The sequence below is a fragment of the Scophthalmus maximus genome, chromosome 5, assembly GCF_022379125.1.
Source record: "Scophthalmus maximus strain ysfricsl-2021 chromosome 5, ASM2237912v1, whole genome shotgun sequence".
NCBI classification, from domain to species: domain Eukaryota; kingdom Metazoa; phylum Chordata; class Actinopteri; order Pleuronectiformes; family Scophthalmidae; genus Scophthalmus; species Scophthalmus maximus.
The window spans coordinates 2390306-2461684 of NC_061519.1; the positions used below are offsets into that span (position 1 = coordinate 2390306).

Below are 71379 nucleotides of genomic sequence, written 5' to 3' on the forward strand. Positions count from 1 at the left end.
ATCAGAGGTGGGGATCAGGTAGGCGATGGCGGCGACGACGACGTGCGCCGGTCGGTGAGGTCATGTCTGACTTTCAGGGAAGACCAAAAACACCAGGAAGCATCATCTGGCTCACATGTGGCTCTGGTTTAATGCTGGATTACGGCCTGTCGCAGCGCTGATGCACACTGTTTGTGTTTCTCACTCAGTCTTTGTTCTGTCTTCTGTGCGCCAAATACTTCTGCAGCTTTATAGATTCCTCTGTTCCTTATTAGGGTGAGGGTTAAACACTTTTGTGGGCTGATACCGATGTTTGAAATTGAATCTTCCCCCCCTGATGCTTGTGCCGTCATTTCATTTCTGATTTGTTTTTCAAGCCATTTTATTCTCAAAACGCTTCTTAAGAATTATTCATACCATTGTAGGACACAAAGACAAAGGCTCTCTCAGGTTGAGCAGCAGCTCACAGGTTTCACAGGGCGACACCATAAAGCCGTGAGAGAAAACCCTCTCACATAATCCTCAGATGACTTTGGGTGTGAGGCGCCTGCTGTAAAAAATAATTACCAACATCCAGTGTCTGCGGAAATGTGTTGTAGAATTTAATCAAATAGCACATTCCAGTTTCAGAAGGCTTTTTTTTCTCTCCAGAAAACCATTTTACACAGTAGGAAAAGCACAAGTGAAACAGTGATAAGACAAAGGACATAGGACAGAGAGCCATTGTTAATATTTTTACACCTTCGCTTTAACTACTGTTACAATGGTGGTAATGATAATAATGGTATGGTTAATGCAGTCAGACCATGGCTACAAACATCATAAGTCCCAACTAATGTAATATGAAAATAGAACTATTTGGCTTTAAAAGTCTTTTGTGTTTACCATGCCAGAGATGATTTTACCTGGCTGGGCAAAAGTCCTTACCTAGTCTACTCTGGAGAAAGAACTGCATGGATGAGATGCAATCAATCAGTGCGCTTACATGCAGTTTAAAAACCTGATTATATTCGGGTTAAGTCAATACCCCCAGTTTCTCAAACGCCATGGAAGTCGGTGGTCAACGCTACCTTATGTCTTGTACTTGTCACTCTTTCAAAGTTTGCACACTCAGCGCAGTGTTACGATCCGAGCCCGGCCCTTTAAGCAGGTGGCCATATGGGTTTTGAAATGTGTGTGTATGAGAGAAGAAGAAGGCCGGCGCAGCACGCTGTGTTTGTGTACGTAGCTGCAGCCACAAGGAGATGGGACATCATCCATGTTAATCAATGTAATGAGAGACCGCCTGACGAGGCCGTGTGTGTCCGCCGAAGGGTTGAAATAAAGTGCCCCGTTCTGAACCTCATCGATGATCTGGATTGTGTCAGTTGTTACCACCAACGAGCCAAAGCTAGGCTAAGCGAGCCAGCTACATGCGAGAGGTCTCTTAACTACAGCTGGTGACGACGGAGGAGTCGAGCCTTCGTTGCCTCCGTCATCGCGCAAATTAGCGGGTTCACCCGGGTGTGACGTTCACACCAATGCCGATCGGATGTGAAGCCGATTAATACCCGGGTCTATTGCAGAGTCACTTGACCTGAGGCTGAATCCCGATTAGACGTTTTCACACTTTCAGAAAACGCCGGGTGTTAGCGGGTTTAAACGGGTTTTTTGGCCAGTGTGAAAGGGGCTTTATTAAGGCGTAGAGAATGTACTAAATGCACAGCGTTGAAAAGTCGCCCATGTTGTCCTCCGCTTTCCAAGTTGTTGTGATTTTGACAAACGTCCACCAGAAGAAAGAGCCTTGAGGGCTAATTGCACAACCATGTTCTACTGTTCCATTGTGTCTGGTCCGGTTCAACAATGGCGCAGTTTCATTAGCTGATCCACAACGAATTCTGCTGCGGACGAGACCGGCGCTCGTTTACCAGCCATCGTCTTCTCAGGTCGGGACGGGCCGGAAACCCATGAAAACTTAGTACACCATTAAATTTTGATGACGCCGAACAAAGTGGGACACAGCAGTGCTCCGGGGTAGGTCTTCATCTGTCTTGGAAAATGTCCCATTTTGGACATTTTCCTGCGTAGACTCATGACAAATCTCTGAATGAAGCAGTAAGTAATGAAATGTATTATTATTGTTATAATAAACACAGTAACGGTAAACAGACCGGAAACAGACATTTATTAACGTCACTTAGCTCAGTGCATGTAATGTATTCCGAAAATGTGTACGTTGGCAGAGCGCCACCTACTGTACCGGAGGCATAGTTACTCCCGTCATTCTTCCCAGTTCTCCCCGCTCATGTTTACGGGTAGAACTGGCATAACCCGGTTATTCACTTAACAGGGGTCAACAGGGGTTTGAGCTTGCTCAAAGAAAAAAAAGTCATAGCAGGAAAAGCACAGGTGAGCCAGTAAACACAAACAATAATTGTACGTAATTTCGGTGAGCCGTTTGCTGGCTGCTGCTATTGGGCATTCTTGCTGAGTGACTTGGCCTGGTGTGCCATTTCGTGGTGCTGTGGGTAACTTTCCGCGTGAGCTTATTTTTCTGCTCTATCACTTCTTTTACTTCTTCCAAAGTTGACATGCTAACAGCCCCGCTCGGGTGCGGCCGGGCCGCCTCATCACCTGGTCCCATAGCGAGACACCGAGGCGTCCCATTCTGCCCTGAAGATGGAACGCTGCTCAGAGGACGGATTGCAACTTCTTGTCTTGTATTGCTGTAAATCTTGGCAAGCGGCCCTCGCCACCGCCTTTCCCGGCGGCAGAGAAAACGTACACGGAGCACCTTTAATGAAAAGTCATGAATGTGGTTAATTGCGCCTGGCTTTTCCCGCTATTTGAAAAAGCGGGAAAAGCCTGTCTTAAACGAATGAGACCATTATTATTCTTGGGCTCTTAATTGAAATAAGGGAAAAGAACAACAGAGGAGGGGATGCATCTACCAGACCAGGTAAAGTAAGATTACACTATGGAGGAATGACATTATTACGTAGAGAAGACAGAAACATAATGTAGATGAATAATATGGGTATGTTGAGCAACTTCCAGGTGCTCCAAAATCAAGTTGGCCCCTGGGCCACATGGCCTGCTCTCTACCACTGAGATCTCTTTCTGCGTAATTAAGAGGAAATTCTGCGACCTGGTTCGAATTGCGAGATGTCACCGTCAATCTTCTTTAATGACACTCATGTGTCAAAGCTAAAGGAAAATTAAAAAAAAAACTTGTTGATGTCAAAATTCGACACGAGGTGCTTTAAAGACTTGTTAGACTTCCTGAAGAAGTCTCGGAAATCTTTTTAAAAAGGGCACACGCAACTTTTCAGGCAATCTTGCATCAGATAAGCAAACGGACTGACGCACACATACACACAGAAAGAGAGCGAGAGAGACAGACAGACACACACACTCTGAGCTTTGTGTGGAATATGGCTGGAATGTGAGTCCGTCAACACAGCATGTGGAAGGGAAGAGGAGGCAGCAGCCTGCCAGAGTGTTGTTATTCAGGTCTACACGCCTCGGCATCTGTGTCAGCTAATGAGAGAGACTCAGCTCTGTTTCATCTAGTCTCCGCGGACCAGGAATTAGCATCTCCAAAGACAGACGCAGCGAGAGGGACGGAGGGAGGGATGGAAAGAGAGAGGGAGAGCCACAGAGAAGTGGAGGGAGAGAGAGAAAAATGAAGCAAAAAAATAAGTGTGATCGACAGGGAAAAAAAAGGGGGTGGGCTGGGGGGTTTGGGGGGCTGGCTGCCTAGACAGGGAGGTGAATATAAACACAAACTCTGTGTCTCTCTGTCCCTCACACACATGCTGCAGCATATTGACAAGGCAGAGTTAAGTGAGGTGGCGGAGTGTGAGACAGCCCTTAATAGGTCCCTGATGGACCCCCGAGATGAGAGGCCAGCCACTCAACACAGAGGGAGAGGCTGGGTGGGTTGGGAGGAGGGTCACAGGTCAGAGGTCGTCCGATCATTACACCTCCCCAATCCACCTCCACCACCGCCGCCACCCCCCGCTCCTCTCCCACTTGACTGCACGGTGCCTAATGATTATTAACACGTTAAAACACTTAAGGAGCGCTGGGAGTGAACGCACCCCAGAGAGAGCGACGGAGATGAGAGGAGAGGAGGGAGAGGAGGGGAGAGAGGGAGGTATGGTAATGATGTGCTTGCGCATGATTTGCCAGATAGATATCGCTAATCACCTCGTCCCCATGGTGACACCGCTGGGACACACACTCACACGCATACTTTCGCTAATGCGGCGCTATACTTTCACACAGAAACAGTGATATCAACCTAATAAATATTTCTCTTTTGCATTTGACTCTTTTATTTTTTCAAAGACGTGGTGCATATTTTAAAAGGCTTCCCATATGTGTGCGTGTATGCATGTGTATGCGTGTGGTGCATTTGATCTAATTGTGCACGCGCGTGCACGTCCCTCGCCCCGTGCACGTCTGTGTGTACAAGTGTATCTGTGCAGCCCCAATTTAGCTTTCTTGCGCATGAGCATTTGTGCAGCAGGTTTCTGTGTACACAAGTGTGTACGTGTGTGTGTGTGTGTGTGTGTGTGTGTGTGTGTGTGTGTGTGTGTGTGTGTGTGGAGCGGCGGGGAGCCCTCTCATCTGTGCTTAGCCCAGTAAATGGTGAGTGATTGTAGGGTTTGATGTGGAGTGATTCAGCTGGGAGCTCGTCTGTCTGCGTTGAGCCCCACCAGCTCACAGTCTCGTGCAGCGAGGCTCTTCACGACTCGGAAAATCCGGAGCCGGCGGAAATATTTCACAGCCACCGAATATGAACGCGAAAACCAAAGAAACCACCCACAAAAGTTCCCCAGAAGGGCTGGTCGCCTTCAGCGACGCTAAATGGGCTAATGAGGCAGGAGCGGGAAAAGAGTCTGTGAGGCCCATGTTGAATATTTAACGCATAGCAAACAAAGATTGCACTGAAGACGCTGTCTCCTACTGACGCGTTTCAGCGGCTTCACCTCTAATAGTTTGTGATAGGGTCGGACAGTTACCGCTGAGAATCCCTCACTGATCAAAGTTTTACTCGCTAAATACATTTTACTGATTCTCAGCCAACCACCAGCATGAGAATAAAAACCAGACAATCATGCCAAAGTCCAAAAAGATGTGGTCTGTCTGTAATAATCAGGAAAAAAACACGAGTATGAAGAGCAACCTATCTATGACAATTAGTAGTTATGAAAATTTCAGATCATGTTGTCCAGCTCTAGTTTGTGTAATGGAATTAGATCAAAATTGTTCTAAATCCTGGTTCCAACTTACAAAATGCCATCCTAATGTATGATTTATTCTCTTAAGGCCTTTTTTCAGGCCTGGTCATATCAGAGCCACGTTCATCCATGCATCTTTGCAGAAGATTGGTCACATAAGCTGTCGTCTGGACATTTTCCGGATGACACACATGCGACAAAGGCAGCAGGACATTGTCCGAGTCGGACGCGTTCACGCGAACAGGAACATTTCTGGGACATCCTGTTGCATCATGGGTAGATGATGCAGGAGACAGGACATGACAATTACTGACGATAATAGAAAGCAGTGTTTTGGTTTACAGCCATCAACACGTCCACTCGCTCGCTGTGAATCCTCCAGAGATTTTCCCGCCGTATTCTCACTCTGAGATTTTCCAGACACTGTACTCGGGGACTGGCAGGAATAGTTCCGGACAGTGACATTTGCGTGACATTAGATTCTCCGGAGAAGTTCAGGAAACTGTCCGAACTTCGGTGCATGTCTAAAAAAACAGCTATAGAGACTACTGTCAGGGCCATTTCGTTAGATACTGTACATGGTACGCTCACACAGCCAAGTAAGCACCCATCAGTCAATAGCGTTTTGAGCCCTTTGAGTCCTTTCTATTTTCCCTTCATAGCATTGTTTTTCTTCCTGTGATGTATTTGTACCATTGACTCCTGACAGAGGTGGTTAATTAACCTGGATGATGAAATATGATTAATAATCATCAATTGCTTCTTTTAATCTTCACTTGCATGGTTCAACCTGCAGGCGCCAAGGTCCATGTACAGAAATAAAAAGATCTGCTTTCTCTTACTTGGCCCCACATACATGGAATATGTTTCAATGCATCATCAGATAGCCAGACATGTTCGCCTGCCACATCTTTTTTCCATTGTCTTTATTGTTTTATTTATGTAATTGTTTTTCTTATTGTCAGTTCCTACATTTTTCATTTTTAAGATTGTTATTTTTACCTCACTGTAATTGCTTTAGTCCAGTTTCATTTTAGTCGTGCCAGTGTGCGTCTGTACCTCAGCACCTTGTAAAATGGCTTTTGAGGTTTCTGAAATAAGTAAATCAAAAAAAAAAAAATGAACTCACCGGCTTTATATTTCTCAGAGTCACATCAATGTCAGCGTGCCAGTGGCAAAAAGGCATATTTGTTTTTCTCTGGAAGTGAATTTCACTGAAGCCACTGTAATAAATTTAAAGTGCATAAGTTGCCTTTGTGACAACGTCTCCCATTGGGGGAGAGAAATAGTGTTCAATTTCAAGAAAAAGACTCATTAATTCGCGAGGAACAACTCAGACTCAAATTCTGTGAGATTAAAGTAGCAAAAATTTATGAGGGGATAAAAAATAAAAGTTTTCTGTGGGTTTTGTCAGGGAATTACCCTGCAGCTCGCTGTGTTTGTGCCGTGGTGATTCTGGGCTACAATCTCAAGCATTTTCTTCATTGCTAAAACTGAATGCAAGGCATAACTATAATTATAACAATTTACTTTTCAACTAAGTAAGTAATTTTCTGGGTTTAGCTGGTCTACACGTCCAAATGATTTTGTTGGTTCAGTAGCACATTAACGGCGCTAGTATGGAGTGGTAAATTGAGCCGTATTTGACTCATGGGTCACCTCTCCATCTGTCAAAGATTGTAACATTCAGCATTTTCAGGACTGACATGATGCATTTCATCTCTTCCATCGGAGAGCAGAGAGAGTGTGTGTGTGTGTGTGTGTGTGTGTGTGTGTGTGTGTTATTGTGCCGGTCCCAGGGGTGCATTGTGCCGGTGGGGGTCAGCTGAGCGGCTGCTGGGGGAGGATCCGCCAGTGAAGTGGTCAAGCAGCCCCAGATGGGTTTCTAATAGTCTTAATCCAACAGGTCACCATGCTGGGGCTCTGCCTCCCTGCTGCCCCTCACAAACCTGGGTTCCCTCTCCTTCTGTCTCCTCTCGCTCTCTTTCAACTCCCCTCTGCTTATCTAACCCCCCCCCCCCCTCTGCCTCCCCCCTCTCCTGTCTTGCTCTGCCTGTCTTTCCAGAAAAGCAGCAAGAAGCTAATGAGGCTTGGCTGGCGTTTATCCAGCACTATATCCCACTGAGTGTGTGTGTTTGTGTGTGTGTGTGTGTGTGTGTGTGTGTGTGTGTGTGTACTTGCTGGTGTGTAAAAAAAATCTCCAGGCTTTATTATGATATGTCTGCATTAAAACATACATTAACATGAATTGCTTTGTTGCTTCTATAGGTCAATGTACAGTATGATATCAGCAGAGTTGGGAACAAAAAGATGGAGTCGATGGGAATACTGCTCCGGAGAGACAGGTAGTCATGGGCTGCTGGAAATGGGGATTCCAAGGTGGATTTTCAGGGGGCGGAAGGCAGGTTTTCCGCCCCATTAAAAGGTTTCCAGTGCAGGGAGATGCACTGCACCTCGGATGAGATGGTCCTGTTATCTCTCTACAGAACAGACAGATGGGAAATCATTCCCGCTTTTTCCCTGTGTGTCCGTGAAGCACCTGCCTATTTTCCATACAGAGGGACTCATCCTGAGAAACAAACACTAAACAGCCTCCTGGCACACGCTTTGATGCCGAAATCTGCCTTTTCCCCAACCTGAGCATATTCTTAATGCATCATTAACTCCCGTCGCTGAAATCCCGCAGACAGATCGAGCTAATGAGACGCATTTCAGAGAGGAGATTTCAAAACCTGGGGGTTTTTTTCCTCAGTTTTGACAGACCACTACGCCAGTGGTTCACATTTGATATAATTTTCAGAGAGCAGCGGCGGATGGGTAGGAAGGAGCCGAGGAATCACATGCGAGGTTAAGAGACGGAGAGGGGACCTGTCACACACACCGTTGTAGCAGTCATTAGCGCTAAGTGACAGTTTCTGGTGGCCCTCAGCTGGGGAGGCAGAGGATGGAGAGAGATGGAGAGGGAGTGTGTGTGTGTGCGTGTGTGTGTGTGTGTGTGTCAGGGGAGGCGAGACAGCGGGATGTAATGTATTATATCAACAACAGGTTCACTCCAACACCCCAGCCAATGTGACAGTGTTAATATTGCAGGATTATTATTCAGCCTGGGCTGAGCCGAAGGTGTGATGACCTGAGCAGGTGACGGGGCTAATTAACCACCGTTTGACCCTGCCTGCCTCAGACAGCTGCTGTGTGTGTGTGTGTGTGTGTGTGTGTGTGTGTGTGTGTGTGTGCACTCACCGAGAGCTTAAGGTATCAGTTTTTATTCCTCCACTAGTGAGGCTGAAGTAATTGTGTGTGTGTGTGTGTGTGTGTGTGTGTGTGAGCGCATCCACCCGTCCGTCAAACTTTTCACTCATCAAATTTCAGGTGATATAACCCACACATGACTTGATTTGCATAGGAAACAAATTAAACAATCTCACAGCTGTTGGCAAAAAATAATAGATTTGAGACTATGGGTCTGAGATTGCGGATGAAGTCGGGTGTTGAGAGGTAACACGCAGTGTGCAGTCAATCAGCCGGAGGGACGTACATGCATGAAAGGAGCTTTTCGATTGAATGTATCGAGGACTGCGTGGGAGTGTGCTGGTTGGCTGTATTATACTGTGGGTGTAGCGAGCAGCCGAGCGAGGAAATATATTTTTTTGCCGTTTTTGCATGATCCAGTTGAAATTCATTGCCCCATTTTTTTTTCTTTTTGAAGCACTTGAAGGGACAATAATTCCTAAAAGCAAGATCAAGTGCAAGCAAATTGAATCATAAGAGTTGTCATAATGACATTTAAGGTGTATTGATTTTTTTTTTTCACAACAACAACTCATGCATCGAGTTACTGCCAAGAAAACATTCCACCTTAAAAGTTGCCCATAAAAAAAAAACACGGATAGCCTTTGGAGCGGCAGAGTGAATAAATTATCTTTTCCTACGTAATGTTAACTTGGAAAGATGAAAATGCAGCAAAACATTGTTTCATTCATAATTTACTCGTCTGATGTGTCCTTATTTGTGAAGCAAAGAGGCATTATAAAGCCAGCTGATTAAACTTGGACAGCTTGTGCGTAGCTATTGTTTTACCTGATTTAACTGAAAAGTACGGTGGCCCCCGAGGGTCACAACACAACAACATTTCACACAACACAATGACATTATCAGATTACGCAAATGGAGGGAAAACACTTCTTGTTTGTGATTGAAGTCTGTGATGACATCATTTCCTGTTTCCGTTCCTTGCTTGAATTTTCGAGTCATAGAAATTGTTGTTGTTTTTTGTGACGTGTTGTTGTACTTTGACCCACAGGGCCACCGTAGAAGAGGGCCCAACCCTCCAAGGTGACCCCAGCTGACACGCTAGACCTGAAAAATGTAACAACTTCTTTGCAATACATTTTACCAGAGACAAGACTGGCAGCAGTAATGGGACGAGAAAAATAATCCAATTACTACTACTATTACTTTTGCACCGACAAGCACGATAGGCCGCCTCACAGCTCCCCCTGAGTGGGCCCCTTTCGCTGCAGCACAGAGCAGGTGAGTTTTCATCCTTCGCAGTAAGGAAACACGAGAACACCGGACACAGATTATTTAATTCATCGTAGTTGGAGCTGTCGGAGACGTGCGGGGCCCCGCTGTCCCTCACCTGATGCTGGAGCTGCAGGGCATGTGGCGGTCTCTGTTTGTCATCTAATGCTAACACTGGTGATGCGAGGTGTCTCCCGCATCTCTTACATATTCTTCTTGTCTATCACTGTCTTTACAATCAGTTAGGCCTCTCTTAAGGCTAAATTACCAGTAAACGAATACTTTTTTTTGCGGTAGCTTATTTGTCTGTGGCTGTATATTTTGCCTGGACTAGTTTGTACCACATCACAAAGACAAATTGCATTTTTATATTTGTTTTTCTGATTCTGAAAAACCGCAGCATATAGCCCACAGGCTAACTAACCTAAGCCCCCTTCACAGTGGCCAAAAAAACAGTTTAAACCCCGCTAACACCCGGCGTTTTCAGCAGTTTGAGAACGGTTAATCGGAATTCAGCCCCGGGTCAAATGACTCTGCACTAGACCCGGGTACTAATCGGCTTCGCCCTCCGATCGGCATTGATGTGAATGTCACACCCGGGTGAACACGCTAATTTAACTGCGCTGACTTTGTATACTTTGAAAGAGTGACAAAAGTACAAGATATAAGGTAACGAAGACCACCGTCTCACTGGATCCCATGCTGGCTACTTTCTGTGGGTTACTTTTACAGCACTGCTCTTCTTCTTTGTTTTATGGCGCGCACCACTGTCTACCGCCACCTATGACCGGCACCTATCACTACACTGTTTTTCGGTCATAACATGATGCACCCGGTCTGCAGCCGACCACCAGACCCTTGGTCTGCTTGCAGTGTGAAAGAGGCCAATTGCCGATTTCTGGCGGGTCGACCCGTGTTTCAAAAACTCGGGCCTACGCAGTAATTTTGGTGTGAAAGTGGTACTAGTGTGGCTTAAAATAAAATAGACCCATTATAACCTAATTGTTTATCTAACCCAAGGTGTTGGTTGGTGTCTAAACTAGGCCCTAGCGACTCTCTAGCCACCTGTTGGACAGTCTGACAGACTGCATCCTGCTCGGCTGACAGGATCGACTGTCCCAAACAGGCCTATAAACGTTGCTTTTCGTGACATTTGTGAGTAAATTCAGCAGATTTGTATTCATTCATCATTTTTGGCCATGGCTCTGAGCTGATGTCTAATGTATCAATTGGACATAAGTCTCCGATGTGGCCTATAGAATATAGAAAAGTATGACCCAGTAAAATTGAGCGTAGCGTTAGTTCAGGCAGGCCAGGAGGTCAAGCGCCGCCAGTATGCAGCGCATCAGCGGACAGTAGAGATCTCTATGCCAGCCCACATCAGCTGACTGCTCAGCTGATCCCCTTCCACGCATTCAATTGGCAAAGCTCAAATTGTGCGCTCTATTTAAGCTGCTTTAACCTGCCCACTCTTCTTGTTTGCTGCAAGCCACTTTGCAACCCGCCTCCATACTGTATCTGACTTAATCGATGTCATGTGTTGTGATTGATGCCTGCTCTGTTCTGGCCAGGTTTTTTTGGGGGGGGGGGGGGCTGCTGCTCTCCCTGCCTCACATTCCATGAAGGCTCATGGAATGTGAGGGAGATGTGCTCTCCCTATCTCAGGCTTTCCACGTAGGCACGTGGAAGCGCAGGGAGGTCCCAGAACAGAGCCATACCGCCAAATATGAACTATTTGCTATTATTGAAATGAATTTGCTTTGACTATAGTGGTCCTGACTGAATGATATTTTTGGCAGGTCTGACCATCATTGGTGTGGACCACAAACCTTTTACTTCCTCTTTTGTGTTGTTTTACGGGTATTTGAAGTGGGCACCCAGATGCTTAACACTGATTCACTGCTCGCCGGCCCATAAGATGAGCTTCACCTCTGCCTGTACTGCAACGTGTCTGCACAATGGATGTTCCAGATGCCACATTGTCTATAATACTTTGGCTGACTGGTACATAATATTGTCAACATGATGGCACTTGTCATCAGCCAGTTACAATTGAGAACTGTAAGAACAGTGGTGACATAATCTTCGAAGTGAGCCACAACACTTACAATAGGTGTAATCCGGTACTCACGTAGCACTACACCTCTGGTAAATGTCGCCATGTGAGTGACAGCTGCCCATCAACAGGCAGGTGTCCGTCAGCACAGAGGAAACACAATATGGGCTGAGAGAGCCTGTGGCTGTGCACTGCGGGGTTAGAAGGACTCCACTGTGACAAGTCTTTCATGTTCATTTACATGTTAGTCCACATTTTTTCAACAGAACCAAACAGCTGAAATAGATGGATTTATCGAAGGGCATTCATCACCTGCACAGAACCGAACCAGTTCAATATTAAATGCAATTTCAGTAAGGGCTATGAGCGACACACCGTCCAGCCACAACATTAAAACAGGCAACTGCATGGTTTTCTGATGACGAGGAGGATTTCAATTGTTAAACTTTTCGTATGTCATTGCCCCAGACAATTGTCATCCTCCATCCTTTGCATTGACTTGCGAATGCACCGTTAGTAATGCACTTCTACAGAGTTGGAAGACTTGCAAGAGACATTTAAAAAGAATGGTCAAAATCAGTGTAGCATAGTGGAAGGTAACATTTGAATCTCCGATATTCGTCAAGCCTCTGACATGCTCTGTATCATTTCTCAAACTACAATACGTTCCCTGTCGCGAAAATTCAAAGATTCAATTCTGCTCACCGTGTCAAATATTGGTGAAGTTCCACTTTAAGATCAGAATTGATTAGTGCATTTGTTCGCATTAATTCCAACTCGGATAACTCCTTAATTACACGAAACAATTGACATGATTTGACACTCTCTAAAAAGTGGGAAAAAAATGGACAAAGCGGTTGCTGATTGGCCCAAAGGGGGGCTAGACTCTACTGATGGATTTGGAGCAGCTACCTGTAAGAGAAACCAGAGCAGACACACACACACCAAGTCCGCTGAATTCTTGTGGGCCCCCGTATGGGCCGCGCACTTTAATCTTTAATGACATGGTGATGATAGAGTACTCTTGACCTCCAGGTTTGCGCGCGCACACACACACACACACACACACACACACTACATCTTAAATCTCCGCCGCTCCTTTAGTCCAGTCGTCCGTCGTGTCTTTTAACTTCTCAGCGTTCCTACAGACTGGTAACTTCCCCGGTTCAACTCCTCGACAATAGGCAGGTGCTTCCCGGGGGCCGGGGAAAGCTGGCCTGCCTTTGTCCCCGCTGAAAGCCCAGTTATTCATTGCCCGCGAGTTAAAGAAGTGACCCTGGTGTAACACCGAAGTAGCCGGCTATCAACACTGAGGCCCTTTGTCTGGCCCTGCCTCGTCTCTGATCACGCCGTAATGAAGTGAGAGTTCTGTCGCAAATTTACAGCCTTGGCCCCTCTTCCCCCTTTCAACCTCCTCTCTGCCTTGTCTTCATTTTTAGGGCTCTTCTTCTCAGCAGACATCATTTTAAAGGGATCTCCTCCCACTAGAGCCCCTTATACAATAACAATGCTGACAATATGAGATGGGCCATTAATTCCCCCTCAATGGATCCCAGTTGTTTTCCTCTCTTCTCCTGTCTTCTCTCCGTGCTTTTGCTTGCTGTGTTTTGTTCGCCGTCTCCAGCTCTATAGGGATGGGCGATGTGGTTTCTTCCTCCCATAGGGGGTCCAACTGACACTCAAACACACACACACCCACACACACGCACATCCACACACGCACGCACGAGTTAGCGAGAGTCCTAAATGAATCACCTCCTACTGTTCCCATAATGGGGAGTTAAACGCTCTAAATGCTTTACGACATTTAATCATTACCTCACACAGGCAGTACCCACACACACACACACACACACTAACACACACACAAACTGTTGCCTCAAACACAACCCTTATCTGTGTGAAAATGCGTTCAGGACCAATGCAAAACTGTTCCAGGATCCGAGCAGTGGCCAAACATTTTTTGGTCTGGCTAATGTCTTATTTTTCCCCTCGAAATATTTCCTCAATCTGAAATTGAACTGCGGATGGACCTGCTGTAATAAATCCTCTTCTTGAAGTGTGTGTGTCCGTGTGCGCGCACGTGTGTGTGTGTGTGTGTGTGTGTGATATCCCTGGGTAAATTGTTTCCTCCAGGCTTTGAGAGGTGGGCATTCAACAGCCTGCCAAAAGAGCTATAGGCGATAATTAAATGATTCCGTGCTTGAAAGGAGAAAGAAACAGAGACAGAGAGAGGAGAGAGAGAGAGAGAGAGAGAACGATACTGAGACAGAAAAGGATCGAGGAGAGAGAGAGAGAGAGAGAGAGAGAGAGGGAGAGAGGGAGAGAGGGAGAGCTGGACACAGTGTGAGGAAGGGAAAGGGAAACACACAGAGAGAAAGAGAGAGACAGATTTAGAAAGAGGAAGTTTTTGTTGCAACAGTGTGGGATAGTATCACAATCTGTGGGCCAACACTGCGGATCCAACCCACTGCCCGGAGCCAGCTCGGAGATAAAGAAACACCATTAATCAGCCATGTTGGAGAAGTCCAAATCAGAATGGCTCCTGTCAAATGCCTGCTCTCTTGTATTGCAGCTTCAAATCACCACGTTTTTTTCTCTTCTTCATGTTTTGGATTTTTTTCAAACTTATACCCAGTCTTCAGCAAGGTTGGGTGTTCAATGCCTTGCTCAAGGGCAGTACAGCACGCTGTTGTAGAAGGAATGGTCAAGTGTTCATAATTTTATCACTTTTCCCACTTTTCAACCAATACCTTATCATCATAATTGTTTTTTCTATAAAGCTCCTCCAGAGCCGCAGATGATTATACAGCTGTTCTCCTCAAGAAGAGGAAACTGATATTGAGGTCAACTCTGTGGAGTCCCCCTTTGATTTGATTGTTAATTAGTTGCATCAATTCATAATTTAAGCGTTTGGGTTTTTAAAAATGAAAATGCCAAACATTCTTCTTTCTTTTTTTTTTTTCTCCATGTGTATCACAAGTGGGGTGTTTCTGTTTCGTGTTTTTGTCTTGTATTGAGCCTTTGGGTTGTGGATTATAAGTCAAATAAAATATGTAACGTTGTCACCTTGGACTTGAGCCTGACGACAAAGGGAACTCAGGATGTGAAGTCCTGTCTCCAGTGTCCAGCTTTATAATATATAGAAATATTATACATATTCAAACAGTATTGCACATGTGACAAATTCATATTCAGGCATATGTGGCTTTTGGACAGTGCACACAGAATAGAGTCAGATCCCCTTTGTTTTAAATGTTTTACCCATTTCAAATGGGATATACAATATTTCACATTGAGGGTGGTATATCAACTGATACTTTTTTTGCAAGAGTAAATTATATAATACATTCCCCTTGTCTCCGTCTCTGTCACCTTTCTCCTCCTCCCATTCAATAAGTGAATCCAGTGGTTGAGTGTGTACAGCTCATTTAAATCCCTCCGACTGTCACTCACAAACAGACACACATAGGGGAAATTGTTGCTGTATGTGCCAATTTCTCAGACTCCGAGGGTTCGGTTCTCATCACTTGACACCCGCAGTTGCTCAGGTTTCTGTGCTCAAACAGAAAAAAAGAAAAGAAAAAAAAACTCCCCTTTCTCCGTCTCTTATTCTCTCGCTCACTCTGACAGTAGGTGTTGCATACTAATGTGTGTGAGTCTCATGGGGGGCGAGATGAGGAAGTCCTCTCCCATTACTCAGTGCCCACCAGCTGGGCAGGGGCAAGGGCTTCAGCAGCCAGACAGATGGTACTGTCACCCCCTGCTCTCACGCACGCACACACACACACACACACACACACACACACACACACGCGCACAGACACACACACACACACACACACACACGCGCACAGACACACACACACACACACACACAGACGCACACACACACACACACGCGCACACATGCACACACACGTGCACACACGCACACACACGTGCACACACACACACACACACACACACAATGGTGTATCAGTGAGAAGGAAGTCATTAGCTGGGAAAACCACAAGATTCCTTATTGAACGGGGGAAAGAAGAGGGGTGAGGATGAGAGGTAAAGGGAAAGGGAGGGAAGAGAGGAGCTGGGGCAGAGAGAGAAAGAGAGAGAGGGGGGGGGAAGACAGAGAGAGAGAGAGAGGTTTTATCCTAAACTCAGTTCTGCTGAGGCAATCTGTCATGGTTGAAGTAATTGCCCTCGTCTTGCGTGAATGAAGTGATCTGTCATCGCCCACTGCATTACTGCCGTAAGAACTGCTCTGTCAAACACATACACACACACGCACACACACACACGCTCGCGGTCAGAAAGCCGTGACCCTCCTGAACGCTCCGACTCAGACGCATGCACCTGTGACATCTTGAATAAACCTGCCCGTCGGAAAAAAATTTGGTGGAGGAAAAAGAGCGGGGGAAAAAAAAAGACACATTGCCCGCCTCTCTCCTTCCTTTTCGCTCCCTCATAATCACTCTTTGTCTCCTCGGAGAAAGAGAGTGTGTGTGTGTGTGTGTGTGTGTGTGTTGTGGAGAGTGAAGTGGCCTGTTTTATCAGTAAAAGTAGATTGGGCTCAGGTCTCCTTAGGTCAACATCCCCTGGTCTTATATTGTGGCTTATTTAGTGTGCTTGAATCACTGTGTTGAATGTGAAAACAAAGGGGGAGGGGAGGTATAATTGCACTTAAGCGGCAGCTATCAGACTAATATTTGTCCATGCGGTGAAAAGAGACATTAGTCACATTGATTAGGAGTCATTATTGGACCGTCGGCGGGGAGCCGGGCCGATTGGCTGCACATGTGGCATGAATGCTGAGCATCAGCGTGCACTGAGCGACGCAAAAATTGAAAAATGTATATTACTTCTTTAAATACAAACAATATATTTTCCAAAGGGCTAATGCAAGCAACTATTCGGTAAAGTTTTCACACTAAGCACAATCTCTAAAACGAATAGGAAGTTTGCCGATGACACCACATCAGTCGTGTCCCGTGGGGGGGGGGGGGGGGGGGGGGGGGGGGGGGGGGGGGGGGGGGGGGGGGGCTAGTCTTGTTAGCTTTTGTGCAATGGCTTGAGCCAGAATAATTCTTACTTTCCGGCGCCAGAAAAAGCCAAATAAATGCTTCCACGGTCTGTGGAGACACAACAGAATACGATCCGCTCGCCATGGATCAAAATCAACTCCCCCAAATGTTCTTTGGCAGCGACTGTCCAGCTCGCTCACGTGGGAGTGCAGTACGAAGGTAATTCTTACCGCGGGACACCAGAGACGGGTGTTTTTCTCAAGGCCAGTGTGGACATTTGATGTCACAAAAAGCAAGACTGATTATTTTATTCATAGCAGTGAATTCAAATTAATTCATGCTAACTTCTTCTGGCACAGTTGTTTGCTGGCAACCTATCCAGGTGCAGGTACAGATAATGGATGGATGGATCAATATGAAACTAAGACTGTTAGCTTAGCTTAGCTAACCCTGACCCAGAAAGCAGGGAGTTAAAGGTAAAAGAAAAAATCTACCTAGCAGCACCACATACCATTAATTAAATCATTGTATTCCTTTTGTGTTAAATCTCGTATATTGTACAGGTTTAACTGTGTCCACCCCCCCCCACAACATACAGTACCTTAAATCACAGATGCACCCCATCTCCACCTCCTCCGTCCCCTCCGCACATGCACACTCACACAAGCAGACGCTCAAATAGATATACAGTCTGTCATATTTGCGGCTGGCAAATAAGCGCTGAGAGGCTGTTAAAGCCGGCAAGCTGAGTAAACCGGAGACGACAGTGTGCTTAATGAACTGGGCTGCCTCCCAGCACAACATCTCATCATCACTTGGACTTAAACAAACCACTCAGCTGCTAATTGGCCGAGCTGCATGGAGCCGCCGCCGCGAGGAATGCACGCTCCCCACCTCCACTGTTCCCTGTCAAAGGCTTGACAGACAGCAGCAAGGCGGACTCTGTTATTGAGTCTTTGCACTGCCATGTGACAGTCTGGCCCTCTGTTGACTGTGTACATCCATACGTGCACGGAGGCGCTCCACAGTCTTGTTTATTTGCACCATGATTTGTGTTGATGGTTTCTACAATCCCTCAAACTCATCGCAATGCATTTTAATATGTTTTGATTGGTAAAAATTGTTGAGTTGGAGGCTACAGTTTGCGCTGCACTTCCCAGAGAGCACTTGTCAATCAAACAGCTAGTAGCCAGTGTCGTGCCGTCGTTCTCTCACAATTATTCTGATGATGAAGTGCGAATTTCTGCGAGTTCGCCGCTCGTTTTTTCCTCATCTGTTCAGCCGCGGTGGCCATCGTTGCTCATGTTAGATAGCCAGTTCTTCCTCTTCTGTTGGTTCCGAACAAACAAATAAAGCCCATCACTTCCTGTGTGTCCGAGGATTTCAATCCGGAAAGCCCTATACCAGAGACACCAGTAGCAGAGATTATCAAATGTAAAGAGTCATAAACTGAGAATAAGCGGAATTATATTGTGTGCAAACAACATTCACATTTGTGTCAAATGTTGCATATTTGACTTCATCCTTAACGTGTTTGTGAGTGAGGTCTACGCACACTGCACCGCACGGCACTCGACTGGCTGAACCACCGTTACGCAAGCTCAACAAAAACAACAGATGCAAGAATGAAATCCCCGTTCCAAATATTCGTGCTCGGCGACGTCCTGAAAGGCCGTGGAGAACCAGGATCATTAGGTGAATTAGCCACACTGTCACCTATTGTCTCACGAATGTAGGCGCTGACAGTGGGTGGTTCATTTTGGATTTTATTGTTGAATTGCATTATAGACTGTACACCAGTGGCGTGTTTAGCCCATTTTTAGGGGATGCACAAGCACGCCTAAAGGTAGTCTCAGCACCCCATTAGTCCCAGTACCACTTTTAAAAAATTTTTTTATGCAAGTCTGTGTTTGACAAGCTTTAAAATGGTCAAAACCATACACAATATATGGTTAAACTTGGACAATGGAAATACAACACAATTGCTATCAAAGTTCACCAGATTGATGGATTTAACTTTAAAATGTACACATTTTTCTTCCGGGGGAGCATGCCCATGGACCCACCTAAAGGGTCTGACGTCCTCCCCCCATAGTCTCTCAAAATCCTATGGGAAACACTGCTATGTGCTGATATAACGTCCCGGGTGTTTTTGTTTGTATGTGTATCTAGTCCAAAATTGTACAGTTTTTTAAAGGGGACATTTTTCATCCTAGCATCGCCCCTGCTGCAACAGCGCTTTACTGAGTTTAAAAATGTCTATTTGAGGTACTTTACATGGTCTCCTGGTGAAGTAGCATTGATCACTTTGATTGGGGGGATAAAAATAATTCAGCAATGGTGGGGGTATGAAGACCAGAAAGGGGGAAATCCCACGCATCACCCCGGCAAATCGCACCCTGGTTATATCTAACCTCGAAATTGCTACGTTGAAATAATAATTTGACTCTGTACTATATGTTATACTTTTCCGACTGAATGCTGCAGCAAAATCCAGGAACAAATCGTGGTCATAGAGTTCACGATGAATTGTGACTTGCTTGTGAGGCAGACATTTCTCCTCCAGGTCAGACCAACCTCATTGCAGGGAGGAGATGGTTCGAGCGAGTGTAGGGTTTAGGAGGAAGTTGATAGAGCTTAAGAGCAGGAAACACACCCAAATGACTCGTGGTCAAAGCCTGAAAGCAAACTGAAATAAATGCCAGCACATCTCCGCAGTCGGTTCAGGTTTGCTTTACTGTACCTTCTGTTTATACAGGTAGTGTGCAAATAGTATTGACAAGGATATGGGTATTGAGAGTGCATTTAAGTGATGATGATAATGATACATTCTAAAAAATGGAGCTGCTTATGAGCCAACAGTTTTGCGCTTATATTCAATGTCATTTTCATGTCAAAAATTACTCCCAAATTACAGTGGATTTCCGTTTAAGACAGTCTGTGATTTAATCTGTGCAAATAACTGCAATTAAAGTTGATCTGTGTTTAAACAATAGGCTTTATACTCGTTATACTTTGACATTGTCAACACTTGCGATAATGCTCGGCAATGGTTGGCAGTGACACATTACTTAACAACGTGTTACAATACAATACAATTACATTTTTCATTGAAAAGTAGTGTAAGGGATTACAATTTAAAGCTCAGTTACCACCATTTTGGAGATGAGCTAGATCGCTGTCTCAAGCTGCTTTCAGACATGCACTGAAATCCATATATTTTCCTGAAACTTCTCCAGAGGGGCTGTATATGATAGCGCAAATGTTGCGGGAAGGTTCTCTTTCCCGCCCGCTTGTAAAAATTCTGTAGAAAGTCCGAGTGAGTTTATTTGAGAATGACATTTTGGGGACATGATCAATTTGTGTCTAAATTCAGCTTTGCTGGGATTTTGATTGATGATAATATTAGGTGTATATCCCATGTAGCAGTAACTCCAAGGTTGGTGTATTTGTTATTTGTGTGGTCATCGCTTGATGGCTAACATCACATAATTTAATCGTATCCTGTAGCTTCACTGTGAGGAAGGAGTAATGGAGTAATGCTGTGTGCATTCAGAGGTGCTAACGTTAAAGGGATAGTTCAGTGATTTCGAAGTGGGGTTGTATGAGTTACTTATCCATAGTTAATATGTTACCTTATGGAGATGGTGATCAGCGATGTAATTTTACGGAGTTTGGAGAAGTGGAAGCAGCGAAAGTCTGAGTCCCACTGTTGCAGAGGGGACCAACCAAAAATATCCTTTTCGCCGCATTTTTAAACGTTACCTAAATTTAAAAATCCGTTCAATTGTACGTAACTTGTTTCAAAGCGCAAGTTTGCCGCCAGATGTAACTCATTACTTTTGCTATTGCGTAAGGTGATGTGATTACTTTTTCAAGTCAGCCTGTTACGAGTAATGAATTGCATTCGCCAATTAGTTGCCCAACACAAATTTTCCGAAATATAAATATAAATTGAAAATAAAAATGTGGTTGCAGTGCTATACAACTTTTTCTCCTTAAAGGAGTGATAACAAAAACGTTGTCGACTGGAGGTCGGGTGCCCAATGTTACAAATATAACCAATTTTTTTTACTTTAAAAACAGAAGAAAAGAAAGCATGTTTTAAATTTGAAGTAATTACAACTGTAAAACCACACTTTGCTTCATTTGATTTCCTTTTAAAAGTGTCCACGTGAGCATTTGAACGATTATGCGACAGTGAAGACATTACGGAATGAACACATTTTATTGCAGAGCTTTGACGGAAAGACTTCCAAATCACATCTTCACTGCCATCTTATTAGCAAGTGATAACACTGGTATTGGCTGGTGACCCATTTATATTGACAGGTCAGTAATGGCTTCTATCGTGCATCATCATTTTGCCTAATACCACTGTAACTGCATAGTCACACTGCATTTGGTCAAACACACAGCAATATCTACAATATATGACCCTTAACATGAGAAGAAGGAAGCCTGTGGGGGGGAAGAAAAACAACAACTATATTATATTGAATGAACTACAAGCTTCAATTTCAGCCGGATAAAAGAGCCACGGCTCCTAACCATCTCCCTCTCACGGGCGGTTAATGGGTGATTAAGCCCTGTTGCAGACAGTGGGCCACAGGGAGCCAATTGATCTGACCCTTGACCTCTCACTCTGATGGAGGGGGGGACTCGAGGTCAGGCCTGTAAGGGATACCCTCTTTATCCCTCTCCCTGAACAGGAGCTCAAAGCTGGTGGAGGCACCCAACCAGGATCCATGGGTCTCCCGGGCCCCCCACCACCGGCATCACATTCATATGGTCAATATGAGCCAAAGAGCAAACACCTTGGTGCGCCGTGGCCCCCGTGACGCTTTGACCTGAGCTGAGTATCTTTGATTTTCCCAAGGGTAACTTGCTTCTGCTTTGATTGGCTCCTATTGGAGGAACGCTGCATAAAACGCCACACATACACTTGCTATTTGTGACAGTCTGGATGCGATCCCAACTTATCCATCTTTGTGATCTCTGTCGGTCCTGAAGTGAGGAATTGAGCTGATCCTTCTCTCAGTCAAAGACTTGTAGGGGATTTTCAGTGGCCAGGGCTGTGTAATGCCACTTCTCTTTGAGGTATCCAATGAAGTCAGCACTATTGCATTAAGCTTACTGGTCTTCCTAAGGGCACCTTTTCATCACAACCCACACACACACACACCCCATCCCTCACACTCCCCCTTTTAAGTTGAGGTATTGTCTTTAACAGCATTATAACGGTATCATTCCGCTCCCACTGTGAACAACAAAGACAAGAAACGCCAAATCCTAGAACACAGCAATCTGTGTGTATGTGTATGCGTGGGGTTTGTGTGTGTGTGTGTGTGTGTGTGTGTGTGTGTGTGTGTGGTGTGTGTGTGTGTCTGCTCTTTAAAGCAATGCTAATGGGCACTAAGAAGCATTAAAGTGACCCCTACTGTAACAAAAGAGTTAATAATCCGTTTAGAAAACAATCAGATCCCTGGCCATGAGAAAAGCCCCCTGCTAAGTCTTTCTGTCAGGAGGAGGAGGTGGGAATTCACCTTTTTTTTTTTCCCTCAGTCAGCAATCTTGTTGAACATCGCTTGTTTTCATCGTCCTCTCAACGGGGATTGATGGAACTGTATTTAACGGCAGCACTCCACCACGGTCGGCGGAAAAGAGAAAAGACGGCACAGTTGAGTTTCGCGCGGGCCGCCATTTTCGAAGGATTCAAAGTGACCCCTCGCAGGAGGTCAGGGTTTGTTATCTGCCCCATCCACTGTAAATGAGTCCCATTGGACTTCTAAAGGAGCTATTAACAAACAAACGCTGGCGCGCCCGTTAATTGCTAATGATAGGCTCTTTGTCTTGTGTTTCCCCTTCGGGGTCGAAATGTTCAACGGACAGGATCCACCTCCAGGTGAGCGGGCCGTCAGGTCACACCGCCGCTGACATAATAGGTGACATGAGCCATTGAGACTGCAAGTGACACCTCCCGGGCCGCACGTCAAATATCACGGTGATTAACAAAAAAGTGTTACAGAGCAATAGAATAGGTACAAGCTCAGTGTGAGGGATCATAAAAAAAAAACTTTGGGCAGCTGAATGTATTACCTCAGGCTGGCAGGCTTATCTGTTCTGCATCAGAGTGATCCATGTGATTTTAACATCAGGTCAGAGCTGAATCTATCACTGCTTATCTTTGCTGTCAAGTGGGTGAGGACAGGCTCTCTTTTCTTCTCCTTTGTCTCTCGGCCGCTTGCTCTTCCTTCCCTCCCTCTGGTCTCATCGCAATCTCCACATCCTGGAAGCTGATCACAAAACCTGCGAAAAGACATCTTATTTGGCGCCCCCCCCGAAAAAAAGACTCAAAGTGAGGAACCCGCGACGACGAAGTGAGATGATTTAGCTTTTTTATCAGCTCTTATCAGCTGTCCAACTCTTGACAAGTGGCCAGATTTGAAGTCATCTTTGTGCCATGCACCAGGAAAGCAATAGCATCACTACAACGTTGCAATTGTGTCACTTTATGGTGAAAAAAAAAAGAAAAAAAGCGAAGCAATTTATTTTACAGGATTATTGCATGAAAATTTTAAACTGTTGTTACGTATTGCTCTAATGCAACGAGGTAACTATGGTATATATAGTAATCGGACTGTATTTATATTGCACTTTTTTCGTCAAGTCACAAAAGTCACACTCACCCATTCACACACACACACATTCATCCAGCGCTGCTATTTTCCGTGTCACATTCATACTCTGTCAGCAAAGCCATCAGAGGCAATTTAGGGATGAGTGTCTTGTCCACGGACACTTTGGCATGTGGACTGATGGAGGCTGTGATCGAACCGCTGTTAATGGATGACCCTCTCCGTCTCCTGAGCCACTGCCGCTATGTTGCTTTGTAACAAAAGAAAGTCTGTGCCCACATGTACAAATTAAATTAAATGCATTCGGTAAATGAGGATTAATATAGGAGCTGTAGTCGCTGACCATTACATAAAAGTGAGCTTGACATTATTCTTGATCCGTGTGCACTTGCGAAGTGCTGTCCCCTCAGAATGAAGCAGCCATGTTCACACACCCTGCAACTTTTCCGAGAGACGCCCGAAAGTAGACTAACCTGGGGCTGACATCAGCAAACTGGCTATTTCACCTGTTGCCATTTCCCCTCTTTTGGGAGAGGCCAGAGCAACAACTGCGCTTCAGCAGAAGTGTTTTTTGCGGGATGGCTACAGAATTTGGGCGCGCCTTACAAATTTCTCTGACTTCCACAATCTGACAGTGCAGGAATGTGTCTGGAAGATTTTGAAAACTTTTCCCCTGGCGGCCTTTTCTCGATTATGTACACAACTATTTCTCTGTCACTTGCATAGTGCGGCGCCATGAAACGCCTTCCAGCAAAGGCTATCTGATCATGTGAATGTGTTCAGAATGCGCACAAACACTTCTGCCTGTCGAACAAACTAGTTCTTGTCATGACCCAGCCCTGTGGCTCACATTAACCAGCCAGCAAAGACGACACACGATTCAAACGAAGCTGCAATCGCTCGTCGCTATTCTAATGCGCGCTCAGTATTTTATAGTGAGCAGCAACTTGACATTTCAGACGTGTTCATTTTTTCGTAATTGTAATTGTTCTATCTTTAAAAAAAAAAAAAAAAAAAGGATTACCTATTTGTTCAATTATTGCAATGTTAATGGGATGAGTTTTTCATTCCATTGTGGGAATAATTTTGTAATTATTTGGACACTCGAAAAAAATAGCGTACAGTTAGTTCAGGCACAGCCAAAGAAAACTTAGATGTGTTGCACGTCTGCACCACTGCACAACTTCAGCAACTGTGTGAGCCACATGTGTTTTCTGGCTGTTGTCAGTCCAACGAATGCAGTGAGGCCACGCAGCCATATCAACTTTTTATTGAACTTCCAGTTAGACCACAAAAAAAAGATGAATTTGTGACTGCAACGGTGTCGATATTTCAAGCGGTAATTTCTGAAAATAACCGATGACAACATTTGTTACGTGTTCGAAGGGACATTTTAATAAGCCGCTTTACTTTAAACTTTTAATCACTGCTGTCGATTGAAGACTGTATTGTACATCTGAACTGGGGTCTCGCGAAAGGTTTCCATAAATGCCAAATGATCCAATTATTTAATCATCATTGCATTACTGCTATTATCTGTCCTTTGTTGAAGTGTTAGCAAACACACACACACACGCACAAAAAAAGAAATCAGCTTTATGATGTTTCTGGGTGTCTTTCCTCACTGCAAATTACCCAGGAGGAAATGGCCATTGCGAGTGGATTGTGGGACTTTATTTGAATGTTTCCTGCGGTAAGTTATTCCTTTGTCTGGGCCAAGCTAATAGCGGGGAATGGGATTCAAATAGAGTCAAGCTGCCTCCTGAGATCCCTCAATCCACCGTCGCCATAAAAAGAGGTCTGAGGCCAGTCTAAATATTTGGTAGTCTTAGCAGGTTCATGTTAAAAGACACACACACACACACACACACACACACATGCATGCACAGCACACACACGCACACACACACATGCGGTGAATGCACAAGCAGGCCGAGGCTGTGAAGTTGAATGGCATAGCTCAAAGCCTTCCTCCCCCTATCCCTGCCTCTTTCTCTCTCTAAACCGCCAAACCATTCTCCCCCTTTCTCCAGCTCAGAGGAATTCATTAACTGCCTCTCCACAGAGACACTATGGAAATCAGGCAGCTACAAAGGCAGAGAGAGAGAGAGAGAGAGAAAGAGAGAGAGATAGAGGGAGGGAGAGAGAGGGGGGGGGGGGCAGTGGTGAATGGGGCTATATTATCCTATTAGATGGTGGATATGTCTCGTTTCCCTCCCCAGTCATGAGAAAAACATTAATTTTAAGTGAGAAATGAGACAGAGGGGGGGAGGGAGGGAGGGAGAGGGAGAGTCGTGGAGAGAGAGAGGGAAAAAGAGAGGAAGAGAGAGAGAGGGAAATGGTGAGGGTCTTTAACATTGCTCTTTTATCGAGCTGAAATGGAGAGTCCCCTGGCTCCATTTACCTTGGCAATGAGGATAGAGCCGCTCTCCATGAATGCCATTTAAAATGCCATGGAGATTAAGCATCCTCTCTCTCTCTCCCTCTCTGTTTCTCTCTCACACACACACACACACACTTGCACGCACACATGCACACATGCACACAGCAGCAGCAGTGGCGGCGGCGTGCTCGTCATAATATGTGTTTAGGAAAACAGCTTTGAGATTCATGAGTAAAGCCCTCTAGGTGCCAGCGCCGAGGAGGGAAGAGAACAGGAGAAGGAGACAGCGAGGACCATCACTTTGCCAGAGTGGGCTTTAAGCACTGTAATTAAATCATTAGATCCCCCCCTCCCCTCCCGCCACCCCTCCCTCCCACACACCACCAGCCCTTCCTGTCCCTTCTCTCTCTCTCTCTCTCTCCCTCTGCCTCTCTCTGCCTCTCTCTCTCTCAGCTCAGCCAGGCTCATCAGGGGCTCCAGTGTGAAATGATGAATCTGTATTTATGGGGATGGAGTAATTACACAGCTAACCTCTGAAGGAACCCAGGGGGGCCACAGGGCCACTGAGCAGGGCGCAGGGTGCTCAACCTCATTAGCACTGCCCAAGTGTGTGTGTGTGTGTGTGTGTGTGTATGTGTGTGTGTGTGTGTGTGTGTGTGTGTGTGTGTCTGTGTGTCTGTGTGTGCATTCAAAGGAGCAGATTTAAGCAGAGCTTCTGTTTTGATAGTTAAGCATGTCAATGAGGCAACGTCAATCTGCTTCCTTTCATAAATCAGGGTCAATTTTTCTTTAAAGTTTCCTCACATTAAAAAATGATGAGATTTTCTTGCATCCTGCACACTTCCACTTCCACGCCCTTTTTCAACCCGCAGTACCAAACACACTCCACGCGGCCTGTGACTCCATACCTTGAGTCCTGACAGAGTACAGTGGGCCATTCTTCTCGACGAGCATCTGTCATTTTCCACTCCAAAGCCCCCTGTGTGCTCCGTATCTCTGCTTCATCTCCTCTCCTCCTCGGCCTGCTCTGTCATTACCTGCAGTGTCCTTTACCTCCTCTCCGAGAAAAGCAAAATGCTCCACTGACTTCCGTCGATAATCGCGGACATTCCTCGCAGATCTGGCCGACCATATCGATGCCTCCCCGGCCCATCTGCTGACCAAGATGTCCCGTCATCCCCCTCGGATCCGCTGTCAAAGGATGGAGGGGGGGGTGTTGTGGAGTGATATGTTCGAAGTGCAACAGTTGTTCAAATGCTTACTTGGTCTTAATTATTATTAGTGTTTGTTTTTTTCTGTTTCCATTGTATTCTAAAGTCTCGCGACTACGACCGATATTATAAGAATATGAGCATAACAATGTCTGCGGTGCATTTGTCAAACAGACAGAGACAGTGGCCGCCAAATGCAAATGCGCACACTTGCACACACTTCACAGGTTTCCTTTCCTCCACAGACAGTGAAGACTGCAGAAATTAGATCACGCGCGCGCGCGCACACACGCACGCGCGCACACACACACACAAACACACACACGCGCGCGCGCGCGCACACACGACCTGGGCTAACCAATGCACTAATCGCCTGCCCCGGGCATAGGAGGAGCTTGGTGCTTAAGTAGGCTGCCAATCAGTCAGTCAGCTCCACATCCAGAAGCTCCCGCGGCCAGACGCACGCATCACTCCGCACTCGAGGTGCCAAACTGCGGCTCTGACACAACTCCGACTCGGTGGAGAGAGAAGCTTGACACTTTTCTCAACAAAAAAAAAAGAAAAAAGGGGGGACTCTGGTGCCTTAGACGCCCCCTCTTCATCCTCTTCTTTACCGTCTTTCTGGGGATTCCTACTTTTTTTTTTTTTTTTCTTGTTTTTTTTTCTTTTTCCCCCCTTCACCCTCTCTTGTGTTTTTTTTTCCCCCCTGCCCTCCTCTTGCTGCTGTATAGCGACACTTTGACCCTGGGAGAGATTCTACCGTGCGTTGCGCGCTCCGGACATGTCTTTCCCTCAGCTGGGGTACCCACAGTTTCTCAGCGCCGCCCACGAGGTGTACGGGGGCGAGCGGCCGGCGTCCGCCCGCGAAGGGGCCGCCGAGGGCGGCGCGAGCTCCTCCGCCACCGCCGCGGCGGTCGGCTCTATGCTGGGGATGTACGGGAGCCCGTGGGTGGCGCACAACTACAGTGCCTTTCTGCCGTACAGCGGAGCCACAGACCTCGCCCTCATATCCCAGATGGTGAGAGTCGACGCACGTTGCGGTCCAGGCGTTACTGACACTCATCTTTGTTTTATTGACGAAAAAAAAAAGATCAACGGATCGAAAGTGACCGAGATATAGAAATAAACATCCCATTAGTCGTTTTGGTTTGCAGTATTTATCGATATTCGTGGGTATAGAACCGTTCATAAATACCAATGTTCTATCATTATTTTGTCAAGTCTGACTAGTGACACTTTAACAATTCACTCAATATGTGATTATTATTATTATTATTATGTTATTAGGGAAATCACCACCTTGCGAAGCATGAAACTTAACGTCACAATTTGAGGTTCACACGCTGTTTTCGTTTCTGTAAATTATGGAAATCATGAGGGGAAATTACTGCTAATTCGATTTTATAATATACTGCAGTATTAGCCTGTGTTTGTTCTATTAAAATGAGTTTATTAATTAGAAATCGAAAGGCACTCCAAATTAAAAGTAGGAATTTCTGTTAGAAATAGAAATGTAAATATTAAAATATAATTTGAAAATGCACCCACTTCAGAAGATCAAATAACTGGTGTTTTCATAATTCGGGTTGCCTAAAATCTTACTTTTCTGATTGGATTTTTTTTTTGGTGAATTTACAAAACTTTTAAAAAACTTTTTGGCCATATAAATAATAAATCATACATCAGAGAGAAAGAAAGGGGTATTTTTCTTAAATTTGAAGAGGGACTCATTTCAAGAATAAGTCGCTCAACAAGTTGCCCCCTCCTTCTCCAAATGACATTTCAGGGCTCCCAGTATGAGCTGAAGGACAGCCCGGGCCCCCACCCGGCCTCCCTGCCCGTGCACGCCGCCCAGAGCTTCTACCCGTACGGCCAGTACCCGTACGGCGACCCGTCGAGGGCCAAGACGGCCACGCGGGAGACCACGAGCACGCTGAAGGCCTGGCTGCAGGAGCACCAGAAGAACCCGTACCCGACCAAGGGAGAGAAGATCATGCTCGCCATCATCACCCGGATGACACTCACACAGGTGGGCACGTGTGCGGAGAGCGGCAGGTGTGGCATTGGACGCGTTGAGAAAAAAAAATGAGTGGCGCAGAACAGCACCCTTGGGTGGCCACCAGTGTCATGTCCACGCTCCTCACCTCATTCAAGAGCCACACTTGTTACATTACTGGTTGTGACAACAGTTACCAGCTGTGACTGAATCATTTACACTTCCACACCCGAAGTCTCCATAGATGCATCTCCAAGCTCTTTCAGCAATAATAAACAGTTACAAAATATATATATATTAAAACACTTATGTATTCACAGTTAACCGCCCCGTGTGCCAATGTGTGGAGAGAGAGAGAAAAAAAACCCTCAACGTGTTTTCATTTTTCCAGGTGTCGACGTGGTTCGCCAACGCGCGCAGACGCCTGAAGAAGGAGAACAAGGTGACCTGGGGCCGCAGCGCCGAGGACCGGGACGGCCGCATCTTCAGCAGCGACAACGAGGACGAGCCCGGCAAGAACGGCAGCGACGACGACGACGAAGACGAGGAAATTGATTTGGAAACTGTGGATATCGAGAGGCCCGAGGAGCAGCGGGCGGCGGCGGCGGAGGAGGAGGAGGAGGAGGAGGAGCAGGGCTCCGGCAAAGTGGAGGGAGAGGCGGGCCTGTCCGCCAGAGAGCAGCAGGCCTCGGAGCCGAAGAGCCCGCTTTCCGCGGAGGGCCTGCGAGGAGTGGAAGCGCCCATTTCTCTCAACAAATCGCCCGTCGTCAAACTCGCGGTGGATCATTCTCCCAGCAGACAGGAGTGCCAGAGACCAGCGCAGAGCAAACCCAAAATCTGGTCCTTGGCGGAGACCGCCACCGCCCCGGACAGCGTCCACAAACATTCCCCCGCGGTCCACGCGCACCACCCGGCTTTGGCCTCCGGCGGGCACCCGGCCTTGCTCCCGGGTCATGGGATTTATACGTGCCAGATTGGCAAACTGCACAACTGGGCCAACGCGGCTTTTCTGAACGCCAACTCCCTTTTGAACATGAGATCGCTGCTCGGCGGGGCGCCGGCCGGACACCTGCCCCTCCACGGCGCGGTGCCGAGCGCGCGTCACGACGCACGGCCGGCGGCGGCGGCGGGCCTGGGAGCCTCGGGGACGGAGGACGAGAGTGACGCGGAGTCGTCGGGAAGCTTCAGTCCAAAGAGAGACGGTACGGACTGTGTCTAACTGCACCACCCTCTGACTTGCGACAGGCCTCGGCAGAGTTACTTCTCTACGCATGGCACCAAGAACCAAGCCACGCTAAACAATCACCCACAGGACAAAACAAGCATGATTTTCAAACAAAAAAAAACAACAAGTGAAAAATGCTACTAATAAAAAAAAATCACAAAATAATAACTAATAAAATAAACACATTGCCTTTTTTCCCCCCCTATTCACAGACGAAGAGAGCGACCACAGGCCCGACTCCCTGAAGTCCCCGTTCCAGCTGATCACTGACAGGTATAAACACCTCACGCATTCTGAAATCAATTTGGCCTCGTGACATTGTCCGCGTCGCGCGCCCCCCCCCCCCCCCCCCCACGCGTCTTCTGCCAAATGAACCTTGGTGGAGAGGTAAACACTGTTACACCTGACCGGGCAGGAGGAGAGGCACATAAATCATGTGATTGAGTCCCCCCACTTTAACGCCTCGTCAGGCAGCAGTCTAATATATCCTGCCACCCCCCCCCCCCCATCACCCCCCACGCCGCTCCCAACAACGCCGAGTTATCGCCACCTATGCCATTTAAATAATCTGCCGCCGTTTATTCACGCCCCCTCGAGTGAATGCGCCCTAATGTATGTCAAAGAAAAGCGCTGATAGCGACATCATGAATGAAGTGGAGGGTGAAAAGACATAAAACAATTTACCCACGGTGCCTCGCGAATTTGCATAAACGGATTTTAATTTTAAATCGTCTCTAGAAGCTAAAATTAAAAGCGGTTAATTACTTTTTAAAGTGTGCATTAACGGAAATTAGCTTTTTTAAAGGGGGGGGGGGGTCAATCCATTTCTATCTAACAATATCATCTAATATGTAATTGATTTTACATCCAAAAACTTATTTCACCCCCTTTTCTTTTTGTTTTTGTCTATTTCCTCAGACCTCACCACCGGACCGCGCCACAACGAGTCCTGACGACAACGTTATGAGAAGACAAAGAAAAAGAAAAAGAAAGGAATAATTTTATTTAACGGAGAACAGTTTTAATGAAGTCTATTTTTTATTTTTTTTTGGCAGGAGCACCTGTCATAGTATTACTGTTTAGCTTCTACATGCAAAAAGAGATATGGTTGGAGTTTTGTCACAGATTTGCTTGTATCTCTCTTTTTATGTCCTCTGTTCGTCCCCCCCTCGCCTCTTCTGTTGTGAATGGAAACCTTGAAATTTGTAAATACAGGATATGAATTTGTCTTTAAAGAATATATTTTTTGGAAACTAAATAAATGTCATTATAGTCATTTTTCTTAATTATCTGAGACGTTTCCATTGGAGCTAAAAAAAATACTAACAAAAATCATTGGGAAAGCGGTGGAACTAAAGGTGACTCAAATGTCCCAATTTAAGTGTTTATCTTCATTTTAAAGGTTGGTTAAAATTTGTATAACCCTAATCATGTTAGTGTTAATTCACAGTATCAGATAGATATTAACATTATAATTATCCCAATTCTATTTTTAGTTTTTGTGAAGCTTAAGCAAATAGGTTATTTAAAGGGAAAATCTGACATTCATATGAATATACATATAATACATGTATAAGATATATTGATTCCCACTTGTTTAATGGTGATCACAGTGTCCCCACCCAATAATTGATCCCATTTGTCCCTGTATGCCTATTTAGTCTCCCACTCCTCTTGCCAGCTAAACCATGCAGTGTCAGCCCCTTTTTTTTTTTGCAAGAAAAAGTTGCGACCTTATTGAAATCTGCACTCTCGCCAAAACTCCCCGACTTTTGCCAGCGCCTTGGAAAGCCACCGCAAACGCTGCGGAAATTGAAATTGAAGATTTCCAGGACCTTGTGGACCTGCGCCTGAGCTTTCAGGCCCAGGCCCCGGCGCTTTAATGTCGGATTATACCCCCTTAGTGCCACCACTGCCGCCTCTGAAATATGGATCAGACAGCAGGAAAGGCCAGCAGCCAATATGGGGGCGGCAGCTCAGGGGGAGGTGGATGGGAGGGTGAGAGGGAAGGGCAGGGGGTGGCGTGCTTGTGTGTGTGTGTGTGTGTGTGTGTGTGTGTGTGTGTGTGTGTGTGTGTGTGTGTGTGTGTGTGTGTGTGTGTGTGTGTGTGTGTGTGTGTGTGTGTGTGTGTGTGTGCATGTGTGCGCGTGTGTGTGTGTCACTCCGAGCAATCCTTGACGTTCACAGGCCCAAAGTCATGGGGGTATAGGGACAGAGAGAGAGGATGAAGGGGGGTCTTAGTGCTGTTAATAGAGTATTTCTCAAAGCTGTGCATGGTCCTATGCTTGGGTTAGCAGGAGTTCACGCATGGCACATAATTCGGGGTCCTCCGGCCTCTCAAGGGGCCTGGACCAACTGTCAAAATTTAGATTCAAATGCAAATTTGAGCTCATTATTTAGCGACTGTTTTAAATTCAGATATAATGGGGAATTTAATCTTAATATTTTTACCATTGTTTTAAAGCCAAATTTGATTTTGACAGTCCAGTGCTGATAGTGAGCTCCCCGTCACGCAGCCAAGGCCTTACGAGTACTGTGGAGGTGATCAAACACCGCCGGGTGCTGCCAAGTCTGTATAGAAATTGTGTTTGGATCGGATTACCGAAATGTTAGAATAAAGTTAACTGGGTCGGGTCAGGCAAAGTTACATGGCCTGGAAGAAGCACATAAGCGCGTCGCGACGTGCCGAAGAGCTTTTCTCTGCCGTCTGATAGCTCGGTATCTGCCGTTGACAAATGAGCCGACGTGGCGTATTTGAATTTGCTCAGAGGTGCGAAGAGGATGAGAACTAGACAAACGAGCACTGATGATTTGAGCAGGCGTCATACATGGCCACTGACGGACTCCGGGAGCTTGTAAGGACTCCGTGCATGTGACTCAATGCTGCCACCCCACTCTCAGAAAAAAGCAGGGCAGTACTACACCATGAGGAGCACAACTGTCAGTCACTGTGTCTGTAGAGCACACCCGGCACCAGACACTGAAGCTTTCTGGAGGTCCACTTGTAGTTGTCATCTCATCTTCAGTTGAACGCGCCAACATCAGCCCACCGACGCCCTTCACTAAGCTTGCTCAGTGTGCACGTTGTCGCTGCCCAGTGAAAATGACGTTTCTCCAAATTTGGTGAGTTCGAGTTTTTTTGGATAGGCTGCAAAAACGAAGTGCTGCTTCGTGACTTGAGGAAAATGAGCAGTTTTCATAATCCCAGTCGAAAAATGTACCATTTTGAAAATACGTGGTTTCCCTCAGTTGAACTCCATCCATACCTCAGAATACAATCCACTGCCAAGTACTGCTGAGTCAGGCTTCATATACAGTTTTGGCTGTTTATTGTACATCTTCTTCTTTTTAAAGCCCCAATCAAACGCGTGTCTTTATGTTGGATCAAAACGTTTACAGTCACTATCGCAATGGGCCCAAAATGCACCTATGATGGTACATGTGAGGAAAAAAGAAAAATGTACAGAACGAAGTGTGCTCCTCTTCTTGTACCTGAGGTGTGGACCGCAAATAGGCTCAACATTTGGGCCATTTTCAAATCGTCATTTCCCAAAAGCCATAACTTGGATCTAATACGCGGCGTTGTCTGATGTATGGTCGACGTTCAATGTAAACATCACAGGCTGCCAAGTCAAACTGATGCAAGGTTTAGTTATGTTATTTTTGTTGCTGTTGTTGGGGTTGCCATGAGAAGAGCTTTACTGTATTTATCATTACATCATCAGTGCCTGAGCACTGTTCTCACCTTTTGTCACGACCATGCGCTAAATTCATCCCTTTACCTATTTCAACAGCCTTGAAGGAATCATTTGGCGTAATGGGAAACTTTCAGACTTTCTGGGATTTAGTTGACACGCAAACCCCACTTTACACTTCAGCTTTGGTATAGGTTAAACATAAAATTTATGTGTGGATTATTGAGCTTTGAGCCTACCTTTGTGCCAGGCCACATCTATCTATCTATCTATCTATATTTCTATCTATCTATCTATCTATCTATCTATCTATCTAACTTTCAGAACTTCCTAAAATGCCAAGTTATCACTTTAAACCTGACAAGTGCATATGAGGTGTAGGGAGAAGTAAGTCGGGACTTTGACGGTGCTTTCAGGTGCCTCCCTCAAAAGTCAGTTTATCTTTATTCATCCATCCATCTCTCTATTCACCCACCCACACATCCTTCCACACAGAGAGAGAAAGAGAGAGAGAGAGAGACAGAGAGAGAGTCGGAAAACAAGAGACAGAGAAAAAAAGCAAACCTGAGCCGAAAGAGAGCAAACGGGAGAGCGAGAGATGCTGCAGTGAGAGTCATTGATGTGAGAACAGCATGGAAGGAAGCCAGACACTTGAGGCCATTTTCACTTCCTCTGCCAACTCTGACAGACTGCCATCAGCACTGCTGAGGAGAATATCGGCCGCTTTTTCTCTTATACACACACACACACACACACACACACACACTTCACTGTTTCTACACTTCATCCCAGCCAGACCGCGCGACTGTTCTTCCAAGTACCCAAACAATATGTTATTCTTTCAAAGTTGGAAATCAGTGAGCTTAGCATGATGGGGCTGAAAATGACATCAAATAGCTGTTTAATCAGTTACACAGCGTGTCCAAAATATGTTTTTGCTATGAAAGGAGTGGAAAAAGTGAGCAGATCCAAAATACGATTAGAGTTTGCTGGCATGTGCAGCAGGAACTTCTGCAGAGTTTCGAGTCGAGGCCTCGTGTTGGTAGTTTGTCACCCAACCTGCCCCAAAACTTTTTTCAAAAGTGGAGCTGGTACACACTGTGAAAAGCCATGCGTGAGGAAAACAACCGCCGCTAATACGCCTGAATGAAACTCTTTCTGTGGAGTTTTTTCGGAGTTGAATCAGCCCCTCAAACTCTCAGTGTGAACTGAGTCTTCATTGGTGCTTTGGTATTCTGATACAGGCTCTGTGGTGAGGCCTAATCCCCATTAAAGAGGCAGATTATGGAAGGGATTTGTCTTTGATTTGCCTGTCCCACTGCTCTTTTCTGTCACCATCTCGCTCTCCATATATATCCTTCCCTCGTTCCTTTTCTCTCTGCTCCTCTGTCATCTCGATGGGATGGTCAGAGGGTCTGAACAATGATTGCCTCCGTGTGTCATCTCCCTCACACTCCCACTCTTTTGCCATGCTCCTGTGATTATGGTGACATGTATGAGGACCCCCGGTCGCCTGAATGGATTTGTTAAAGGCCCCCAGTGGATGAGAGAGGGCCCGGCCTCGTAGACTGGCTCTCGTGTGCGCATCCATCCCCTTTCGAGGGACTCTGCATGGGGGTGAACCGCCTGCCAGTCACCCCATCCCCCCAACCCCCCCTCCCACAGTGGCAACCCCTCCCACTCTTCCCCTCTCCTCCGCCACACAGAGATAATCAGGCTTATGTAAAGACGACGTGCTCTTTTGACAGTCATCAGCTCATCAGTGATCCAATCAAGCCCAAATCCGCCATTGTTCGCCCCTCAAAGTGTCTCAAATCCGCTTGTGCAGGAGAGAGGGGCTGCGGTCTTTATCCTGCCAATCACTCCTGACATTCCTGCCACTGTTGCCATGGCCTGGGGTCAGAGGTCGTGAAAACAGAGAGCATGAGCTGACTTGGGGAGAATGGCGGGGTGCTAAAGGAGGGACTCCCTGTGCGATGGCCCCATTGGTCAGCCAACGCAGGGGGTAAGTGTAGACAAGTTAGGGCTCTATAGCCCCCGCTGAGAGGGCCAGCCGGACAGAAAGAGACAAGGGGGTGGGGGGCGATGAGGCAGAGAAAGGGCCAAGGCAAGTGAAAGAGGGCAAGAGAGGTGTGTGTGTGGAGAAAGGAGGAAAAAGGGGTTTAAGGAGGGACAGTGTTTGATTGCCAAATAGGCTTTACATTGCTTGACCTCAAGGGGCTCGAAGACACACAGTTAAAGAAATAATGAACACGCAAGTTAATATTTCTTGAATTTTCAATGTTCTTTCTGCATATAAAATGTGGAAATTAAACATTGTTCTACAGCAAAACAACCCACTATAATTAATTCTTCACCGCACTGCTAGAGGTCAAGGCCAAAGCTACCAACAAAAAAAATCATGATCGGTGTGTGTGTGTGTGTGTGTATGAGAGAGAGAGAGAGAGAGAGATAAAGCCCATGCTAGCTGCTGAGCTGTAATTTGAAATGGAAATGTACCTCCCAACGCAATGAAGCTAATACGTGTCATTGCAGGATAAGCGGGGCACTGGGTTAAATCTGTTGTAATGTTGTCAAAAGAATAATTTTCTGTACCCAATGTATACGTAAGTGAGTAAATGTTTAGCCCAGACCAGATATCATAGGGAATTTACGCCATTCACTGTTCCTCCATAGGGATTAGTGGAATTAGGCATGTACACAAAAGCAAAGTATCAAAACTCATGGGTAATTCAACAAGCGCCACAATACTGAGTTTACTGAGTGATGCGCGTATTGTCGCGTTGCAGCTGCGGAGTGCCGCGTACAGACAAATAGCAAACATCTCCGACGCCTTCAGAAGGAGACAAATTTAATATACAGGGAAAATACACACAGCAAATGCTATGAAAGGGTGGGAGTGATAAGTCTTTTCTCTTGTTTGCCCATTCACGGCAAATAATCTGAGGGTAGGAGCAGATTAGGACAGAGGGGCGGGTTCGCGCTGGAGTGTTCGCATCGCTGGCTCCTTTCAGCCATTTTGAAACAATGTTTATCCACTGGTTTGTTACAGCGGAGCAACTTAGCTTAGTGAACTGCTGTGAGAGTCCTGGGGGTTGGGGGGGGCCGAGGACTCGCTGCGTCTTTGTTCAGCATCCATTGTCACACCCCGGTGCATTATAGTGGCTTGCAGAGAAGCGGCGCAACATGAATTCATATGTGGGATTGGCGATTTTCTATACTTTGTACCTCAAATCTTTCTCCATCAAACGTTTTTTTTGTTTCGTTTATCGTTAAGCCCCGAAAAGACTTGTTTTCTTGAAAACAAGAAGAAAAGAGGCATTCCCAGCTCCGATTGGCTCGTCTGGTGAACTTGCCAGTGGAGCGTCAACAGCTGTACGGACGACAGAGGAGATGAGTGAGCAAGCACAGAACTGCACGCCGGTCACGAAACAGGTCTCTCTCGGTTTCCGGATCGATCTTGAAATAAGTTGATTCGTGCTGTGTAGATGGGTAAAGTTATTTGACCACGCTGGCAAATAATTAGCCACATAAGCAGCATGGCTCAAAGGAGGCTATGTTGACTTTCATGCTCACCAGAGGACGAATCTTTAAAAGACGTTGGACCTTCTCCGCAGGTCTTCACATGTACAGTGCAATATCTAATCATCTACCAGATGGACTGATACAACATTTTGAACCAGCATTCATTGCTCATTGATTTGACGTATGATGACGGATTTTTTCTCCAGCGCTTCCACGGCATTCACATTTTTATGTCTCTTTTCAGTGAAATTCGTTGACATCTTGTTACGGAGATTCATGCTTCACTCATTATGGAATTAAACAATTCTGGTGAGCTCTTAAATTTCCACACACCACACCACCAATTGGTAAATTGTCCAGTTCTTTGGTTTGTGACCAAACATCTGCAACACAATCCATTTCAATAGTGTATTGTCTCTGCTGATTGTTAGCTGCAACTGTTGGTTGACTTCTATACATTATCAATTTCCTACATAGCCTACCTTTTTACACATCAGTGATGAACAGTGTTGGGCAGGAACTAATTACTCGGTAATATATTGCTGTGATATAATTACTTTTCGCAGTAACTAGTAGTGTAAGGGATTCAAGTAATAAGTAAGGTAATATAATTACTCTTTGAAAGAGCAATAAGTAATAATTAACTTATTACCCTTCCTGAGTAACTTGCTCTACACTGGTGAGGAAAAAAACCTCACACTTTTTAACATGCTGCCATTTCCTCCTTTAACGACGTAAAGACGGACATGGAATTGTCAGAGCCAGGTCTTGCCTGAATAAGAAACTTCAATCTTGGTGAGAAATCAAGAAAAACTCAATTTATATGACATTATTTTTAAAAAATATTCTGTATTATTTCCAATTGTTTCAAATAAATAACACTTACTCTAGCAGCACGTTGGCATTGGGAACATGTTAGCACGCTCATGTTAGCATTGCGCTCATAGCTCTGCTGCGGACAAGATTTGTCTTAAATTGAGGAAAAAGCAAATCTGCCTGTGCAGGAAAAATATCCTCAACTTGCTCCAATGCACCTTGTGTGACGATCTTTCTTACACAAAATGATCATGTAAAAAGGATCCGCGGTTGAAAAAGAATTCTCGGGGTCCAATGGACTTTTTGGAGTGATCTCAACTTGTTTTCGCAAACTGACTCTTTTTTTGGGCCGATAGAAAACAACTGCTGTGTTAAACTGTAGTAAACATCACAAGATAAGATATGGATTTGGGTAGTGTACAGTGCCGCGGAATGCAAAACCTCCCCCTCTGCTGTGTTTTAGTTTTGGATAATGATAGAAGACTCATGGGTCACATATCTTCACAGTGTAATTACACATGAGGTGTGTGCACGTGCGTTGGGTTACACACACACACACACACACACACACACACACACACACACACACACACACACACACACACACACACACAGACAAACACACACACACACACACACACACACACACACACACACACACACACTATCGTTCTAAAACACTCACACAGTTGCAGAGTAATATGAGTCCTCATTCATCTGCCCAAGTCGTTTAGGGTAATAGAGCTTAATGGAGTATATTAACCCCGTCCAGCTTGCACCCGCCCCCCTCCTCCCACCTCAGATATATGTGCGGGTGTGTGTGAGTGTGTGTGTGTGTTCATGCACATTCACGGGGAAAGGGGAAACTTGCCAACTGTTTATCTGCAAGCCACACACACACACACACACACACACACACACACACACACACATGGGGGAGCAGAGCTCTGGTTTCCCACTGTCACAGATGCTTACCCGCCTCTCCATTAGTGATGTGATTGGGGTGGACACAGAAAACCAGCAGCCACGTTCCCACAGGGGCAATCTAAGGAAATTATTGCCCCGCTGCTCTCCTGGGAATCTCACTGCTCCAGAAAGAAGCACTTAATCAACTGCTATCACATGCAACTCTCTGTCAGGCGCAATACCATGAGTTTTTTCTTTTTTTGGAGCGTTTGCTGTGGATGGATACTTTGCGCAGCGGTGTTTGATGATGCGCGATCAGTCATGGCACACAGTGAGAGACTTGCAGGAGCTGTGCAGGCTCTCAAGATGTGGAATCGGGAGATCAGACACTCAGCGCCGCTTAATGGGAAAGTGACAAATGGATGATCACTGGAGAATGAAGATTGATGCAATAGTCAAGATCTTCAGGCTGTTTTTTATACAATTTTCTGCGCGGCACAAGGAGTAAATCAATGTGTAATCTACAACAGTCTTTGTTGTTAGTCCTGATGCAAATGTTGCAGGGATGTGAGGGAAAATCACAAGCAGATTAAGACGCAGCAAAAAAAAGAAAAAGAGAAAAGACATAGTGAAAGAAAGGATGCAAACTCAGCAGTGTCTGATCTGGACTCTGCTGGGTGACCCAGCAGAGTTCTGGGAGGTCCAGTCAGAGATGTAACATGAAATCTGCAGCCACACCCAAGTGCATGCAGACAAGCAGACCTGTGTTGTCTTTGGTCATTCATAAAACTGCAGGTGACCTTTTCACCCTGGTCAATAATAAGTGCAAGTTGAGCCCATGGCATGCTCAGGCGAATACGACACACACACACACACACACACACACACACACACACACACACACACACACACACACACACACACACACACTCATACACACACACACACACACACACACACGTGTCTCCATGAATTACAAATCTGACCTTACCCTAACCTTAAAACATGTCTTGACCTTAGATTTTAATTAATTATGTTATGGAGACCTGCTCTTTTTCCCCATAATGGAACTTTGTGAACAAATTAACAAATTTAGGTCCCCACAACATGAGTACACACACACACACACACACACACACACACACACACACACACACACTGAGGCTGTAGTTCTTTAAACCACCAGAGGATGGCAGCTGAGATCTAAGCATTAATGCTGCACCAGTCATGCTAAGCTCTGGGGGAAATGCTCAGATTCCTTTTTTTCATTGTTCCCCAGTTTAAGAATCTAAAATTGGTCACTGCTGTAATGCCCTGGGATTAAATTGTGTTTTCTAAGAACTTAGTGTTCCCCAGGATAATTCACTGAACTTCCTTCACTGAAGTTCTTTATGAGGAAATCCAAATATTCTCATCTGGATTATCTTTGATCTATTCAACCAAAGAAATAACAAAGTACAAAATTGTAATCTTAAATCCATGTATACGTTCTGTAGACCCCAGGCCATTGACAGCATCTGGAAACACATATACATAAATTAAAATGAATCAATGAACAAATGAATGAATGAATGTCATGTAACATTCTTTTGCAAGATTGTTCTATAGTTTTTCCTGGTTTCTGAGAATTGTTCACACGTGGGGTTCTGGACTGAAGAAATAAGCTCTCAGATTCCTGACTGAAAGAGAAAAAGTGGAAATATTGATTGTGTGGAATAAACAGTTACAATTCAAAGTGCCGCATTCAAAAAATTTGAATGCAAAAGCACAAATAAGTAATCAAATAAGAAAAGTAAAAGCACTTAATGTGCAGGAAGGTTAAATCAATGTATTCTTTTACTGGATTACAATTATTGACATTGCAGCAGGTAAAGGTGTTGCTGATTTTATTTTACATACTTTAATTACTTTGCAAATCCTTTGCAAACAGGGATGCTCTAATTCTAATATGAACTTATATAACCTTTTTAGGGGGGGTATTTTTATTTAATTTGTTAAAAAATATGAAACTATATGAAATATTTAATTATTTAACAATTGGTGTATTTACAATGTTTTATGGGTAAATTCTGGATTTTCTCACCATCGCATGTTAATGCTCATTTTGTAGCCAAGGGTTACCAATTTCAGCTGTTTTATACACGATGGGTTTTAATAAGGTCTGAAGACAAGAAGGATAAAAAGGAAGTCCAAAGGTTGATTTTGCAATGTTTAATTTTTGAACATAGAAGTGTGGGGTCACGAGAGAAACCATATAGCGGGGAAAGTAAAGTCAATCTCACCAAAATTCAAGGGTTTATTTAAGAGAAAGTAGATGGTGGATGATACAGACACAAACAGAAATCAAGGCAAACTGACGGCCATAATGGAAAAAAATAAATAGACCGGCTGAGAGACGGAGGATCAGTGGATGCGTTAAGGTAGGTCAAAGTGTTTGTTAAAGGCTCTATCGGTCCCTGTGGACCGCGGCTTGAAGAGCTGAATAATGTATGTCCGCTCCCGGAGTAATGAAGTGGAAGTGATCGGGAGGAATACGGCTGGCCTCCCAGGGCTCAACGCAAACTGTACACACTCTTAAGAGCTGCCTGCAGCCCCGACCGGTCTCCCTCTCTGCCTCTGTCTGTCCCCGTCCACTTCCCTCACACACAAACACACACACACACACACACACACACGCGCGCCTGCGCGCCCACAGCAGCTGAGAGGGTTCGCTTGTCTCTGTTCCCGTGCCTTACATCATTGATGAGGCCCGGGCCGGGGCATTTATAGTATCCCTCTCAGAGTTCAACAGCGCCGCGTGCTCCGCGAGGAGGCTTCTTATTAGAGCGGAGCAGGAGGCAGCCGTGCCCAGTGGTCGGACAGACACTTGGTGTTGGCGGCCTTGTTTGTGGATCGGCTCCGACCTGGCGTGCGCTTGCACCTGGTCGGCGCTCGTGCGCTTCACAAGGGGCAGCCGCTGTGTAGGCCGTGTCTTGTGGTGAAAAAGACAGGCCTGTGTCCTCTCCTCATGATCCATTTAGTGCTCGTCCTCCTCTGTCCTCTACCCTGGCTATCCCTCCCTCTTTTCTCACTGAGTGAATGTTAGAAAAGAAAGGGGGAAGAGCTACCCACGCCTTTGGGTTCATGTGATGGTATAGGACACTGTGGGCAGAACTTCCCTCGTCGTTGTGTTTCACTTCGTTTAGACCGGCTTCAGATGTGTGCCTCATCAAAATTTGAGAGGAGAGCTTTCACAGCGCCCGGACACAAAGACATTCCCTTTTTTTTTAATAAAACATATTTTGTTGTTGTCAGATTGACGAAGCAGATGCCACAGAATGATCTGGCAATTTTCCTGTTTGGGCTCCGTCCGGAGGTAACAAAATCCACCTACCAGCTCCTCTGTGGCTACTTCAACACTAGAAATAGGATTTAGATACACATATCCCTTTTTTTGGGAGACTTTGGGAAACGTTGCTGTCTCTGTTTTAGTTTGAAAACTCCGGGGTTGCGTTGTCTGAACAGGCAGAAAGGGAGACTTTTGGAGACCGGTGGGGGTTGTGTTGGGAACACTTAGTTTCAGTAACAGCTTCACCTTGTCATTGGTCCAAGCGAAGAAACCCCTCGTCCATATTTTTCTGTTCCTCATTCCTATAGTATTTTCTGCAACCAAGCAACCAGACAATCTGCTTCCTGTTTACACCTGCGCGCACGGGAACAGAGTACATAATGGATGACGATTATTTCTGATACAGAGCTAAATCCCTCGCCCGGACTGTTATAATTTTACGTGACAGTCATTAGTGTGGACGTAGCCTAAAGCTACTAATTAACTCCTGACACCTTCTCCATTTTTACCGTAAAACTACAAAAAGTGTGTGCGTGTGTGTGTGTGCGATGTATGTGCGCACACGAGAGAGTTGAAGTGAAACCAGCACATCTGGGTCCTTTCACAGATGTGGTACACCCTGATTCAAAATCCAAATGTCTTTTATTATCATCATGAGTCCTACTTCATACTGTATGTGTAGATAAATTTCATGACGATTAAAAGAAAAATGATTTGATTGTTTTTTCTAGTGGCCTTTTATCAAACACAATTTCCCCTTAAGCCCCAGACCATTGCCGACTAAACGTACCGGCTTCGATAAAAGAGGCGAATCCACGGCTGAGACGAGGGGCTGGGGCGAGTTCAGGACTGAGGAGACTGAGCACTGTAGAAGAAAACAATGATTACAGTAGATGAGAGTATTGTCTGAAACCAAGTTGGCCGTCGTGCTGATAAACATACATGGGAGCTGTAGTTTTTTTTGTAGGCCCAAAAAGTAATTGTTGTATCAGGATAACAAATGTTATGAAGGTGTCTAATTGCAACGGCAGAAGTGGATACCAATTTGCCAATTTTTAAATATAAAGATGCTTATTAAATGAGAGATTACAGTGAGCTACAGAGGCTGGTGGGACAGAGGCTATAGCCAGGACAAGATGCCAGGATTTTTTGGCTGTATACAGGAGACACCCCACGAAACCACATAAATAGTCAGGCGCTTAAAACTACAGTGTGTAATATTTAGAAAAATGTATTCACAGAAACTGAATATACTTATCTGTTCATATATGTATATGTATATATATATATATATATATATATATATATATATATATATATATATATATATATATATATATATATATATATGCCTCGACTCGAGTTCCGAGGTAGAACGCAGCAGTGAATACGGCAGCAGAAAACGGTCCAGAATATACATCGCATTTGCTCTTGAATTTCCAGCGCTGCAGGAAACCGGAAATGGAATTAGCTGTGCGCCGCCATGAAGTGTCCCCTGTCGGGTGCTCAGTTGGTTGCACTGTTGGTTTGCAACATTACCACCAGATGCCACTAGAAAGCGCAAAAATTACACACTGGGGCTTTAACTTCATAGGCTTCAGTGGTGGTTAGCAGATTTTGATACCACTGGACAGAGCCAGGCTAGCTGCTCCCGCCATTTCCACTATCAATGCTACGCTGGGCTAACTGACTGATGGCTCTAACTTCATATTTTGTGTACAGACATGAAAGGCATCAATCCCTAAATATCTCCAAAATGTCAAATGATTTCCTTTCACCTGGATATTCTCTCTCTGTGATGAGCAGGACTATCTCACAAAAACAAGGCGCGCCAAATAGCGCAGCCACGTTTCTCACTCTGGTTGTTAAAAGCATTCTCATTTCAATTTGGGCCCATCAGCACCACCCGCTAAGATACTTTCAGTAGAATAGCAAAAAACACACCAAGACGAAGGCTCAAAAAGCATCTACATGTTAAACAGTGATTAAAATTGCATAGATTTCAGACGTTCGGGTAGAAAATATATTCAAATGCGGCGCACTGTGATTGAAAGAACTTGTGATTGGGGTTGTTTGGCCCTCTCCTCCAAACACTTTCTGCAGTGGGAGCCTCCTCCTGCTCTCACATTAACATGCTTCTATCATTAACCCCCACACCCCACCTACTGCATAATAGCAAGAGCTGAATGCAAGGAGGAAAGAAAAAGAATGCTTTTCCTTTCTTTCATTCTTTTCTTTTTTTTCTCCTTTTTATCCTGCGGAGCATCTTGAATGAATGATTGATGTGAGGGGGGCGAGATCAGAAAGATATAATCACGGTCTAACGAACGCAGAGCTTTAAGAAATATATACTGGAGGAATGCTATAAATTTATAAACACATCATATATTAATATATAAGCAGTTCATTGATTATTCAAAAAGAAGGAAATAACATAATCTGTGCACCTCTGTGTGTAACGCATGCTTTGTGTTCTTTTTCTTTTTAACCCGGGAATAAGGTAACAAATGCTTTGGAAGTTCAATCCAGTCTCTCCGCCGGCTCCCCATTCATCGATACCGCAAAACTTATTTTCCCCCCCGAAAACTACATTAAACGCAGACGTGTTCATTGTCACCGGCTAAACAAATTGCCATTCTCCCTGAGTGACACGTGTTTTGTGTGAAGACATGCAAAGCCAGCGCGCCGAGATAACTTAATTTCCCAGCTTTGAGCACAGATGAGGTGGAGACAGTCGGCCCGTGTTCCGTATATGAGCACCTTTCACGGGACAAATGGAATGTCAATCAGGCGCCCGTACACAGATGCTTTCTCCCCGGCGGGGCCCGGGATGCTTTCTGGTGATGCAGCTCTGTTGTTCCAGCCTTACTCTGGGTGCTCTGGGAATATTTTGTCCTTTTACCCCTCCACATCCCCTCGCTCCATCTCAGATCCCCTGGCTATTAATGATTTCTTTGGCTCCACAAGTTGGCCTCTTTAGGCTTTCCCTCGTTTCCCCTCGTGTTTCTTCGTGTTGTCTTATTTCTTTTCTCTATAACTGTTCATGGATTTACCATTTTGATTCTTTGCTAATCCAATATAAGGGAATCTGAAAATGATATGGGGGAGGGGCAAATTTTGTATTTGATTTTATTAAAAAAAAAAAACTTCCCCACTAGCAATATTAGTATTTTCTTTGGATCATGCCCTTGACCTAAAAAAACCCTATCCAATCTGTAGCTCCTGTAGAAACAACAACTTAAACAATTTAAACAACCACACAGGTCACTTGGCCCTACTCTGTGGTACCAGCCATGGACGTGTACCTGTGGCAGGTGCATCAGCCCTTCGTTGTTCTAGTAACAACAGGAGCACTTCAAGAGAGCAGACCTCTGCCAAGGCTGAACAGTCCCCCACCTATATGCTGTTTCACACAAAACGTGGATTCCCATCTTCGTCTGACCTACATACTTTTTTTTTTAAATATTGTTTGTGAAGATATGATTAAAGATGTTGTGTCTCGGCCTATCTCGCGATGGTGAACGATTCCTTTCAAAATCCAGATCTGGATCCCTCACAAAATGTATTGACTTTTTACCATGCAATACCATGCAAATCCATCCATTCCAGAGAGGTAATAATACGACCTTTGCAAGTGGCGGCAGGCATAATGGACCTTATGTTAACAATAAGGTCAACAATAATAAACACTGTGGTTAAGGTTGTGAAACAGTTTGGTCTTGTTTCGGCACAGGATCTAATTGGTTAGGTTATTGAAAAGATGACAGCTTGGGTTAAACTAATCACTTCCTTAAACCAGCAGTGTGTACATTTTGTTTGTATTTCCACTGTTCCAAGTCAATAATTCATTATTTAGGTAGAGTAAAAGCCATGGCTACATAGTCCAACCCAAATACTGTATCTTACAAATCGGACCTTTCAAATAGCAGTAAGGTGACATTCATGTCACTTCGCAAGATTTTTCCCCCAGTACTCTTGATGGGGATGGCCACTCCATGACAGACTGTGTTGGGAGAGAGAAAGTGAGCGACAGCGGGGCAAAGAGCGCTGCACACAGCTCTATCATGAAGCAACGGCACACAACACCATGTCAATGAGCTTTAATGTTGTAATGAGAAGTGTGAAAAAATTGCTAGATTGTGGTTTGGTTTAGAAACACTGTGTCTAAACCAAATAAACAGTAGTCTGTCTGTAAGCCCGAACTGTTGCCACAGTCCTGTGCTTCATTCACTCTGAACATAAACAATAAGCAACTTTTACACCGCAATGTAAATGGGATAACAAATTAGTACTATACATAATGATTTCTGCAAGACAGGGTTGTAACTAGGGATGGGACGATACCACTTTTTCGTGTCCGATACATTACCGATCCTGAAACCTTGAGTATCTGCAATAGCGATCCGATACTAATCTGATACAATCTTTTCCCCACTTGTGAAATAAAATATTAATAATGCATTGTTCAGGATGCACTTTGCATAACCTAGCCATCTAAAACCTCATACTCAACTGTAAGACAAATAATAAACTCCCCTAAAGGAAGACCAACATGACTAAGTTATGGAATACTGTTGATTTATTTCTCACAGAACTTTTGGCAGAATGGTTTATGGTCAGCACTGTTCAAACAAGGAAAAAACTAATTGAACTGTAAACTGTTAATTAAATAATAAGAAATTAACATAAAAATATGATGCAGGAATGTCATTCAAGGCTTAGTAGATACGTAAATAGGCATTTATTTGGTATGTTAACTGTACTTCCTATTTCTTCCGATATCCGATCCAGTCATTTTTTGGCCAATATTGCCCTGATACCGAAATGGAATATCGGTTCGGGACATCCCTAGTTGTAACCCGTGAAACACTTATTATTGGATAATCTAAAACATAGCTGTGATATATCACAAGAGGGAAGAACAAGTTTGGGAGGAGACTAATTCAAACACAGCTTTAAAACATTACAGACAGCCCTCCCTTTTCATACACTCTCCCCTTCCACCTCCTAGTAGTTTTTCAGGTTCTGTCCCTATCTCCTTTGCCTCTCTGAAACCTGTCATTCTACCACTCGCTTCCCTTTTTGCACAAAGGTATCCAAATATTTCAACACCACAAGCCCCTTCTAACGTTCTTCCACATCCCTTTCACACTTTATCCTCGTCTACCGATAAAAGATGAATAAAAAAAAGAATCTAAAGGTGTTGGCTTGGAGGAGAAATGAAAGAAACGTTTTCACTCCACCAGGGCAGCTTAAGGCTCTGTCATTAAAAACACGACAAGCCGTTCAGTTGGTGAAGGTGCTTACTCGAGGGAATAGGAGAGAGTGTTTATCCTTTGATTAATTTGCTCGGAGGAGACCTGAAATTTCCCCACTCATGAATATGTGGATGACAGGGAGATTTCTCCGTGGTGACAACTTATCTAAACTACAGGGCAAAACGATTATGCTAATATCAGGTTGTAGTCATCAATCATCGAGTGTCAATGTGGTGTCAACGCCTCACGTTCCTGATCCCCCCCTCTGGCCACGGTGTTGTGTGTGTGTGTGTGTGAGAGAGAAAGTGTGAGAGAGTGTGTGTGTGTTTATTTGGGAAGGAGAATTGATCACACTGTCATTACATCTGGGGACACTTTCTTCTTTTTTGGGGGGGGGGCACTTTTGTGTGTGTGTGTGTGTGTGTTGAGGGGGGGGTTGTAAATAAGGTAAGTTCCTTTCCTCACCATGATATGAACACCGGGCTAGATACACAGAGCCCGGGCTGACGTCAGAGAGAAGCACCTTAAAACCAGAGCGCATCACATGGAGATGAATGGTTTGATCTCACACACACACACACACACACACGCTGAACATACAAACACACTCGCTTTGGATTGTAAACTAGCAGACACTGTAGAAACGGCTGCAGCAGCGGGGTGGAACTGTATGGAGAAAGCCGGGAAGTTATACTTTTTAAAGACTGTTCACCGCGGTGCGTAAAATGAAAGTGTTGCGCAAACGTCCGCATGTTCCTTTTTGGATAACGTGCTAGATGATATCCAGAATTTGAAGAAGAAGAAAAAAGAGCTAAAAACCTGAAAAGTTGTTCGGAAGAGACGCTCGGTACAAGGTCCACCTCTGCCACGGATGCTGCTGAATGTCGTCCCGGGTCTGCGCTCCAGGTTGCCTCTGCCTCTTTGATCTGATTTGAGCCATGGCTTACTCTCAGCTGGGATACTCCTACTCCAGCCCACCGCAGGTACAGTCCATGTTTTAAAGCGTGTTTCCCCGTCATTTAAGTTACTACTGAAGACCTGGACGATGTAAGGAGGATGTCAGATAGACTTATAGACGTTTTCGGCGCACATTTTCAAATTCACTCGTTCAACAATTAACTGAAATTATGAAAGCCACGAGCCACACAAATGTAAACGCAAGAAAAATATTTCCTTTTTTTTAACCTTTTATTTTGTGTTAGATTAATCTTCCAATTTTTCTTGCCAAAGTTTCTGATGACCTCTAGCTCTCTGGCTGGTTGTCTGGAACCGGGGACGCCTCCCTCTCACCCGGCACTGCGCTCCCCCGGGCACCAGCTCACCCCGAGCCCCGGCATCGGAGTCTACAGCGGCCCATATCCGAAGAGCCAAGGTTACTACAACACGTGCACCGGCGATGCCACCGCTCTCTACTCCAGAGTGAGTATAGTTCATTATTACCATACTTTTGTGTCTATGTTTGCCAAAGTTATTTTACAAAATGCGCAATTACGCGCGAAAAAGACGTCGGCGCCATGCCATTTTTGAAGACACCAGTTTTTCTGAACGGAAATATTAAATTCAGGTTTCCAACTGAAGTCACTCTATAGAGTGCAATATAATAATAATATATTTGATGGATTCTGATTAGGGATATTAATGTGAGTTGTGTGCCACTTCTTTCAGGGGTCTCTAGATCCCAAAGACGGAGCTGCATCTGTGGGGACATCTCAGACTCCTGCCTATTATCCTTATGAATACGCATTTGGACAGTATTCCTATGACAGATACGGGTAAGTCAGAGTCTGTATAGGCTCTTTGCCCTTATTTCCCTCATTTGAAATTTTAATATCTTTATATCAGACACCCAGTTCATGAATGGCGACTTAGAGATGAAAACAAATATATATTTATAGTGTGTCATTACAGGGAACTCATATTCTTCACTACATATGTATTATACTATAACTATAATATCCTCTCTGGGATTCAGTGTCTGGAGTTGGCGCAGGTTTTACAGCAGTGGGTTTTATTGTTCTCTATGGTATAGTTCAGACATCATTTATACACTATTTCAAAGCCAATAGTTACTCTTAAATGACGGGAGCCTTTCTTCCCGAGTGAATACCTCTCTCTTCTGGGAAGAGACGGAGCATAATATTATGTTGAATGTCACAATATTCTTCAGGTATTCTTGCTCTGACGGTGCTTCTCGTCGTAAAAACGCCACCCGAGAAACCACCAGCACCCTGAAAGCTTGGCTGCAGGAGCACCAGAAGAACCCCTACCCCACGAAGGGAGAGAAGATAATGCTGGCCATCATCACTAGGATGACACTCACACAGGTGAGTGCGGGTTACATTTTACTGTATGATTAAAGTATAGCAGCCCAATAATGAGTCCTTGTTTTATTTTCTCTCAATCCATTCCTCATACAGTCAGATGCCCTCCCCTTTTTGTACGTGTGCATTGCTAATTTCACACATTCTTTTAAGATGCTTTGAGCAATGAAAAGTGCTCTATAAATGAAATTTATTATTATTATTATTATACATTTTATCACGTTTCCCCCCTTAACTTCCTATTATTCCCATTTATTCTACTTTTGCTTCACTTCCATTGTTTCATTCTGCCCTTCACGGCTGCATAACTTTCCACTATTCCTGTGATTCTATTATATTTTATGACCTCCATTTCCTCCCTCCCCCAGGTGTCCACATGGTTTGCCAATGCACGCAGGAGGCTGAAGAAGGAGAACAAGGTGACGTGGTCACCGCGCGCCTGCAAAGGCTCCGATGATCGAGGCTGCGATGATGACAGTGATGATGCTGAGAAGCCACTTAAAAGTGACAGAGACCATCCTGGTAAGCAGAGTTTAAATGAATCCGTCACTACATTTTGCTCGTTTAAAGGTATCATGCTCAGACTCAGTATTTTTTGTTATTGCAGATCAGCGTGCCGACCTGCAGAGCGATCTTGAGGACTTCGACCTGCTGGAGTCCGACGCTTCTGACTGTGAACCAAAGCCACAGTTCCAACCCGAGGACAGTGAAGCGAACCCAAACACAGACCTCCTACATGGGCACCTCACACACAACCCAGACCCACTGCACAGAAAAGAGAGATTGTCCCCACCTTGCCCCAGACTCGCAACAGCCCAACACCAAAACACCTCCTTCTATCCACACCCGGACCTTCGGGGCAAAGACACCAAGCCGAAAATATGGTCCATCGCTCACACCGCCGCGTCTCTGGATGCCAGCTTGCAGCCAGAATACCCCCCCTGCATGCTGTCGTCCACCGGGTCCTCCTCTCCCGTGTATCCATCAAGCATGGAGCTGACTAAGGAAGACAGGCAACAGGAATCACCAGTCGCCACGCTCAGAGAATGGGTGGACGGAGTGTTCCATGGTCCCCCTTTCCAACAGCCCAAACCCGAGGTGTGGAAAGGCCTGAACGCCGCCGCGATAGACAATAGCAGAATACCTGGACAATCCTTTGAACTTGTCAGGGCTACGTCGTCTTTGTAGTCCGACCAACACATCAGCGACGGGACATTTCATTTCATTTTTTTTAACACCAAAATGTTTCTTAGCTTTGCAAGTATAGGCTAATGCTTTAGTACTTTTGGGAGTAAGCTTGGCCATTTAATGACCGCAGCTCATGTTTAAAACAATTCTCACACATTTGTAGTTTTTGATCGTGGAGAAGTTTATAAAATGACAACACCCTCCCAATTTGTCAAATGTCCAGAAGTGTTCGGAAAAAGGCCACATGCACATCAGCCTACTCCAAAAATGTGAGGGAATCCAAAGCTTGAAAGAGCTGCTTTGTCAACTTATGGTTGCCAAGCTACTATTGGAAAATGGATGTTTGAGTATGGGGATTAGCGGATGGTCAATTCACAAATTATGATCCTTTTTTGACATTTGGTCGGCCCCTCGTTCTCTTACAACTCAGACTCTTATTGGCCCCATCATTTGACAAATGTGAGCAAACAACTGTCACCACACACACACACACACGCACGCACGCACACACATTTCCCTGCAGCAAGGTTGTACGATTCACACACATGCAAAAATATACTAATATTGTACACTTTCACTATAGCCTGCACAAGCACTGAATGACAAAAAATAAAAAGGTGTATTCCGTAGCATGGCAAAGTTTTCCTGAGTGTGCCCTTACATCAGCTGTCTACTATGCTGGGAACCGCCAATGTTATCAGCTTAGATGATGTAAATCCTGTCGAGAAATAGTGGAATATACCTTTGCAGCTTTGGATCTGTGTGTGCTTGTGTGTGTGTGTGTGTGTGTGTGTGTGTGTGTGTGTCTGTGTGTGTGTGTGTGTGTGTGTGTGTGTGTGTGTGTGTGTGTGTGTGTGTGTGTGTGTGTGCACGTGCGTGCGCATATGTGTGAGTTTTGAGGAAGCGAAAGGGGGGAAGTGGCTGGTATTCAGCCGTGACTAATGGAAACACACAGAGGAGGGTACTGCTAAATTGTTAAATCGATGCCACTTCCACCTCGGCTCCAGATATAGCTGCAATCAGCGATGCGTCCCTTTTCATTAGGCGGCTTTTGACTTTGTCAACCTGGGACTGCGAGAAAATCCACTGTGTGCAAAATACTTCATAAAACCTCTTACGTAAATTTAGGTAAGTGTTACATCTTTATCCACTTAGGTATTTTCATTTTTAGAAAAGCAATATGAAACATCATACAAAATAAACAGAAAGATAAGGCCGGCATCAGTGAGGCTGAATATTTCATTAAAACACATATAAAGTCGCGTCAATTATTTAAGAAAACTTCTCAAATTCGGCGCACAAAAACATTTAAAACCAACACTTTCCAAAAACGAAGCAAAACAAGAAACAGTGAGAAGTTATTTTTTTTATTTTCCACATCAATCTTTCTGTTCCTGCTGCTTTTTCCGATTTAGGAACAGTGATAAAGTATTTATCAGAACAGAGGAGGGATCTGCCCGGGCTTTGTATGGAATTAACCATTTCGGATTAAATAATTCAGGATGAATTCAACCGAGAATTTCATTCTGTTTCTGCCTCATAAATAAGTAAGGTGTAAGATGATAAATAATGACATCTGACTTCTTATTTCTGTAAAGTTTTCTTTCTCTTCGAGGTAGGCTGCATATATATATATACAGTATATGTGTGTGTGTTTTTTTTTTTTAAGTGTTGCTAAATTTTGTGTCAGATTAATGTCTATCTAAACTCAATGCACAAGGACGGATAGGACTCTGTTTCCTTTTTGAAAAATCTTTAGGTGGTGAAAAGGTTGTGGTGTTGTGAAGGATATAGAACGGCAGTAAGATAAGAGGTTGAGAGGGCTGTTCTCGCCTTTAGCTGTTGGAGACATGACTTGTCTCTGAGGAAAACTTACATATATACATTGAAACCTAGTGCTCCACATTAAATCTGTTCTCTCGAGTAATCACAAATAAATGCTCGCTTGTTTTCAGCGTGAATTCAAAATTTCCTTGAAACTTTCGAACTTTTTCCGATCTTTCGGAAAAACAGCATTTGCTCCAAAAGAATCCCTCAAACCTGTGAAGTGGTATGTGATCACGCAATCACAATAATGACAATTATTTCAATCAGCTTAAGTTTTCATTGGATGTTTAAGTTACAGCAAGCCACATGACTCGAATGTGTTATGACCACAAAGCAGACATACTGTAGCTGTAAAGATGATATAGCTTGTTAAACAGTTTTTAATTTAGAGCCATGTTTCTAGCTTTCGCATAAGCAAGTCCAATATCCACACTTATTTTTGTTCTGGACAAAAATTAGACCATGTCTAGTGAAAGGTGAACAGCCGTCATTCTCTTTAGAGTCTCTACCCTACACAGCCCAGTTTCAATGACTATTTTAGGGCTAAATTATGGCTTTGACGAACCGACCACGATTCAGCCCCAGAAAACAACAACCCAGTGAGGTCAGCTGGGAGGTTTTGGTGGGATGTGACTCTGAAACTGCTAAATGCTCCACTAACTTTATCTCACCTGCAGTCGGGTCATTCTGGTGGGATTTTAGAGCATTTTTGCTGATTACAGCCGCCCGCTACAGCTGAAAACATCACCACGAGAGCCGGGGACCCAAACCAAGGCAGCAGCCTAAATTAAATTAGGGCTGAAACCCAAAACAATGAGCCGAAAGACGCCACTCATCTGTTACTGAGGGGAACGGCAGGGTCGGATAATTCCCGTTATGTTCATGAATGAAACCTGTCACGTCACATACATCGTAATGTAACGTAACGCATTGCTCCGATAGAAATATTGATTACCGCCACTTTGAGAGAATCGCAGGAACTTGTTAAATGGTTCTGCATGGCAGGGTATTTAATCTTACTTTAGTTGACAGAGGATTTAAATTGACTAAACATTAAAATTTCACAACTCTTATTTGAAAGTCAAAGCGTAGCCAGCCTAAACTTCAAAAAATGTCGTGTTGATTGATTCATTTTTGAATAACACTAATGTTTTCCAACCAAGCCTCTACGAGAAGGTGTGAAGGGAAAGAAAGAGGGAACGTGAACCAGTTGCAACAGGTACAAAGGTATGATTGTGATGCAAAAGATTATTAAAACTAAAACAGATTTTTTTCTTGCGAGATTTACCTTGGATCATCTCTCTCTCCTCTCTCTACCTGCCCCACTGACCTTTACTGCCGCGGCCTTCACCCACCTTCCGTTCCCTCTTGGCGTCCTAAAACCCTGCATCCCTCTCTCAGTCCACGTGGCCCACACCCCTCACCTCCCCGCATCCGCCTCGCCCTCCTCTCGTCTCGGCTCACCTCCGTCTGCGTCTCGACACACGAGCAAGCCCCTCGACAGCCGTCCGACACGGAGGCCTGCTCCCTGGGCCATATGATGTGATTACGTCGCAGTGCGTTGCTGCACAGGTCGGGCAATGTCGGACCCAATGTTTACTTGTCTGGCTCACACCATTAGGAGGTATTTGGCCCTGCAATGGAAGAACAGACGCAGATGATAACAGGACGGTGTTGGGGGGGGGGGGGGGAGTAATGAATAGGTGTTTTGCTTAAAAATTAATTGTTGACATAGTGATATTGTTAATTCTAAACTCTTGGTCTCTTTTTTTCTGAATCAATTCTACTTTTAGACATTTCTGTCGGAATGTCTACACAGGAAGTATTGACAACTTCAAATTGCTCCTCTCTTCACTTTCTGTCTGACACCTATTTCCTTTCAACACCGTCTGTGTCTCTGCCGCATACTCAAACACACACACACACACACACACACACGCACACACATGCACGTGCATGCTTATACACACAGCACTAAAGTCTCTTGCGTCTTGTCACACACACTTTGGTTTTTCCGGGGCTATCAAAGTGCTGAGTGCAAACTCTCCCTCTCTCCAAAAAACTGTCACTTGTCGCCAGAGGTGTCTCGCTCCCTGTGGTAACCCTCGGAGCTCCTGGCACAAGAACAAGTCATTATTTCCATGGTAAAGGTCAGGAGCTCTGTCACCTGACTCTAAAGTGGCGCTGAGTGGAGTCGCCCCCAAGACAATGACCAAAGGTCAGTTTCCTGTTTTGCCTCTCACGCACCGGGTGCGGAGCCGAGGAGGACGGGCTGCTCCCAGATCTGCCGATGAGCCCCCTTTTTTTGGTAACGGTGGCTTCCAGACGCGGAGGTTCAGATAATTGGCTGCGGGGAGCTCCATAATGAGCCTCGGGGTCTGTAATGTGACACATCTTAAAGGAGGAGATATTTTAATAGGGCAATTACGGCGACGCGGAGGATGTTTTGTGTCGAGTGAGTGATTGTTGTGGAGGGGCCCTGGGTTCGTGAATTCAATGGCATTTAAGTCCATTTATCTATGTGTGACTCAGCCGTAAGGAGATCTCCAATATGATTACAGTTTCATTTGAGCTAATTTTTCTGTGAATTGTCTAACTCGCCAGCACAGGTCATGTCACGCTTGAGATGTTGTATTTGCTATTGTTATTATTTAATATTATGCAGGAAAAGATGGTGGATGGCTGGATTTAGCCATGGACTCTAGAGGTGATTTGACAGCTCATGGTTGAGTGAGGATGGTGCATGGATGTAGCCCGTCTGATCGTCTCTGTCTGCCTTTATCATCTGGAGTTACTTGTCATATACGATATTTAAAACTTTATTATGCTGGGTGATGCCTTTAAGAGCAGTGAATAATTAAAGAGTGCAGTTAAACCCAGCTCAAAAACACAGTGCTGTTTAATTCAGCACAATTCATATGCTCAGTTTCATCTGAAGATTTTGCCCCCGGCAATGCCTCCAACTCAATCAACCACCACCTCTGAACCGCCCAGGCTTACCAACCGCAAGGCCGACCATCCAGCTCTCTGACACTGACCCAGCTCGCTCCTGACTCATTTTAACAATGCACCCCTCTCCCCCTTCACTCATCCAAAGTGGTCTGACTATAGATGAGGTTAACTACAGCACAGGCCTCACTTCCACGAGTCACCAGGGCCAATTATATCAGCCCGACTACTCTTCCCAACCTGAGATCCATGGTGTGGAAAATGCAGTTCCACTGGCTGCATCACTGGGGACAGAACAGGCTAGTGCTGTCTGGAGCCTGAGCCAAGCGCGGGCCAATTTGGCATGCAGAGGTCTGTGGAGAATAAGCCTGATGAAATATATATATGATCTTCTTCAAACATGTATTGTTCCGCGCTGCTGTGTCTTATCAGGCTGGCTCTCTCCTGATGTCTTCCCGGCAGAAGACATCAAGAGGCAAAGCGAGGCTCTACAGTGCAGAGACAGTGTGTGTGTGTGTGTGTGGGCAGATGCACAAGGAATGCTAAGGTTCTCTCAAGTGTTCCTTTCAGTAAACAGTCTTATCTCATCTACTTATTGATGAGAGCGCTGCAATCACAAGCGGGTTTTTATGTGGGAAAGAAAGAAATCCTGCTCATGCAGACAATGGAGCAGATGACGTGAGACAGGTGAACTGTGACATTAATTCACCAGCTTTTTATGGTTCATATCAAATATAAGCTTTTACTTCAAACGGAATCTTGACTGTCAGATTTATAAAGAAACTTTGGTCTTTTAGATGGGAAAACAAAGTCAGAAGCGTGGATTTTATTTCTGTACAGAAGAGCCTTTCACTCTTTTGTTTGTCCTTGTGACTGAACACGTCTGCAGGACACTGCTGACCTCTGTCTGTCACTGTGGGAACTGCAGCAGTTGAGTCATTACCTAAACTCACCGTCACTTGAGCCTTTAAAAAGACATATTTTCCCATATGCATTACATTATGCACATTATATCTGAGGATTTTATTCAGAGTCTCAATGTTGCAATGAAAGATAACAGGCTTTGTTGAGAAGAATGCAACGAGAGAGACAGAGAAGATATAATTTATTAACCGACATGGCAATTTATACAGACGGAGGAAATGTTTCAGTGATGATGCTTCTGCTTGAACTGTAATCCACAGTACCCACACGTGCCCACTTTGGTGTCTTTATCCTGAAAAAAAGAAGAAAAAAAAGAGTAGAGATGGAGTTTACAATTTTGGTACATTTGCATAACCTGCTATTAAGATGAACAATATTATAATGCTAGTACTCCAACATTACACAAGGCCATATAAATACATTTCACACCTCAAAGCATCATGTCAGTACAGTCATAATCCACATGCAAATAAATAAAATTATACAACTTATTACAGTTAAAATATAATTTCCCTGTGTTAGCCCCTCAGCATGAATTCATTTTTGTAGAAAATGCACGTGTCAAAAGGTTAAACTTTCCTCTTTCTGCAGTAACATTATTTCTTACACATGAAAAAAATATGAAATATGGGTTACACAATCAGAGTCACACTTAGAGGTTATCTGAAAATAGTACTTTTTGGACTCTGGGATCTCATACTCATACGGATCGGATGTTTCTTCATCTTCATCTGACTTAATGTTAAACAAACAGTATACATTATTAAAACTATGTCATTTTGAGCCACAAGTAAACAGATGTTAAGTACCCGCTCTAATTATAGTGAACAGTGAATGCACCGGGTTGCTGTTTGACCACTAACACAATGGCAAAATGCCCCCACTGACCACATAAATCATTCTATGACTGTAGTGTGTGCACAGTCTCTCACCAGGTTGATGTAGACTTTGGGATGGCCCAGAGCTCCGCCACCTCCATCACAGGAGACAACTCTGGCCCCGATGTCAGTCACAGGCTCTTCTGCCACCATCTTGATGGCAAAGTTCTTGTTCACCTGGACACAAACAATGTGCTTTCCTCTCACTATCACCTTGAGACACATGTACGACACAGAGTTTGAACGAACAGCAGACACGGCGAGGGGCTGATGATTCAGATGCCTACATGTTGCCAATCCTGCGTGAGTGCAGTCCGCTCATTGTACCGGGAAACACACGTCTTAAGAATGGGTTAAGAAATGACCTTTAAGTGTTTACACCATTACACATAATAATGGTGTAAACAAAATAATGGTAATATTAAATGCCTCGATTATATTTAGCTGTCATCTGATTGTTTTTGAGTTTGTTTGCGAGTAACTTCTCACCTCTTTCTGTCTGCCGACGAATCGGGCTCTCCTGGGATCCTTCTCCTCAAACACCTGAGATGATAATAACAACAACACAGCAGGTCAACACGTTTTGCTCCTGAACTATGGTTCGACTTTCAGGTCACTGGCTTACTAGCGGAGGCAGGGAACAGATACGTCAGCTGTCCTCTCTAACAGACCCCACATGCCGACCCTCCTTGGATAATGGGAGTGTAATACAATTAATAATAACTTTCAAAAGGAACAGACGTAATGATCCTACTAGTCAAACAAGACGCGCGGCTAACGTTAGCTAACGTCAGGCCGCCGCGGTACACCGATCATTTGAGGAGAAACGCCGTTAAAACGCACCTGGCCAGTGTGAGTTATGACTTCGCCGGTACTGGAGACATCGAGGCCGTATCTGTGAGCAGGCACAGCGGAGAGCCTCGAGGGTGAAACGAGCACCTTTGCATTTCTACTGAAGGACAGAACTCTGGCTACCGCGGCCGCCATGTTTACAACCAGCCTGTATTTCCCAAGCTGCATTGCGGGGCAACCTTGAAAAACAAAGTATACTGCCCCGATTTTTGTCTGCCAGGTTCAAAGTAGCTTCTATTCTGTGGCTCTTCTCCTCGAAGACCCTCCAGCAAACACCGTCACATTCAGTTTATTTGCTGCAAAATATAGCGTGTTATAATCGGTCACATTTCAGTTGAAATCTGCAAGGTATTAAAGAGAAAATATTTGTACAAAGTCAGAAAGGAAACGGACTGAAAGGCAGAACTGGGGGCACAGGGTACACTTCGCAAACCGGAAGTAGTTGTATCCCGCATTAGCGATAACAGCACCGCCGTCGTGTTGTGGCGACTAAAACGCAAAATCCATGGGCATAAGCACATTTTAAACCTGCAACGAATTTCTGACAGGTTTGTTCACGTTTTCTTTAAATTTTTGTGATCCCGACGAGTTGATGTCGTTCACTAATATTTCGCTCATATCGATGTATCTCACTCTGGCGCTAGCAGGTCAGCGCTGACATGCTCGTCTCCTTGGCGTGTTGCATATCTGTCCTGCAGTAACAGCGGACACGTGTTTACTTCTCAAGGAAGACAGTAGCTTCTAAATATGTCATGTGTGTTTAAAACGCCCACACAAAGCTTCCCATGCCTGTGCATTAGGTTGCTCAATGTTTAAGAATCGGACGATGAAGCATCACATGAAGGACAGTTTAATAATACTGCAATGGCTCAGGGGTATTAAGGATAATCGTGTTGATAATGGTACAACATTGTTAATAGTAAATTCCTGGCTGAATTATAAATCTCTGAGGGAAAAATGAGCAATTTGATCATTATGGGCAGGCAGCTTAGGGCAGCCAAAGATGACGTCATCAACTAAAACCCAAAGGAGGTTTAAAGCTAGAACCTGAAAAACTGAAACACTTTTTCATTGTTTTGTGTGATAAATGATTCATGATTGTGAAATCCTTTAAGCTCTTCATCTCTAAATTTGGCAACCAGGCCCAAGAATAAAATATAATATCAGTCTTTCCCCTACGATTGAATTGGGGGCCCCCGCCCCCCTGAAAAGTAAAATTATTAATTTAATCAATTATTATTATTATTTTTATATATATATTTTTGTATTTTACATATAGTGCTAAGCAAAAGTTAGTTAAGGTCACTTTCTTTATACCCCTCATTCCTAATTCCTGTATAAAAGATTGTTGATGAAACTTAATGTGATTTGTGAAACCAAACCCTAACCCTAATGAAAACTAACCCTAACCCTACACCCCCCCCCCCCCCCCCCCTCCCCCCCCACCAGTAAACCTAGGGGAAACACAGAATATCATAATCCTGGCATATCTACGAATTGTGACGAATTTCATGTTAATTATTTCCCCATCCCTTTTTTGCAGCCTTCTACACACCATGGCGCCCCTGCTGTTGAGGCACCTGGCTGCCTCCCTGTCTCGCCGAGTGGCCCAGATGAGCGGGTTAAACATGACCTTCTCCTCACCGGCAGCTAGTGCGTACAGACGTCTCTTCACCCTCACCACAGCTCCCCGCACACTGCTCCTGTCACCAGGGACTGTGTCCGGGGCCAGCCCCATCCAGGCCCCACCGTCCTCTCAGTGCGGACCGTCTTTGTTGGGACAGTGTCGGCATCTTCCCTGCATCCAGCCATCAGCCGGGATGAAAACCAAGTCTGCCCTGAAGAGGCGCTGCAAAGACTGTTTCTTTGTCCGACGCAGGGGACGTCTGTTTGTGTTCTGCAAGACCAGTCCCAGACACAAGCAGAGGCAGGGCTAACTGAATCCTGAGAAATTGCTTTGTGATAGTGAATATATTTACAAAAACTGTGCTGTAATAATAAAATTGTTGCCTGAAGAACTTGTATAGCTTTTTTCACTCTTTTACACAGTGAGGAAACAGAATCGTAACATTCTATAAACCATAATATTCTCTAACTCGCAGAATTTCTTACATGAGGAATATTTTCTGAGATTAAGCCTCCAAAAGAAATGGTAACATTTATCTCATGGTAAATGAGAGAAATGTTACCTTTTTTTAGGCAGAATTAAATAAAATATCAAAATTATCTCATTTCTATGTATCACTTAATGACTTAAATATTATCTTTTAAATTTTAACAATTGAGACATGAGGCTTTATTGTCATTGTAAATGCACAACAAATTTTGATTGGTAGCTCTCTGAGACACTGGCAGCAATATAAAAAGACAAGGAAGAAAAATCAAGAACATACAAAACAAAAAAGAAAAATATAGATATAGATATAATCTAAAATATTTCAAAAACTTTAATAAATATATATGACTTGTGCAACATGTAATGGTGCAAACATTGCACTGCAATTCGACACATTATGTAGTAGCCATCTGTTTATAGACAGTTTGATTCACTTTGTTTTATTGGATCACAGAAACATGAGTGTTTTATGTCAGTCTTCCACAAGAGGGAGCCAAAGTCTTTGCCACATGAATACAGGATCCACCCTGCTATTATTTGCCAGTGGGAATAGCAAAAGAGGTACAAAAGCTAACTGAAATACATTAAACATAAAACCAGATTAATAAAGAGAGATGGAAATCATATATGAATATATAAACAAAAATAAATACACAGACACGCACACACACACTATGTCACGTTGATGCCCTTTATCTAAGAGTTGCATGTCATAAATTATTTCTACAGATTGGCATTTTTCTGTCTTCACAAAAATTAAAACAACCCAGGAGATAATCTGCTGTTGAAGGTTGTTACTTCTCTTTTTCTTCTTCGTGTGAGGAACAATTTTTTTTTAAATTTATCCTGAACATCTATGACCAGCATTTTGTATCAATGTGTCAGTGAAAAGTGCAGTGCACACAAAAACACTCACGGACTGTGACGTGCAAACCAGGCAGCCACAGAAACTTGTCTTGCTCTGAGAGGTGTTTGACAACAAACACTGAGACTACGACTGTCCCCCTGCTTGAATAGTTTGAGTTCATATTGACTGAAGGTGTTACAATTACCAACAAGACACTGGTGTGTTTGCATGTGAACTCCCTGAACGTTCATATAATGAATTTGCAGAGAGATCCTTCCTGTGTCGCTGCAAAGATTCTATCCTAGGTGCTTCTTACTGAAGTGCATCAGTAAGAAGTTTTATGACCGTGAAAGACTGACCTCGGCTAGCTGTGGCTCAGCGAGCAGCTTGGGGCCCGTTGAGGTTTAAGAGATGAACACATGCATATTTGCTCTGGAGTTGATGAACCAGTCGGCCCCAGGGTGCAGATCCTTCATCTGTGCTTTTGAGTCAACAGCTTCTGTTTGAAGGAGCAGTTGCTGTCATGTAGAACATTTCAGATGCTCGGCTGAAACTGATGGGTGGATCAAATGCAGGAGGAAACTCAACTTCAAAGGCCAGTTGCCCTAGACATCTCGAGCACACATTCCACGGACCGTCAGTGAGCTCTTATCATTGTATCGGCTGCATGTTTCACCTGTGTGTGTGTGTGTGTGTGTGTATGAGAGCATGTCCACATTGATCTGTGGTTATGCCTGTGCTCAAGTGTTCACTCCTCAGGTTCAGTTCAGGTTTGGTCACTAAACTCGTAAATGTAAGCACTGCCTTGAAAAAGAAAATCCTACAAATTCTGATATGTGGTTGTGTTTGTGCAGTGGTTTTCGGAATGGGCACTCAAAGAAATGCAGTCTTGTACAATAGTCGTGCCACAAATCCTCCCTTCATGGAAGTTGGAATTCTTTAGTGGGAAATGTTTCAGAGAGCTGTAGATGAGGTCGACTTTACAACGATTTTAGTTCAGTGGTGCTGTTGAACTGAAACTTTGGTATTTCTCTTTTTTTTTTAACCTTTACCCTTGTTGATACAAATAACGATGCCAAAATATTAGGTGTACCAAGGACGTGTATATCTTAACACAAATGTGACCATGACAAAAATATGAATACAAAATGCACATGGTGAAATATTCCGTCTATTTTCAACGCAAAACAAAATCTTTTCCTAATCCTGTGCATTTTATATTCCAACACACTTTATACACACTGGAGCATGGACGCACAAACACACGCACGCACGCACGCACGCACGCACACACACACACACACACACACACACACAGGTGAAGCACTGGGGGACAAAGGGGACAGACTACCCAGGGCCCAAGGGTGGGGGCTGGAAAGGAGTAATTTGTGTCATAACAAATATTTTAAAAAATGGCTGCATACATTGGTTGAGAGACTAAACTATGTGTTTCAAAAAGAATGGCGGTTCCCTGGGGGCCCTCTCACCCCTCACAAAAGTAGCAAAAGGGTTTGTGTCCACCCATCACCACTCAGCATGAGAATCTGTCAGCTCATCTACTGACCAGTGACCTCGTAATGTCTTCCCTCAAGAAAGTAACGTCTGGGTCCCGGAAGAGAAACGAGAGAAAAGTAAAAGAGGGACAACAAACCAAGGGAAAACAACTGTTTTAATGCTTTTTTTTTTAAAGGGGGGGGGGGAGGGCGAATCTGGTGCTACACACACACACACACACACACGGACAAGGCTGAATGTCTATTTGTTTTTCATTATAAACAAAAAACTTAATTAGCTCGACGCGAAGAGACACGCGAATCTTATTTTGAAAGTTCTTTTCTCTCTTCCGGAAGCCACGTCGTGGCTCGTTGCTCGCAGCTTGTCGGTTGTGGGCGAGCTCTCCTCTTCCCGTGCAGCAGCATCAGTGTCGCTCGTCCAGTCGGGAGGAGGAAGGTGCGGTGGGAGCTGAAGAAGACTCTGTTACGGAACATTTGGGACACACACGCACGCACGCACGCACGCACGCACACACACACACACACACACACACTCTCCTCTGTCTGTCTCACCTCTGCTGGGTGTCTGGCTGTGGCAGGTATGAAGTTGTCAAACAGCCGCCCCTCCAGGGTGGGCAGGAACCCCTTCGTCCACAAGCTGAAATTCACCATGACAGAGAAGATAAAGGTAAGAAAAAAATAAGATGACCACCAATGTATTGTCTTCATCTTCTTCCAATTGTCTGTACTCTGTGTGTGTATTTAGTAAATTACCTACACTCACCTTGTTAGGGGCTCACACACACTGGTTCAGTTTACACTATTTAACATTTGCATCACACTATTAAGGTAAAAAAAAACAACAACAACAACAACAACAACAACATGGGTGAGAAGTGTAGGGCTACAGTGCTGTGACTCTGTTGGAAATGTGGTTCCTCTGTCTTTTCCTGTTTGTGACAATGGAGAACAAGAGTCGCCTCCAGCGGTTCTCACAGCAGACAATAGAAAAGAGACAAAAGCCGTGTGTTCAACAAAACGTTCACTCCCCTGTGCACAGTCTGCACCCTGGATTATGCCCAATTTGATAGCCCACAACGATGAATACATGCAGCCGAGATTAGGTCTTCAGCAGGAGTTGTTACTGTACCTGCCAGGCTACGAGACCAGCCACCACCAGCACCACCCCACTTTTCCATGGATGCGTTCACAAAGCCAGAGGTGGATCGCGATTGACTCAATTTGCATGTCGAACATTTGCATCATTTTTTTTTTTTGGGCAAACCATGCACCCGCCGACGCGACGAATGTGAAGTGCTTTTACGCGCCAACAGCTAAGAGCCGGTCATTACCTTTACTGTACCCGTCATACTGAAGCATCAGGGTGACACGCACTCCGCCTCCTCCCACACTATCTCTCCGTCAGTCAACACTGCTCTGTTTCCTTTTACTCATCCAGTTGAATGTGGGCTGTTAGCACGCGGGTAGAAGAGCTGACAGCTTGCCATGTTTCATTATGTACTAATTAAACAAAACGCATCACTTTCATAACCCCTTATAGTCCCCGTAAGAATGGATCAGTTTCCCAGGATGGCATAGGGACTCGTGGGTTGAGTAAGGTTAGTCCATAAGTCCATTTCTGATTTTGGGGATTGATACTTTGTGGAAGTTTTCAGTTTTTCAACAGTACAGTATCAAAGAGGATTGTGTGATCATGTCTATATCTCTGTACATATGACAATAACAGACAGTAGTAGCATGCCAAATATATCCAGGTAACCCTGTGGTGAAGGCACACAGCAATCGCCACTATCACCATCCTCTTGTTAAAGGTGACATATTATGCTCATATTCAGGTTCATACTTTTAATTTGGGTTACCCCCTGAAAAGGTTTACATGCCCTCACGTTCAGAAAAAGCGTCAGTTTTCTCATACTGTCCACTGCTGCAGCTCGTCTTTTCACCCTCTGTCTAAAACCCCTGGATTTATTTTAGCCCCTGCTCCCGATAAACCTCCAGTCTGCTCTGATTGGCCGGCTGGCCCAGTTTGTTGTGATTGGTCGAACACTTTCAAAACGTGTAGGAAATGTCACGCCCCTTCACCAGAGAAGTTGAGATTCTCAGATTGCAGACGGGGTTACCCCCAAAAGTGTCCAAATGTGACATCACAGTGGGAGAGAAATCCGAACCTGTTGTTCAGAGCCAGGCTGGAGGGTTTAGCCAGCTCAGGAAAAATTTGCCCAAACAGAGAGACAGGGATTTTTGTATAAAATGTCACCTTCAAAGTCAATTTCTACTATCTGTCCTGTTCGGGCCCCTCCAGGTGGGAAAGCCGCCCTTACTCAGACTCCGGTGCACTTTAGCACATTTAAAGAAGCCCTTGTTTAAGCAAGGCATTGACCTGCTGTAGCAAACATGACCATGCAGTTCGGAAGGTGAGGTTTGCTCTGCTGCTCCTGGTGCACATTGGACATCTGTGGCTTTGCCCTTAAATCAACCACCTAAATCGATGGAGACTCTCTGCCGGAGGACGGCAGTCGGGATGAAACGTCTCCTCATCAATCAGCCGATGGATCAATTGGGTTTCATGCTTAGCGGTCGGCGAGGCCTGCCAACAGCGTGACACAATGCTAATGCAGCCCGACTGACCAGCTGATGGAATAAAATCGCCTGCTTGGGTTGGAGTCTTTTTTGTTGTTGTTGTTGTTGCCCAAAGCAAAATGTCTTGATGAACGCAAAGCTTCTCCCTTGAGGAAACCTCCCGAAACGAGTGACATTCTTTTCTGCGGAAGCAATCACGCGACTAAGACAAGAGGAGGAGGTGCACTCCCGCTGCTCTACCCCCATCGGGTTCATCTGTTTCCCCACAGCCCCGGGGCCCAGAGGTGCCTGCTTTCATTCACAGCAAAACACACACAGGTTGGCACCGGCAAGGTTCCGGTGTGAAGACCGCTCTAAACCACTTCAGTTTGTGTCGCTGGATGTCGTAAACTATTTTACCAGGATTGTACTTGCTGGAAGAATGTCCTTACAAGTACAGGTCTTTGTCAGTGTGTCAGTGTGTTTGTTGTAGATTATAAACAGTTGTGTGTTTGTGCCAGATGACATAAACTGGACCATGTGTGTGCCTGTGAGTTTTTCACACCTCTGGCTGCCTGCTTCCAGTTCTCGTGAGGTGTGTTTTTCCACTTCCACCAGTGCACGTGGACATAAAAACAAACTGCCTGCGAGCTCTGCCTGCTTCCTCACATGCCATATGCATATACTGTATGTATGTGGCTGCATCGCATGCATATTTCTCCAAGGTGTGTGTCTACGTTTGAATCTGTGTGTTTGGTATGCAAGTGCTGCCCTACACGTTACTCATTCTGGCACTTGGTATTCCTGGAATTTTGTTTTTTTTTGTGCTAACTTCCAGCTAACAGGATCTGCAGCTCTGTAGGTCAACTAGGTCGGCTAGTGAAACAGACGGACAGACAGCAGCACCAACTCCACTTGACAGAGTCACACACACACGGCTGCCAAATGGATTGGGAAGCTTCTCGAATATCAATCGATTATCAAATGAATGGCAGTTGAAAAATAATTTCACCAGCGCACATTTTTACTTCTGGTGAAAGACAAATATTTGATGTGGTGATTTCTAATATATATAGTAGAGCCCGACTGGTATGAATTTTCTAGGGCGGATGCCAATTTCGATGTTAGTGAGTACAAGATTCCCAATACCGATATATCGGCCGATATAAATGTATATATATTTATATTTATATTTAACCTGTCAATGATTCCTTACATCTCGTTATCAAACCTTTATGTCAAAGAAATGTAATTGAGGCTTGATAATTTAGTTTAACCATAAACTTTATCATAAATAACTATAAATTGAGAAAAAATTACAAATACAACCAAATAAATAGAAGTTGAATTAAGAAAATAAACATTTATTTTACCTAAAATGCACAGTTAAAATACCGGTTGGACTCTAAATATATCGGCCGATACCGATATGTCTGTGAAAGGCTAATATCGGCTGATATCATCGGCCAACCGATATATCAGTCAGGCTCTCATATATAGATATGTGTAATAGGTTCTTATATGTTTGGCTTTTACTTGATGGGCTCAGCTCCAAGTAAATAAACGCCAGCGACCTTGCTTTGTTCAAAACAATTAGCCGAGAGCAATTGATCCTCACTACAGGGTATGGAGCGGTTAGATGCGTGCTGGGCCACATTGCTCCGGGGAGTTGGGTTTTATGTGGCATGGTTGTGGAAAAGCAGGTAACATGTGTAACAGGTGTATGTGCAGGTCTGAAAATTAACATTTCAAAATAGTTTATTTTTGATTAAATTAGTCCACGGGGATATTAGCAAATATCTTCCTTACTTCTCTCAACCAACAGTCCAAACTATTTAATATACTTTGATATAAGGCCAAGAAAAGCAGCAACATTCTTTTTAATATGTTAAAACATTTTTGCAAATTAATATTCTCCTAATTAATTGATTAATTTGGTTATCATCATTGCTCTACAATCAATACAGAACATGTATGGTACGACAGTTTCCACCTGTTTCCCTCCCTTATCACCTGTGGTAAGGATGGAGCCGCTCCAGCTTAAATGGGTACTCCAATCCCATGATAAAAACAAAATTGAGTCATTCATTGGACCCTCCCAAGCTGGATTAGTGCTGACATTTTTCAGCTTCAATGTTCCCAGTTGGTAAAGCAGGATAGAATGTAACCCTGATTACATCAGTATGACATCACCAGGGTTATTTACCCAGACTTTAGAAAATGTCAGACTAGCCTGGGACCCAGACGAATTCTGGGAGTTCGTTTAATTTGCTCTGCTAGAATACAGTCTGGATCCCCTCCATTGGGAAGTGATTTCCCTTCGGCAGAAATCTTGCTGGTCCAATCACAACTGATTATCTGATAATGGGCGGGGTTTATACCGTGGCGTGGTGAGAAGCGACTTACTACCAAGGCTGCTGCTAATGAACAAGCATTTGACTAAAAGTACCTGATATTTTCACATTCCTGCCACCAAAACGGCAACACTTGTTCACAGACATTGTAGAATCATCGTCACATTGATTGTAGGTCTTTCCAATTACGTCTGGAGGCATTTTGGCCTGCGTCTGTTGGTAACGCCCCCATCGAAAATGAACCGACAGGTCCCAGACTAACACGCATTTGAGTATTAGTCTGGCTACGCCAGGCTAATGTCAAACATTAGCCAACTGTTTTCAGTGAGAATGATAAGTAAACTGATTTTCTTGTGTAAAATTGGGGGCATGTCCCTTTAATATTCAAATGAAAATGCAGCAGATAGTTAACCAGGTCTTTAACTGAGGTGAGACCGATGGCTCCCTGGCTCTGCTTCACCCCGTATGTCCCCTCTGCTTGGTGAGGGACTGGCCCCAGTGTGTGTCTGTGTGTGTGCGTGCGTTTCTAGGTGGTGGTACGCGTCAGATGTTTGCCTTTTCGTGTAATGCACTTGCTTGTGTTTGCATTTGAAACCTGCTGACTGACACATATGATGTGTGTGTGTTCCGAAAAATGGAAGTGCTGAAGGGTGAGCTGAGTGACGTTATGCGTTAATGGTCCCCGACAGCTTTATTGGTGCCATACGTACAAACAGAAGGTGTGTGTGTGTGTGTGTGTGTGCGTGTGCGTGTGTGTTTGTGTGTCAGGAGACAATGGGGCAATGGGGGTTTCCCAGAGTCTCCTCCTGAATATTTAACACACAGCAGCAAGGCCCAGCAAGTCACTGAATCTTCCCCTCAGGTCAAAAGACATTTGCTGCTCTTTTGTCTACATAACGATTAGGATTATACATTAGGACATTTGCTTCTGTACCTTCTCTGATGTCACTTGTACAGTAAAACACCCCACATACGAAAGTAATTACTCTTTACTGCTACAAAACAAATCAAAGTTCAATTATCCCCAAAGTTTTGGTCGATGATTGGTCATTATCTCCTTATATAAGATAAACATATGACCTCAACAATAAAAAATGTTTTTATGGGAATGTTATTTGAAGGGAACAGTGAACATCCTGATTCAAACGTTGAATAACTGCCAACAGTCCAGCTCAATGACAAAAAACCAGTAGAGCTGCATTTTCCTGAGACCTTTTTAAATAGCACACTATTGTGAGATGTTGACATCAACAGGGTTTCCTCAGATTTAGTAATTCACAGACTGAGTAATGCTCCCCAGGACAAGCTAGCTGATGTGTATATTTGGTGAAACACCCCTTTAATACTGTTTTTTTCCCCCAATGCCGCACTGGAGAGGAGGTTTTTGACATAAACATAAGGAGTACTGCCTTACTTAACAGCTTATTACCCTCAAACTTTTGAGTGCTTTTTATATTGGAGTGAGGATGTGTGAGCCCAACTTACTGAAGTGTATTTTTATGGCAAATTTCCAATCATCAGCAGTGGAGGAGCTGGTACTCCCATAAAACAGGAGAGACCACCAGTCCCCGCCCCAACTCATTCTCATGCCACCTCCCGAGCAAATGTCAGCAGGTCCTCCCAGATGGATTCGTTAAGATCCAGTGATGAGCACACCGTGCGGCAGGCATGGGGGTGGGGAGGGCGAGGAGCAGCGCTGGAGCGTCATAAATCACCCCCATTACTGTTTATTTATTAATACTGCCCTGCAGTGTGCACCTGGGCTCATCCGGGGGAGAGAAATGCACAAGGAAGAAAGCACAGACAGGACAGGACAGGAAGAGAGGAGGGGGGGGGGTATAATTCCCCAGAGAGATGACAAAAAGCACATCAATGCGGGGATGAAGAGATCGAACGGAGGGGGGGGGGGGGGGGGTTCGCTGGATAAGGAGGTGAGAGAAAAATTAAGCAGCTTAAAATGTCACACAGTCTGAATTTAAACTACAGGCCGTGACATTTTGCCCCCGTTAGCACACACACACACACACACACACACACACACACACACACCAAATCTCTCTCATTACACAGTAAGAGGAAAGCCATGACAGGCCAGTGAGCTGACCTCTTGTCTTGTCTGTGTCACCTTGGAATCAATAAACTTTATTTCAGTGACAAGACCTACACGGCGTGACCACAGGGTGAACTCCTGCTCTGTTTGCAGAGCCGCCTTAACCTACTGTATATTTTCTACCTTTCTGTTCACACAGTGAAATCTCACACACAAAAACAAAATACCTTGTGTGTTATTATCACAGACCATCAGCGTTTAAAAAAAAAAAGGATATTGCCAGTTGAATTGCATTGAAAGTCGCTCCTGACAGGTCCTTTGGTTTGTTGGCACATACAAATCAGATACAGTAACAACGACAAAAACATTTGACAAGAGACAATTAAAAAAAAATATGAATGTCTTTAATTGAATTCAGAATTATAAGAGTGAACATTAGCAACACGATCGACTAAACTAATCATAAGAAAGAATAATGTTATGATCATCTAAAATATGTTATGGTAAGTGTCTATCAGAGGTGGGCATCCCCAGCGGAGCTCCAAACAGTTTCAGGCGAGGCTCAGTGAATGGAAGTGAAAAACAAATATTACTTACGTTTTTTTGTATTAGTTTTCAAAAGTTACATCAACAATAACAAGTAAATACGATCAAATAAGATGATCATTATCACAGAGGCATCCAGAGATTGAGGCAAACTTCAAGCTTCTTCTGAGACCCTGGAAATCCTTGATGACACTTTTTCCAATTACATTCTTTAATTTTTTTACAGATATTCATAATCCTCAGAGGATGAAATCATTTGACTCTGGTGACCACCGTGACTTTTCCTCGAGCAACACCCGCAGCGCTTACTTTTCATTCATCCTGTGAAACATCTGAACGGCTTCTGGGTGGACTAGCAAAAAATTTGGCACAGATGCTAAAGGTTCCTAGTGTTCCCAACCAAGAAGCCGGATGTATAATATGCCCGTCAGCTCCAGGGGTTCCTGACCAGGAAAGTGCGGTTAGAGCATGACTGAACATGACTGAACGTGTGTGTTTGCGTGTGTGTGTCGTTCTGCCCTGCAGGCCCAGTTGGAATGTGTGTCTCCTCCTCTTGACCCTGTATAGAATGTGGAGGCACATTTTTATTGTACTGGAATGCCCAGTATGTTGAAGACTCTAACTATTGTTTGTCATTTGAACATGCAGTGGAACGCTGATAACGGTTT

At 44.6% G+C, this 71379-nt stretch overlaps 5 protein-coding genes across 5 annotated transcripts in view; 4 read left to right on the top strand and 1 right to left on the bottom strand.

Moving 5' to 3' along the window:
• Window positions 1-27487: 27487 nt before the first annotated feature.
• Window positions 27488-31233, top strand: irx1b (iroquois homeobox 1b). Its single transcript, XM_035635699.2, has 5 exons — window positions 27488-28055; window positions 28824-29066; window positions 29425-30235; window positions 30471-30531; window positions 31177-31233. The coding sequence occupies exons 1-5, from the start codon at window positions 27819-27821 to the stop codon at window positions 31223-31225; spliced, it is 1401 nt and encodes a 466-aa protein (XP_035491592.2). The 5' UTR covers window positions 27488-27818; the 3' UTR covers window positions 31226-31233.
• A 17127-nt stretch (window positions 31234-48360) lies between these two features.
• irx4b (iroquois homeobox 4b) lies at window positions 48361-53198 on the top strand. The gene is made up of 6 exons (XM_035634463.2): window positions 48361-48769; window positions 49017-49205; window positions 49452-49558; window positions 49954-50110; window positions 50476-50629; window positions 50715-53198. Exons 1-6 carry the CDS (start codon window positions 48725-48727, stop codon window positions 51293-51295), a joined length of 1233 nt encoding a protein of 410 aa, XP_035490356.1. The 5' UTR covers window positions 48361-48724; the 3' UTR covers window positions 51296-53198.
• Window positions 53199-57159: 3961 nt separating this feature from the next.
• Window positions 57160-58893, bottom strand: ndufs6 (NADH:ubiquinone oxidoreductase subunit S6). Its single transcript, XM_035635355.2, has 4 exons — window positions 58717-58893; window positions 58363-58416; window positions 57928-58050; window positions 57160-57287 (listed from the first exon to the last, which is right to left on the bottom strand). Exons 1-4 carry the CDS (start codon window positions 58891-58893, stop codon window positions 57219-57221), a joined length of 423 nt encoding a protein of 140 aa, XP_035491248.2. The 3' UTR covers window positions 57160-57218.
• A 231-nt stretch (window positions 58894-59124) lies between these two features.
• Window positions 59125-60740, top strand: mrpl36 (mitochondrial ribosomal protein L36). The gene is made up of 2 exons (XM_035635356.2): window positions 59125-59273; window positions 60269-60740. The coding sequence occupies exon 2, from the start codon at window positions 60282-60284 to the stop codon at window positions 60660-60662; it is 381 nt and encodes a 126-aa protein (XP_035491249.2). The 5' UTR covers window positions 59125-59273; window positions 60269-60281; the 3' UTR covers window positions 60663-60740.
• A 2897-nt stretch (window positions 60741-63637) lies between these two features.
• Window positions 63638-71379, top strand: part of lpcat1 (lysophosphatidylcholine acyltransferase 1) — a 20477-nt gene continuing 12735 nt past the window's right edge. The window contains exon 1 of the mRNA XM_035635463.2: window positions 63638-63869. Coding sequence (XP_035491356.2) covers window positions 63783-63869 — 87 coding nt within the window. The 5' untranslated portion in view covers window positions 63638-63782. The remainder of the gene's footprint in view (window positions 63870-71379) is intronic.

Excerpts from the sequence above, each read along its gene's own strand:
- irx1b (XM_035635699.2), top strand. The coding sequence starts at position 27,819 with ATGTCTTTCCCTCAGCTGGGGTACCCACAGTTTCTCAGCGCCGCCCAC. Across the intron at positions 28,056-28,823 it reads TCGCCCTCATATCCCAGATG|GGCTCCCAGTATGAGCTGAA; the intron begins GTGAGAGTCGAC and ends ATGACATTTCAG. Across the intron at positions 30,236-30,470 it reads CTTCAGTCCAAAGAGAGACG|ACGAAGAGAGCGACCACAGG; the intron begins GTACGGACTGTG and ends CCCTATTCACAG.
- irx4b (XM_035634463.2), top strand. The coding sequence starts at position 48,725 with ATGGCTTACTCTCAGCTGGGATACTCCTACTCCAGCCCACCGCAG. Across the intron at positions 48,770-49,016 it reads CCTACTCCAGCCCACCGCAG|TTTCTGATGACCTCTAGCTC; the intron begins GTACAGTCCATG and ends TTCTTGCCAAAG. Across the intron at positions 49,559-49,953 it reads TATTCCTATGACAGATACGG|GTATTCTTGCTCTGACGGTG; the intron begins GTAAGTCAGAGT and ends AATATTCTTCAG.
- ndufs6 (XM_035635355.2), bottom strand. The coding sequence starts at position 58,893 with ATGCAGCTTGGGAAATACAGGCTGGTTGTAAACATGGCGGCCGCGGTA. Across the intron at positions 58,417-58,716 it reads TCATAACTCACACTGGCCAG|GTGTTTGAGGAGAAGGATCC; the intron begins GTGCGTTTTAAC and ends TTATCATCTCAG. Across the intron at positions 58,051-58,362 it reads TCGTCGGCAGACAGAAAGAG|GTGAACAAGAACTTTGCCAT; the intron begins GTGAGAAGTTAC and ends GTTTGTGTCCAG.
- mrpl36 (XM_035635356.2), top strand. The coding sequence starts at position 60,282 with ATGGCGCCCCTGCTGTTGAGGCACCTGGCTGCCTCCCTGTCTCGCCGA.